This window comes from Barbus barbus, assembly GCF_936440315.1.
Source record: "Barbus barbus genome assembly, chromosome: 20".
In the NCBI taxonomy this organism is placed as follows: domain Eukaryota; kingdom Metazoa; phylum Chordata; class Actinopteri; order Cypriniformes; family Cyprinidae; genus Barbus; species Barbus barbus.
The window spans coordinates 29,587,578-29,659,666 of NC_136748.1; the positions used below are offsets into that span (position 1 = coordinate 29,587,578).

The following is a 72,089-nucleotide window of genomic DNA, read 5'->3' on the forward strand; positions in this document are numbered from 1 at the left end:
AACATCCTGTCTTGTTATTTGGACCCCAGTACAGCACCTGGAGCTTGATGTGCCTTATGACAATGGTTTTGTCACCACAAAGGCTACGTAGCTTTTACTTTAAACACATGCTACCAAACATTGTGGATTCATTTTTTGAGGGAAGACTACAGTTGAGTGACCACTACATGAAAATGGTCTCAAAAGCAGCTCAATAGTGGTGATCTGAAATCAGTCTAACAAGAAAAAGGGTGTGTGTTTTTTTCTAAAGAAAGCATTGGTTGTTCCAGCTTTTTACATTAAATACATTAAAAACAGCAGAAATAATATTCATCAATCAGTTAACCAACAGTTGTTAGTGTTCTTTATTGAATATATAATTTCATTTTATAATTACAATCTATGTGAAACATTGTGATACACAAGTGCAACACTACAAATGTTACAATTTCATGTTTTTCGTTATTATAATTAATGTATTTTCATTTTAATTTATTTATTAAAAAAAGTTATCAAATTAATTTGTGGTTCAGTCCTGTTTCATTTTGGTACGAGTGGTTTCCCCAGATTTGAAAGTGCTGCACAAACAATTAATATTTTATCTATTGTGCAAAGACTGTTATCATTTCTCCGTTTGACCATGCTGACTGGCAGGGTGTTCCGCAGAATTCTGAATGACTTCAGTTTTCCTATGGCCCTTTCCACAAGGATTCTTACTCGTGACATTTTTCTAGAGTGTGTCACCTCTAATCCTGTCAATTGTTTTCTTCCCTTTGTAGATGCTGGTATATGAAGACGGACACATTTGGTGGCAAAATATTCAGGAAAATTGAAGCCTCGATCAGCCATTACATGTTCTCCTTGTTCAAGGAGGTCAATCAACCCAGAATTTTTGGTTATAACCTTGTCACTAGCATGCCCACCCCAGACTTTTGATAAAAATGTAATAGCTCCCGTTGGACTAATACCAACAAGGAACTTCAGTGTTATGTGATTTGTAGTGGGAGTGTGTGATTGCTCGTGTTTGCAAACTAGTCGGCCTCTCAATGAAAACTTCAGTACAGTCTATTATACATCTAACTTGTTGGAAACCTGTAGTTTTGAAGGTTTCTTCTGATTGCTTTTCTGGAAGGCCACCGGACAAGGCATTGTAATTCTTTAGCATCACATCGAGCCATTCATGAAAGATGTTTGAGACAGTTCCACAACTCACTCTGAAGCGAAAAGCTAGGTCTTGATGAGGATGAGTTAAGCCTAGACGAAGCTTCATCAGGACTACAAGAAACTGCTCTGGAAGGGTAAGTATGGTTGATGATGCATTCCATATTGATGACAGGTAAGTGAGGAGGGTGAACAACACAGAAGCAGATGGTAGGCCAGTGTAAAAATGAGTGTGCTTGTCCTCATTTAAAATAAAATCGGATAGACTGCCAAACATATGATCTTGTATAGTGGTTTTTCTTGAGACTCCAGTTTCTTCTCCAGTGAAACCATTTTTCTTTTTAACTCAATGTTTTCATTTTGTAGTTGGTCAATGTCTGCCATTGACAGATCTGTACCCACATCAGTGCATCCTTCTTCAGAGTCAGCCTGGGTAACCTCTAAGCAAGGTGAATCCATGGGCTCAACCACAGATGATCTCCTCTGATATCGCTCCAGCTTCTGTGAACCACCAGTAGTGGTGTTTTTGTGTGCAAACACTGATGGAACATAATCAGGATGGCATGGGTCCACTGATGGTGCACCTAAAGTAAAACGAGTAACAGGAACAGTTAAGTGTTCACAGTACTGCACCTTGCTGGGCATCATACAAACTTTGCATAATCCATAACTTTTCTGGTTACATGAACATTTGAGTAAAAAATGCATTTCTATGATATTGTAAAAAAATATTAATAAAAATAATATTAGTAACCTACTAGTACAATGAACTTAGATCAGTCAAATTTATTTGTAACACTTTTCACACTGCAAATTGTTGCAAAGCAGCTTTACAGATAAAATATATAATTGATAATGTAGTCAGTGAAAATGTTGTAAAAGCCCTTATTTAGTAATTCATTTAAAGCTTCCTTAGAAAAGCTTTGCATTATTGTATTATGCCCCCAGGGAGCAAACCAAAGCCGAATGTTAAATACTGTATGGTATTTGCATAGCATTGATTGAAAACCACTGTGGTTCTTATCATTCATAATGCTAGTTCAAATCATAGCTTAAGCTAATCAACACAGAGCAAACGTTACTGTTTAAAATCAATGTATACAATGATTTAATTGGGCTTAAGCCCCGAATGTTTTGTCAAAAGCCCCGAATCTTTTAGGTTTTTTAAAATAACTTCAACTTTGTTCCATTTCCTCTGTCTTTCTGACAGGAGCGGCAAAAAAATTAAACAAAAGCTCTATTACTGTGCGTGGTGTCGGACGGTACTCGACGCGTCCGCACGAGCGCGAAGGTGCACGCGGCAAAAATGACGTCATCACTCAGCTTGTTTGCCAACTGACAAAAAACTAACGAATTAGGCCGTGTTCACACTTGGCGTCTTTTTCGAAGCTGCCGGCGTCTGTTTTACATTATAATCCTATGGAGTAAACAGTGTTTTCAAAAAAGTCCTGAGCGCTGTTTAAAACGCCACCGCCGGCGTCTTTTTCTGCAGCTCAGAGCGTTTTTTCAAGTTGAAAAAATTTCAACTTTTCTGAAAAAAACGCCCTACGTCAAGCGCCTTTTTGACAGCTGACCAATGACAAGCGAGTAGCGAGATCTGTCGTTTCCATAACAACAAGAAGAAAAATGGAGAAGGTGCCGGTAGATAGACTGCTCGTACTAGTTTCGGAGCACAAGGAGCTGTATGATATGAGCACAAAACTCTATCATAATATTGGTTCCTTCCCCGTATAATGTCGTGCACCCACAAACGTCGTTGTGAATCGACATTTTCTTTCCCGTTAACTTCAAAAGCCAACGCAAGAGCCAACTTTTTACTCTTTCTTGACATTTCTGCAGTACACAGCGCTAGGCTACTGTTACAGCTGTTGCTATGACAACAAAAGACGCTCTCAGCTGCTATTTGTAACAGACGCTGCCAGCTTTGTTTTTCATAAAAAAAACGCTTGTCAACTTTTTCTAGTCAAAAAAGACGCCAAGTGTGAACACGGCCTAAGAATATAAATCATCTTCTTCGTCGTAGTCATCTGGCGGGCTGTTGTATGTTTCACCGGCGTCGTAGCGAGCTTACTGGCTAATAATATGGACATAAAGTTTATACGGAACAGTAAACCTCACCGGCCGTGTAGGAAGAGAATGGAGAGTGAAAAAGGAGCAAAAGAATGGAGATGTTTAATATGTTTACTAAATAGGTTAGATATACAGAATTTCTGTATGGTTAATAGCTTTTACGTGTATATATTTATTAAATTCGGAGAAAGGAGATAAGTCTGAAAATGAGCAAGGAGGAAAAATAAGTGAGTGAAGAGGCAAGGACACGAATACACCTGTGGAGCAGGAGAGGCTGGAGGACAAGAGGAGGAGAGATGATGAGGGGAGTGAGAAAGAAGTGAAAAGCAGAAGTTAAGAGAAGGAGAGAGGAGAAAAATGTGTGATGAAGAGTGGAGAAACAGGAGAGAAGAGGACAAGTAGAAGTCTGGATTTGAGGAGTGGAGAAGAAAGGGATGAGTGAGTGAGAAAGCAAAGAAAATAGAGATGAAATGAAATATGAAAGCAGGTGAATTGGAAGAGGGACAAGAGATGAAAATGCGTTTAGCAGTAAGGAGTGAAGAGCAGATGAGTAAAGAGGAGCACAGATGCCAGAAGTAAATGTAAGAGAACAAGATTTGCATTTAATCTTTTTTGCATCTTAAGTTTGTGATCAGAAACACTTATTCTTTCTTTGGTTTATACTTTCTTCTTTCAGTGGAAGACATTTCCAGAGATGAGTGGAGCATGAGTAAGAGAAGAAGAGTCAGGAGAAACGTGACCAGTAGTCAAACAAATAAAGTACCATAACATAATAATGTTGTTTATCATACTGTGCTATTTCCCAAAGAAATATAATATAATATAATTTTAGTAAATATTCTTCTGTTGGCCTGATATTTGAGTATTGAAGACCACTTGACTTGGCACTGCAGCATTTGCTGTTTGCTAGCAGAGCAGCCTAAATCTGATGTAGCAAACTTGTCAGCTAAGCACAAAATAAACAGAACTGAACTCTTAAGATTAGTAATGATGTTTACACCAAATTCTAATTTTACCTATGTAGGCTAACTTAAAATTCAGATAATGGTTGCCTCTTTTTAGTTGCCAGGGGTGAAAATGAGTCATCCTTAACATTTTTGGTGTTTTGGATTCACTACAGCTGGAGAACAATTAAATACAAAATAGGTTATAGGCTCTACTGGGTGATTTTTTATTTTACTGAGTAACATTCATAATTTTCCCATATAGTGTATAGATTTTTAGGCATTCTATTATCTCAAACAGCCTGAAAAATAGTGCATTTAGCTGACGTAATTGGGAAAAAATCTCCACGGGGGAGCATGCATGGGTTTGGGCTAAGCCCCGAATGTTTACATCGTCTGGCTCCGCCCCTGCTCGGCAATGGCGGACCGGAACGGCGGGAAAAAGCACAATCAGCCCTTTATCTTCGAGCTCACAGCGCAAATATAATGTCGTCATTCATAATATGCTTGTGCAAACACTGCAGCTTTACAAAGCTCATCGACGTCTTTCACTTCCACCTCCTCGGAGGAAGACAAGCGGAGCGTCGAGCCCTCTCACTGGGGGAAGAACCCGCGGGGCGGGCGCTGGATCTGATGGGAAAGGAAGAAGATAGGGGCTCGCCCGTCTTCATCCCCTCCACCTGATCCATGTGCGAGAGCCGTGAGGAACACTAGCAAAGGCTCCCTTCTCGAAGAGAGCCCTCCGGGAGCGAAGCGTGCGTAGCGGAAGCCGCTCACAGTGTGCCGCTCACTCCCTCGAGAGCCGACTCCGCATGCTTCGCGCCCAGGCAGACCACGCGCAAACTGTGTGTATCCCCGCTCGTGATTGTAGTGAGAGCAGGGAGGAACACACAGCTTGAAGCGTGATCCGACATCACCCTTACTTACTTGCGGCCTTGGACATAGTGCTTTATTTTGACAAACAACACCAAATAAGACTCACAAAACAAATAGCAGACACACAGAACGCTTGCTGAATGACAGAAAGCTGAAGCCGGCTCCACCTCACGTGCCTTTATAGCTTCCTGGTCGTGACGTCACCCGCCCGTGACGCCTCGCCCTTCCATTGGACTGATTCTACAGATGATTCAGAGCACGGTCACGCTGAAGGCGTTCCCAAAGCGTTTCAGACGTAGCTCAAGTTCCTGAAGGGGAACTAAAATATTAAAACTGAAAAAAAAAAAGTATAAAATATTTTTGTTAAACAAAAACAAAGCTAAAATATGAATAAAAGCTATAATAGTATCTCAAATGGACTAAAATAATACTGATTTAATGTATTTATAGCTCTGCAAAAGCAATCTCAAACTCTCCGCTTCACAGAATCTGATCTCATGTTGTCAACAGAACATCCAAGATAAATATTACTTGTGAATTTCGTCATTTCATATATGCATTCCATATTAAATATAAAAATACTACTCCTTAAAACATCAAGTGAAGATAGTTGTGATAACGCTCCTAGTATAAGTTATTCTGCCGGGGCAAGTTTTTGTGAATACAGAACTAATCTGAGAGTCACAGTGCCTGCAAAAGCACTCAAGAGACCCAGAACTGATTGCCAGGAAGTCATCAGAGGTACATTTTTGGCCATTACATAATAAATAGTATTCCCACAGCAAAAAAAAAAACAAAAAAAAAACATCTAAAGCTAAGACTGACCTCTGCTGGTAGATGCGTTACATTACAAGTGTTCATGATCTAATAGAGAAACCTTGTACAATACATCTATCTATCTATCTATATCTATCTATCTATCTATCTATCTATCTATCTATCTATCTATCTATCTATCTATCTATCTATCTATCTATCTATCTATCTATCTATCTATCTATCTATCTATCTATCTATCTATCTATCTATCTATCTATCTGCATGGCCTCCAAAACCTTTAAACTTCAAACTACTTCAAACTAAAAACCTTCAAACTTGCGTCAAGCTTTTAAAACTACTAGAAACTTTCAGGGTTACTGTAAGCCCACACCAAAACTTTTTTTATCTAGTTATATAATATGAGCTCATAAAAGCTGCAGGTGTAATAAATACAGATGATAAAAATGTCAAACTGTTTGCCCAATTTGTGTCATTTTCAGTATTGTATGTTCTATTAGTATTATTTGAAGTATATAATATTTTCAAATATCGAACCAAGCCAATTAATTCCAGCACCACACAAGAGTTTTGGTCAATATGCATTATGTTTGCTTTACTCTGAAGGCTTCATTTGTCTCTCTTCAGTGTGTTAACAGTGTTTGTGTCTTCAACTAGGGAAGAAAAACTCTGAGTATAAACAGATTCAGCCTCAGCAGCTGCTCAATGGCTCTGGAGGAATGAGGCTGTAAAGACTGAACACTCCTGCAAGAACAGGAAGACTGTGAGGCGAGGAGAACGCAGGAATATCAGTCCACCGGAAAAATACAGAAAACAGAGAAAAACTGAAAAAGTAAGGTAAGTAAAGATAATATATTATTTATGAATCAAAGTTTGTGCAATTTGTTTTAACAATGAATTCCCACAATTATAAACAAATAACAATTATAGTTCCCCAAATTGGGGATCAAGTTTGATTAAATCAGAAAAAATGTCAAATTAAAACAAACAATTTTAAAGTAAAAACAATCAAAATATAACACTTAATAAAAAATATTGTATTAATACAATACATATTTTATGTGTTTACATGTAAGTCACAAGACATCAGGGAATTATGAACATGTATATGTGTTTTTTAATCATTGAAATGTTAATATTTACCTCGTAAAATAGCGTAAAATATTTTAGATCAAAGTGGTTTGGATGACAAAAAAAATCCCTGTAATAAATGACACATTATCAAGTGTAACTTAAGAGTTTTATTTTTGTTTAGTTTTTAAGTGTTTAGATTAAACCCCAAATTTAAACAAATATACATCAGAAACCAAAGTTCCTAAATTTAAATTAATATAGTCTTAATAGATTTCCATTTTGATATTTACACACTGTAAAGTTTAATTTAAGAGTCACTCTGGAATAGATTAGACACCAAATCTCTGATGTCAGTTCAGAAAGTTTATTTGTATTCAAATTTTGAACAAGTTTTTATTTTTATATTTTCTGTTTTCATTTTAAAAGTTCATTTTGTTGTGTTTTTGTCATTTTTATTAATTTTCTAATTCCATTTTAGTACAAATTAAACCACATTAAAATGAGAATCTAGCTGAAATAAAATAAGGTTTGTAATATTTTACTTTAAGAGTTTATTTTATTTCAAGCCACAAAAGTTTTGTTTTTTATGGTTTTAGTTTTAACTATAAAAACTCTGGTTCTAAACTAATAAAGTTTAAAACAGCAGCTCCCAAATTTAAATAATTATAACATTAACAAATTTCAACTGAAGTAAACCAATTGAGAAGACTGCAATAAGTTGATGATGTTCAATCTGATCTCCAGCAGCTCTTTTATCTTCTAGAATGCAGTCAGAGCTTGTGTCATTGGCGACGCTTCAGCCTCCAAATGCATCCGTCACTCCATCATACCTGGATTTTTTCAACTCAACCGAGTGGCAGCTAGTCTACTCCATCATTCCACCGTACATCTTCACCGTGTGCTTGACAGGAATTCTGGGAAATTCTTTCGTATTGCTAGTGTTCCTGCTCCAGGGAAACCGCTGGTCCGTGCCTGAGATCTATCTTGGCAATCTGGCGCTGGCCGACCTCATCCTACTTGTCTGTCTGCCGTTTTGGGCCATGAACATCCTGAACTATTTCATGTGGTCTTACGGAGAGATCATGTGCAAGGTGGTCAACCTCTCCATCACCGTCAACATGTACACCAGCATCTACATGCTGGTGATGGTGAACGTGGACCGCTACCTCGCGCTCGTCTTGACCATGAAGGCCATGTGGCTGCGACGGAAACGCTACGCCAAGTTCATTTGTGTTGTTCTTTGGCTGTTCGGTTTGGGAATGGGAGCTCCGACGGCTGTCATGCGAAAACTGAAAGATATTCCAGGTCACCGAGCCGCCGAATGCTACCTGCATTATCCCGACACGACTTGGAGACTCGCTCATCTTCTGCAGCTGAATCTGGTGGGCTTCGCTCTGCCGTTCCTGGTCATCACGTTCTGCTGCATCAATATCATCCGGGCTTTGAAGCGACGGAGATACAACGGTTATTGGGAGGACAGAAACGACAAGAAGGCTACGGCCCTGGTGTGTGCCGTCACCCTGCTCTTCCTCATCTGCTGGGGACCGTTTCACTTCGTAACTTTGCTGGACTTACTCTGTGATCTAAAGGTTTTGGATGAGAATGAGTGGTCTCACTTTCTAAACATCGGAAGCCAGTTTTCTGTGTACCTTGCGTTCTCAAACAGCTGCCTGAATCCGATGCTGTATGTTTGCTCAGGAAACTATTTCAAGAGGAAAGTCAGCAGCATCTATAAGAGAAGGAAACGCTCCTCGGATGTGACTGCGCTTCAGCGAACGGGTCTAACCTCTACGACAACCGCCAATCAAATCAAGCCTGTTGTGTTGTATGAGAAAGACTAGACTGAGATTTTTACAACGTTTCTAGTATTCTAGTATTGATGAAATTATGAGGTTTTTAATCAAACTAATTTTCATAAAATGTCTCAAGTTTCAGATGGAGCGGCATTTACTACACAGAGCCGTATTTCACTGACAAGCTACACAATATCGCATTCATAATCGCGGGCGATACATCGCTAACAATGAACATTATATTGCGTAGCTTGTCAGTGAACTACGGCTCTGTGTAGTAAATGCCGCTTCATATGAAAGCAGGTGATGGAGATTTACTACTAATCACAGAACCAGCTTTACTGACGAGATGCGCATGATCATCGCATTCGATTATTTGCACAGCCTTACCTTTAAGCATATATGTCTGCACTGGAAGCTCCTGACACCAAGACCTTTTGTGTGTAATAAAGCTCTTTTTGATTCTGATGCACAATAACATACTAACATAACCAAATGCACAATAATATATTTTGGCTCATTCTGGCTTTAATTTAGCCAAAACAAAATTGTAGCCAAAATCTGTGTCTCGCCTACATAGACAACGTCCTAATCAGGTGACTTTCACACAGCAAGCACCTCTTTAAACTTGACAAAACCACAGCACATATGGTAAAAGAAAAAAAAAAGTGAGATGTTGCAGCGGTCAAAGATGCTAACATGATGCTTTACTGATTGGAAGAGAGCTCAGATATGGTTCACTGTTAACACAATTCAGTGTCACGAATTCATTAAAGGGGTCAACGGATGCCCTTTTTGCTTTTTAAGTCTATAACATTCTTTGGTTAAAATTTCTCAGTAGTGTAAAAAACACCTTTTTAAACCTGTCAAAATCAGCTCTGTTTTTAGCCAGCTATTATAGTCCATGTTGCTTTAAATGCTAATGAGCTCTGCTGACCCCGGCCCTCTCTTCCGTGGAGTGACGAGCGGACTGTAAACGTCAGCCACGAAACTGGCTAACTAGCACATTATTAGGAAAGGCGATTTGCAAAGATTCATAAAAAACCCTTATACTCACTTCTTCTGGATAACGAATGATTTTAGGCACATCCGGGATCGGCACATTCCTTTCAAAGCAAAATTAACTTTAATCCTCTGCGTCTTCAGTGGATCAGATGTCGGGAGTAAATGATGACTGCTTTATTCATTATTACATCCAACAACAAAACACCTCAATCACTCACTCAGAGACATCCTAGTCTTCCCCTGCACCAGAGACGGACAGCTCTCAGCTCACTCAGGGCGGGTCTAACGTAAGACGGTCTTGTCAATCAACTCTCATAGGAGCAGCCTGTACAGAACTAACTAAACTAGCACAGATTTCTGTTTGTGTCTGTAAACATTGCTTAAACTGTCATAAAGCTGTCGGTGAGGTCATTCGACTTCTAAACCAAATATGGAGAAGAAACACTTTAAACATAATATTTACATTAAACCGGCAAATGAATGTCATTAATTCATCATTACAAAACCAGCTACAGCAGTCAGATTCCTTTACATTACTAGAAATAACACAGCGGCTGCAAATCTGTATTACGATGAGTTATCAAATTGGGTTCTTAGAATGAAACTTTGTCAAATAAATCGTGTTAGCCTAGTTAAAAAAGCAGGCAATACATTTGTAATTTCAGTTATTTTTGCACATCATAATCTTGTGTTTCTATGTTTATTATTATACCTTGCTGCTATCTTGTAAACATGCAAATACTCAACAACGGATAAGCAAATTATCCTCTACTAAACCACACACAACTGTGCCATCATCTCCCATGAACCCACCAGGACATTTATTAGGAACGGCAACATATCATACAGGGTTTAAACTGCAGTAGTCTGATCCTGATCACTGATATAAGTGATATCAGAAAAGACCACTACAGAATGCATACACATGCATATTGTGTGTATTTACAAAATATATAACATATTTATAAATAAAATACATTTGAATGACTGGTACACTGGGTTAAATACGACCCAGTGCTGTGTAAATATTGGACAGAACACATGCTGGGTTGTTTTCAACCAACAATTGTGTTAACCCAACCTTCTGGCCAGTAACCCAACTGCTGGGTCTAAACTATTTCTTATTTAACCCAGCATTTTTTTAGAGTGTACCAGTCATTAAATTATTTTTATTTATAAATATATTTGATTTTTATTTGTTTTATTATATATTATGTATTTTGTAATTTTGAAATAGTATTATCATTTTAATCTTAATGAATGCACATGTACATGCAACACAAACAGAATCAAGTATCCAGACACTATTTTATGATGCATTATGTGCCAAAACTGGCACAGTTTTACTGCATACTCAGAGGTCAAGTATGTACTTTCTCCAGCACCAGAACACAGTTCTAGTGTACTACGAGTACAAGAACTGGGATGCAGCCAGGATGTAATACTTCACTTCAGAAATGACATATACAGCCAGGCAATTTCCATGTAATTCTTCACATAAACCACTCTCATTCCACATAGTACATCACATGTAAAATGCCTCAGTTATCTGCTGTTAATCCAGATGTTTAAACTTTCCATACGTACGGTATGATAACACTTCTGCATCTGCAGTTCATCAGTCTAAAAGGAATTTGTGCAGAGAGGTTTTATGACACGAGCTGGTGAGACAGAAGAACAGGTTAGAGAAATGGTTAAGCAACCGTCCAGATAAAATACTGCTGAAAAGTGTCAAATACTAAAAAACTGTAATTGAAATCTGATCAGCAGTTTTTTAATTGGTTAGTCTAATAAATCTAAAACAAATGAGGATTAAAGGGCTTATTTAATACAATGTGTTGTGGGATGTGAAGTATTTATATGGAATACAGATGGCCTTAAATGATAAAAAATAAATGTTTACCATTAAGACCATTTATATGGAATACTGTATTCATGACAAATACTTGTAAGACAAGTCGGGACTTTTTATGTTTGCAAATAAAATAAGCAAATTAATTATTTCTGTTTATGACAAAACTTAAGAGTTTAGATTAAATAATAACATTTATTAAATATTAAATATAATAGCCACTATTTTATAAGTAATAAGTAAATAAATAAATCGGAAGTGATCACAAATGTATATGTAATCCTAATAAATAAATATATAAGTAAATAAATCAATAAATAAATAGGAAGTGATCACAAATGTACAAGTAATGCTATAAATAAATAAACAAATAATTAAATAAATAGGAAGTGATTGCAAATGTGTATTTTATTACACATAAAAAGAAAACATAGATAGATAGATAGATAGATAGATAGATAGATAGATAGATAGATAGATAGATAGATAGATAGATAGATAGACAGATAGATAGATAGATAGATAGATAGATAGATAGATAGATAGATAGATAGATAGATAGATAGATAGATAGATAGATAGATAGATAGATAGACAGATAGATAGATAGATAGATAGATAGATAGATAGATAGATAGATAGATAGATAGATAGATAGATAGATAGATAGATAGATGCTGAGGAACAGTGAAAGTAAAGCTTCTGGAAGCAAACGCTCCTCAAAAGATCCTGATGATCAGATTTGAGACGCACTGATTTTTCTAGAAAATGATTGATGGAGAATCAAGTAAAGCTGAGCTGCTTCAGTCCAGTAAGAGTTCATCTGGACATATTACTGCAGTTATTCTTACATTAACCTGATAAGAATCAGTAAATATTTGACAGCAAGAAGACACATGAAGCACCAGCTGAAGCTGGACGTTTGTACAATTACACTAAAAAGGACATTTACTTGATTAAAAAGTCAATCAGACAACAGAAGCCATGGAGTAGATGGTATCAGGATATTCAGCAAAATTTTGATCATTTACAGGCCTTACGAATGTGTGTATTAAATATGATACAGTAGCTTTATAGGGTTAAAAACCTAAAGGCTTCTGTTTAAAAAGTTTGTAAAAAAATATATAAATTGTGAATATGTGTGAAATTGTTTTGATGACTTCACGGTTATTTTGAGATGTGGAAATAATCATTTATAAATGAGCAGGTGAGTCCAAACCTGTGCATTTGTTTGGCGTGTGTATTTGTTTCCAGAAAAGAAAAGAGAGTTGTGAAATGCATCTTATCTGCTGCAACAAACATGCAAAGCTGTTATCGAAATATTGTCTGTGGTTTCTGAGAGATGTTTGACTTCACCTGTTCATCTGGCAGAAATGCAAAACAAACCACTGCAATTAAAACGCTTCGTGTAAAGAGGAAGTGGCTCACCTAAAAGAAGATTTCTGTCATTATTCACTCACTTACTCACGTTGCTTAAACCATAAGAATTTATTTATTTCTACTAACACAAAGAACACAAACAATGGGAAATTTTGCAAAATGATCATGCAGGTAAAATATCAAATTTCAAACTGCAATCTTACATAGTGATGACGGATAACTCAACCTCATTATCAAAAACATAAAGACAGTAATCCAAGAACAACATGAGTGACTCTTTAGGGGGACAAAAGCCTATAGTAAAAAAGAAAAAAAGAGCAGTATTAAGCATAAGAAACATAAATAGAAGAGCGAGAAATCATATTTCGGGAAGGCAGAACAGTCACTGTCACCTTCTTGAGTGTTTGGTGGTTTCTGCACACTGTGGTTAAACAGAAGCAAACAAGGAAGTGATGTTTGCTGTTATTTCCTTCCATGTGGAGGAGATCGTTGTACGTGCAGTTCTTTCATGTATATCTTTATAAATCTTATCATATTTCAATTTTTTGTCCAAAAAAACTGATTCCTGAATCGCTGCACTTATGGTGAGTTTAGATTTGATTCTCTTCAGATTAATATTCAGCACATGGGCTTTTTATGGTGTGACACGTACAAAGGTTTGTTTGGTTGATTTACTGCAACATTCTAGTGAAGCTACAACATTATTCTAGTAATATTTGGGCTGTTTTGTGATAGATATTGTGGGTCAGTAAATAAATCCACTTAAAGAGAAAGTTCACTCCTTCTGACATCATTTACTCGCTCTCGTGTTGCTTATTTCTTTTGTATAAGCAGATCATCGGCAGAATATTTACCCTGCTCTTCCGTACAGCAAAAGCAACCAGTGACGGTTGAGCTTAAGCATCATAAAAATGAAAAATAGTCCATATATTATAATATTACAAGTCTATGTTACAAGGAGGGTACATTAAAAGTCTTCTAAATCAATATGATAGTGTTATGTGAGGAAGAGTGAAAATGTATCTCTCGAATGGCTTAAAAATGACTTAAATGTTATGCTTTAATCCAAAAGAAACTTAGATTGCATTAAAGGTGTTTCAGTTCAAGTATTACTTGGGAATCAAATGTCAGTGTTTGATCTACATCAGAGGTTTGGGATCACTATGATTTTTCTTTGAAATAAACAGTTTTTTTATTCTGCAAAGATGCCTTAAATTGATCAAAATTACATATCAAATGTTACAAAACATTAACATTTCAAATAAATGTTCTTTTGACCTTTCTATTTATCAAATATCAAATGTATGACAGTTTCTACAAACATATTCGACAGCATAACAGTTTTCAACATTGATAATCAGAAAAGTTTCTTGAGCAGCAAATCGGTGTATTAGAATGATTTCTGAGGGATCATGTGACACTTTGCATTACAGAAATAAATTACCGTTTATAATATATTCATATTAGCTATTATAGCAAAATAGCTTTTTTTTTTTTTTGTAATCGTATTTCACTATAATATTACTGTTTATACTCTATTTACAATCAAATAACTGCAGCCTTGTTGAACAGAAGAATCTAAATTCTAAAAAATCTCAAATTAAAATTAAAAACTCTTATTGAAAATTAAACATTCACTTATAGAAAAGTGTATCAAGAAAAGACGTTTGAAGCAATGGTGACTAAACTAGTTTTGCATGAGTAATTTGGTTCAAAATTGCAATTCTGTGAAGTAAAACTATCACACAGTAAATTATGTTTATCTCTAAACTAGCTTGAGATGAACAACTCCGGCACGAACGAAACAGAAGACTGCTACCCGTCTGCACATCCTGAAAAGATGGCATTCGTAGGCCTGCAACTGGCTGTGATCCTGATCGGCATCCCGTCCAATGCCTTCTTCCTGTTTGTGTCGTATCGGCTCATCCGTCAGAAGAACGAGCTGGGCGTCTATCTGTTTAACCTGGCTCTCTCGGACTTCTTGTTTATCATGTGCTTACCAGTGTGGGTTCAATTCGGCATTTACGACATGTGGCCTCACGGCAAGACGATGTGTGTTGTTTGGGTTTTCCTGCTCTTCACGAACTTCTACACCAGCGCTGTGCTTCTGAGCTGCATCGCTGTGAATCGCTACATAGCCATCGTTCACCCGCTCCAATTTTGCACTTTTAGAAAGCGCAAGACTGCGGCAAGCGTGAGCATTGCTGCTTGGATTTTTACTGTTGTATTAAATGCAATGACCGTGCATCCAGACAGTATCTACGATGAGGATAACAAAATCTGCTTGGATTTATTTCCTTTGCCCCAAAGGCAAAGAATAGTCAATGTTGCTCGTTTTGTTGTAGGCTTCCTCATTCCTGCGTTGGTTGTGGGTTTCTGTTATTGGCGGATATTTTCAGATGTGAAGAGAAACCAAGCGCTTGGGTCAGTGGAGCGCCGGCATGTCTTCAGGCTTCTTGGATGCATTTCGTTGACCCTTTATTTGTGTTTCGGACCTGTGCACATCATGATGGTTTTGAGGGTTTTGCTGGAGGATTGTCCATATCCCAACTGGCTCTTCATTGCATATAAGGTCTGCATCTTCCTCGCGATGCTCAACTGCCTGGCCGATCCACTCCTGTACTGCTTCACAAGCAGAACGGGTCAAGCCAACGCTTCAAATATGTTACTCATCCTCAGGAGAACATGGAAGAAAGAGTGTCAAAAAGAGATGGAACAACAAAGCAACCAAATCCTTGGAACTGGTACCGTTCCAATCACAGAAGCACTCTTTAGGACTGAATTCAGCACTGACCGCTTGTGATCGGATCATGCTGATGTTTATATATGCTATCCACCTTTCTCTTGCTGTAAAATGGGCATGGCCGTTTGTAAATTCTATGGGTCTAGCTTCCGGTCTCATCCGCGTCCAGCTATTTTTATCTGTACAAAACTATTTGTTTTGCTGCTTGATATTGAAAATAGGTGTCTTACCATATTATTTTAATATTTATCTTAATTATGATCATACTGGTTTGTAGTTTGTAGTTTTACCGTTTACTGCACGTTGTTATTCTCCTCGTTATTTACCTATATAGCGGCTAATGAACCGGAAGTCTCACCCATAGGTTTACTTCCGCGTTGAAGAAAAAGGTGGATACTGTTTTTAAAAAGCTACTGAGGAATGAACTGAAGCTTTACAACTTCACAAGCCGAATCTGTCTGCCTAAGCTCATTTGTCCAAAACATCCAGGTTGTAAAATGTTCAAACAAACTATTCCTTTTTAAAAATCACTGAAAGAAATGATAACTAAGGAAGAGTTGACATTTAAACACAAAGACTGTCCGTGAACTGTCTGTCTGCATCAAGACGATGTACACTTCCGAAAAGCCTTGGTCTTGAGACATGAGAAGTGTTTCATCAGCATTTCCTGTTGATTTCATCTGGTGGAGGCACCAGGTCGCACAGTTTCATTTTCACACCAATATATTGCTCAAAATATTATAAACATCTGAAGTGTAACATTAAATATATTCTGAGTGTGATAGATTATACAAGGCTGTGTCCTAATTTGATAACAACATTGCCTTGCTTTTCAATAATACAATTTTTCTACACTAATGCATACTGTTTATGACTTAAAACTACACAACTGTTCAAAGGTTTGGGGCATATGCAATATTTAACATTCATACACGATGTGTTCAATGACTTGCAGTTGCGTGCGCATGGTGGCACAAAAACACTGGTAACAAGTGAAGGGAAACGGGTAAAATCCATGGAATAAGAGGGAAAATATTTGAATTTGAAGCTAAACGCAGATGTTTAAACAGACAGACTATGGATGAAAATTGCTATGATGACTTTTAATGCATACATTTGATTGACATAATATTCACATTAGGGATATGCCAGAGCCTGTATCAAATTTTCATGTTGCGATTAATTGCTAATGTTTGTATCACGGTATACGGTACTATCACAATATTGAACAATAAAGCAATACACACAAAAAATGTTTTATAAAGTTACAAATTTTTACATAAGTGCAAAAGAATTATAAAGACCAATAGGTCTCACTTTACAATAAGATCTCATTAGTTAACTTTAGTTAATGCATTAACATTCACAATGAGCAATAGCTACATTTGCTACAGAAGGTCTTAATCTTTGTTAAAAAAAAATAAACAACTCTGTGTTAGTCTAAGTGTTATTAAATATTGGAATTACCCAACATTAATGAATGTTTAGAATTAATGTTAACTAATGAAGCCCTAATGTAAAGTGTGACCGAACAATAAAGAATCTAAACACTTTCAAACAATATCTAGGGCATGTAGTTCAGATTAAAATGTTAAAAAGTTTGACAATAAGTAGCCTATTAAGTCTAAATATTTAAATATTTGTCGCTGTGATGAATACAGGAATCTGAATGGCTATTTAAATCATTTAAACAGCTTTCAGAAACAGAAAGGTGTTTCCGCAGTTTCCGGGGTAACAGCTGCATTATGTTTAGCGCCATCTGCTGTCAGAGAGTGAAAAGCTTCATACAGACTGTCGGCCCAAATCCGATTTTGTGCATATTCGGATGTAAACTGATTTGAATAACTGACTGTCCACACAGTGTATCGCAACTGTTCATATCCGATTTGTGTGTCCATAAGCGCTGTTTCGTTTTTACTGAATGTACCTTGGTTTCTATGATAATGCCATTGCATTATTATGCCTACGCTAACAATACAGTTTGCTATACAGATGTTGTCTTACCGTTGCGGTTGCGCTGTAGTATTAGCCGATATTTCTTCGTATGAGGCAGTGGCAGAAAAGCAGGAAGCTTCAATGTGCGGCTTTATTCCGCGCTGCCGTCTCCGCTACTTTGCTTTTTTCTTTTTGGTCTCCGCTACTTTCAAAAAACAAAAAGGTACGTATACTAGCAGTATACTGTTTTTTTCCCACTTCACTTGCACTTCAAAACGACACAAGCTTGTTTCTGCAAAGATGTTCAGCATGTTTTCTGCAAAAACGTCTGATGTGTTTACGTTTTACGTGGCGTGAGGACGTGAAAAACTACGATCTGACCGGTCAGACTGAAACGGATTTCCAGAAATCCGATTTAAGTCAAGTCAATATTATTTGTATAGCGCTTTTAACAATGCAAATTGTGTCAAAGCAGCTTTACATTGGCTTGATATAAAGCTGGGTGGCTTTATATCAGCTTTACAGTATTTAGACGGGGAAATAGTTTGTCAAAATAGTGTCATTTTCCTCTGGCCAGACAAAATCAGCAGTTTAAATCTAGGCTAAAGTAGAGTCAGATTGTGCAAAGGATTCATCTGGTTCCTGTGGTCTTGTCCCGATGACAGGGTCTTCACTGGGGATCAGTCTCTGGGGCTCATCTAGGTGTCCTGGCTGTAGAGGTCATCTCTAGGTGCTGATCCACCATCTGATCTGGATACAGTCTGGATCTGAGTGGCTACGGTGACCTCGGAATAAAAAAGAAACAGACTAATATTAGCGTAGATGCCATTCTTCTAACAATGTAACAAGTACATCAGGTGTTTTGGGAAGTGTTCCCGGTTCCGGTTGACCTAATTAATGCAGCCTAACAATACTTTAACGGATTTGAATCATAAAAATGTGATAGTGTATTATGTGTAAGCCAGGTTAAAGAGATGGGGCTTTAATCTAGATTTAAACTGACAGAGTGTGTTTGCTTCCCGAACAGTGTTAGGAAGATTGGTTTAAAAAGGATTCCAAACCACATACGAATGTAGCTCAAAACGGATTTCATGTAGTGCGTTGCCATTCATCTAAATATGATCGGATTTCAATCGGATTTGCACAAAAATTTTGTCTGATAGTCTGAACAAGGCTAAAGTGCGCTTTATCCAGAGCGTCTCTCGCACGCTCTGCCATGCGCTTCTCATCCATGCTTGCACACGTCCATGATGCAGCATACAGTTGATGGGAAAAGTATTCTTAAAATGCATTCAAAATTCTGAATAATTTGTAATAAATAATTATTCTTGGTATTTTGAAGTGCCCACGATAACAATATCATGCATGTTCATTACCGTGATATAGCGCATTACCGAATATGGTGTCTTGCTGAAAATTAATCGTCTGCCAAAAACTGATTGCTGTTTGTAACTGCATTTTGTGGGTTTTAAAGTAAAGTAAAGTCGTAACGTATTGTCAAGTATGGTGACCCATACTCGAAATTGGTGCTCTGCGTTTAACCCATCCAAGTGCACACACACAGCAGTGAGTAGTGAACAAATGCACACACACACACACACCGTGAACACACACCCGGAGCAGTGGGCAGCATTTATGCTGCGGCGCCCGGGGAGCAGTTGGGGGTTCGGTGCCTTGTTCAAGGGCACCTCAGTCGTGGTATTGAGGGTGGAGAGAGCGCTGGACATTCACTCCCTCCACTTACAATCCCTGTCGGCCCGAGACTCGAACCCGCAACCTTTGGATTACGAGTCCGACTCTCTAACCATTAGGCCACGACTAATCTGCCAGGCACCTTTTTTTTATGTATTTGCGCATTATATCGGCCCTATGGGCATGTGGGGTGCCTTGGAACTCTCTGCCTGTTCACCCTTTACACAAACTAATCCTTCCTTCTGAGGAATCTCCCTCCTCTGCTTCAGTCATCTATCTCTTTCTTCTTGAGCATTCATACAAACCTTTATCTATTACTGCTGTTTGGGCTAAGGATCTTAATGAGGATGTGCATGTTTTATTTTGCGATCAGGCATGGGGTATGTTTAAATTGTCTTCTAAAAACCCTAATCACCAAATGATTCATTGGAAATTGCTGCATAGGGTTTACTTGACTCCAATGAAACATTTTTATGTGAATCTGTCATCCTCTCCTAAGTGTAATCTCTGTTCCCAAGGAGTTTTAGGCACGTTTTTGCTTTTTTTGGGGGGGGGTACCCCTCTCTCTCACCTTTTTGGACTCTCACTGGACCTATCATATCATATTCCATTTGTTGACTCCGTGCCATTTTTTAGGAGTTTTAGGACTTCACCTTGTCCGTCCAACAAAGATCTTTACTGTTAGCTGCTCTCACAGCAGCAAAAACATTGCTGGTCAACCGCTGGAATCCTCCTCCCACAATGGACAGATGAACCTGGACGGTGTATTTGTTGGACATGTCGCTGTCAAAGAACCAATCAGGTCACATCTGTCACCGATGACGATAGAACTAATTATAATTTAACTTTTTGTTTTAATGTGTGGTTTATATAACAGAAGACATTTTATTAAATAAAAATTGTTCAATAAAAAAATAAAAAAGGTATTAATAAAATAAAAATTGGTCATTCCGAAGCACGCGAGAGTCAGGTGACTTCTCTGGCATTTTTAGCGGTATCGAGTGGATTACTTTTCTGCCAGTGGACTAAACGGACTCATATGGTAAATCTTCTTTCTGAATTCCAGGTGATGTTTCTTCAGCGCTCAATTTCGTGCTACCCCGAACATATACATAAAAGGTGTACATGTATTTTGAAGACTTCACAAAATGATTCACTGTTTCGAAGCACTAGAAACACCACACACTGTGGTTATGCCTGCTGGTCAAAACTGTGTAAATGCAACAAAAATAGGCCAAGCATGTGTAAAGAAAACTGATTTTACAAGCCAATTGATAGTTTTCAGTCACGTGACCGTCTCGAAGACTTGGAGAGCAAAACATCCATAGAACTGCTGCACAAGCGTGTTTCCCAGCCGCAAATATTTAGATCACCTCTCAAAAGAATAAAACAAAGGTATTTCTGAACAAAATGCAAGTTTTTGGTAGTCGCAAATTCGATCGAATTTCTCCCATTTTAACTTCTCTGCACTAGCTACCAGTTAAACAGAGAATAGAATTAAAAATTTTAGTTTTAGTTTTTAAAGCATTACGCGGCCTCGCTCCAACTTATTTATCAGATCTTTTACGTTGTCATAATCCGTCCAGGGCACTTAGATCTGGCAACCTTGGAGTGCTTTCTGTTCGTCGATCGAGGTTAAAACATTGAGGAGACCGATAGCGGGCCCTAAACTCTGGAATAGTCTCCCGGTATCAATCCGAATGGCGTCATCACTCTCCTCTTTCAAATCTAAACTTAAAACACATCTGCTGATTGTGGGTTTTTAATGTATTACTCAAATTTCATGTATGATGTCTTATAAATTGTTATAGATCCTGTTTTTTATTTGAGCTTACTGATCTGTACAGCACTTTGGTCAACCTTGGGTTGTGTTTAAATGTGCTTTATAAATAAACAATTAATGAATGAATGAATGAATGAAGTTTTGGCCATTTGCAATAAGCACCCGCAGCGATATTTCAGTGCGACAAAACATTGTAAAAACACTTAAAAGTGCCTTAATATATTTAAAACAGTAATATTAAAAGATCAAATTCAGTAATCACCACATTAATGATGCACAGTTTAAATAGGCAAGCAGATGAGGCCGGAATATGAACGCAATGCTTAACGGCTCAGTGTTTTCCTTCTAATGGTTTTCTATGGGAAACCATTTAATGTGAAACTTTGCACATTGCGTTTATATTCTGGCTTCATCTTCTTGCCTGTACAAAATATACATCATCAATAAGGTGTCCACTGAATCTCGCCTTTTAATATCTGCGCTTTACTACATACGATGCAATCTGCGTAAAAATAGCTGGCAGTCAGTGCAGCTAAGCTTTGATTTGCCCTCCAGGTGGGCGTTACTATAATGGTGTGCCGTCACGTGAAAACTATCAATTGCAAACGTTTTATTGAAAGTATAATACAGTAGGCTATAATACAGTATCTTTTTTATTCATTTGTGAGGGCTGTTTTATTTGTTTTACGGAGGGCTTGTCTAAAAATTTCAATAAGATAATTATTAACTACTCTTCCTCTTAATTATGCAAATTTCTTGTTAAAAAATGTGTGAAAATTTATTAAAATGATCTGAAATCTGGTAAAAAATCATTGACATTGTGATGACGCGTTTCAACGCCTCGAAAGTTTTTTTATATATATTTTTTTTTCTAAATGTACATTTATAACACTATACTTTGTATTATATCACATTTGCCTCAAATTATCAAAAAACTAGTTAAGCGTCTACACCAGGGTTCCACAAATCTTTCCCTGGAGGTCCAATCTGCTGCAGAGTTTAGCTCCAGCCCTGATCAAACTCACCTACCTGTGATTTTCTAATGATATTGAAGACTGATTAGCAGCAGGTGTGTTTGATTAGGGTTAGAGCTAAACTCTGCAGGAGTGGGCCAGATTTGAGGATGCCTGGTCTACACTCTTAAAAATAAAATCAGTTTCTCTCTATTTTTCACGAAAGTCGTGAAAACACAATCGTGCAGTTTGCGGGGAAAAAAAAAATGCAAAATATATATTTGTGCTAGTCTCCCATTCATTGCTCTCGAAATTTACCCAACTATGATGACTCCAGCTGCTGAGACACCCGGAAATGTGAAAAAGGTCTATTCATGGGTTCACAGAGATTGCTCCCCAGCAAACCGTTGAACTTTCAAAACATTTTGAAGCAGTTGTGATGTACCAAAGCCTCATTTACAGAGATCACATGATTTTGGCAGTTCGATAGCACTCCGAAGCATTCGAAACCAATGAGTCGCAAAAGTTTCGAAACTGTGCTTCAAAAGCGCACATAGGTTTAGCACAGATTATTTAAATAGTTTAGGAATATCTACAGCATAGCAACATCTAACATGAGCTAACTTGTTCAGAATGATTCTCATCGAACTGTTGTTCTGCCATGTGTTATATGCAGAGGCTGAAGGAAACAGGCTGAGTCGTGGATCTAAGTGAACAAAGAACCAAAACACAGGCAGACAATGGCATAATAACATTCAACAACTGACCAAGCACAAGTGAAACACAAGGGCTATTTATACACAAGAGAATAAGCTTAACAAGATAACAAGGGGGCGTGGTAAATGGGAACCTAATCACAGGGACCCAATACACAAAAGAACTACAAACCGACTACAAACAAGGCACAGGAAACACTTCAACATAAAAGTCCAGACAGGCACAGAAAACATGTAACACCATGATGGTAGTTTGTAAATGATGATAGTTATGTTGTTCTGACTAAAAGACAGTTTACATACTAATGTCTTTTGTAGGCAAGGCTGAAAATGCAATGCATATTTATCTTAAATTTTAAAATTGTGTTTTAATTTTTTTTTTAATGCAATGAAGTGTAAAATTGAGCTTGTGTAGCTGTAAACATTTGCATTTATGTTCTTGCATAGAATATATCATGATTTCATGTCAGATTAGTATTATCTACCAACGATATATATCCAGCAAATGACGAAGATAAAGAGGGTCTTGTGGTTCTACCCAGCCTACAGAGTTCAATTTGACCTCTCCAAACATGAACATTATTACATATTAACGCCATATGAGGCCAAAGCTGTATATGACAGACACCATATTTAACATCCTGACCAGCTGAGCAAGAACATAAATGACTGAATGAAAAGTCAGCCGTGACATGATTAAAGGTGATGCCGTGACAGAGAGATGTGAACAATCCATCACTATTAATCAGTTACAGACAGATAAGTGGAGGTTACTTCAACCTCGGACACATTTACCTTCTGCTTTCATACAGTTGATTACTGTTCCCCGATACTGCTGACATGATTCATGTTTCCAATAAAGCATGAGAAAACCGCACATGCATGACCTCAAGTAAGCAACTCTGTGTTGAATGCATCTCAAATTTACTGAAATGCAGAGAAGCAAACATCATATATCACCATCTTTGTTGGTGCAGAAATGCATCTCACCTGTTCCCCAAAAAGACAAATTCCCTGCCTTTTCTTCTCACTTGAGGCTGTTTATTCACAGGTTTGATGCATCTTGTTCGCCACACTGCATTAATTTGATCGGTAAATGCTGTGAAAATGTTCCAGCAGTGAAGGCTAGTGGAACAAACTCAATATTCCGTGTAATTTTCTATCTGTAACTTTACCACTGACGATATTTGGCATTCCCAACCCTAAATTATATATTTGCAAGTGCCCCAACTGTAAAAAAAAATATATAAAAATTACCATCATTTGTAGTGATTTTTAACCTCATCACAAATCGCCCATGCAAATATGCAATGTTATTGTGGTTGACTGAGTGTTGCTGATTAGTTGCTAAGTTGTTCTGGGAGTTTATTGCTATGCAGTTGCTAGGTGGTTGCATTGTGGACCAAATTAAGAGCCCAACCTCAAGAGATGATTTGTTTTGGTCCCTAGAAATGGCTTGTGTCCCTTCTTCAATCAAGTCAAGTGTGGGATTTTTTTTCAACTGTTTTGTCATCCAGCAGATGAAAACCAAACACACTTAACAAGAGGCTGTTTTTCATGATTTGAAGTGTTATTCCTATTTGCAGCACTAATTAAAAGCCTAGTTTAATATACATTTTTAAAAGAAGTATGAGCACTACTAATAATTAGGCTTGATTTGGCATTATTGACTCTTTTTTTGTGTCCAAAAACAAGTCATGTTTAGATCTAAATTTAAGATATAGGAATTTGAATTGCATATAAAATTCACAATTTTAACAAATTAATAAGCTACTCCTATAATGTAGAAACATTAATTTGGATCTTTATCTTAAAACAAATTGGATCATTAAATCCAATTTGTTTCAATCTCATATACTTGAACTAACTGAATATTGCTTGTTCCACAGCTAGTCGTTTTAAAGGTCGCATGGCATGAAAATTTCCCTTTATGAGGTTTTTTAACATTAATATGAGTTCCCTTAGCCTGACTATGGTCCCCCAGTGGCTAGAAATGGCGATAGGTGTCAACCGAGCCCTGGGTATCCTGCTTCGCCTTTGAGAAAATGAAAGCTCAGATGGCCCAATCTGGAATCTTCCCTTTATGTCGTCATACAGGGAAAGGTTACCTCCCCTTTCTCTGCTTTGCCCGCCCATGAGACTGTGCGAGGAGAGCGAGAGACATCATGGCTTGCAAACGAGCGAAGCATTGTTTTTTGGCACTTCAGATCTGTTCTACTCTAGGAACTGTCACATACTGTAATACAACTGAATGCCCATTAAAGCTGTTCACATTTACATATTTTCTGTTGTCATACATAAAACAAGTATAAATAGTAAACACGACCAATTAATAAAACATGTTAACCCTGAATCACTCACACTATACTCCTTAAATCCAGGAGAGAGACCTCGCGCTCACGGGGCAGTTCTGGAGACATCTTCCAACTGAATGATAGGTTTAAAAAAAAAAAAGTCGCTAGGTTTGTTAGTATGTACCCGTTATGGGAAAAAAGCCGCCAAAAGGGTCTGAAAGTTAATAAATATTATTCTAAAGTTGCGCTCGTGTGTGTGAGACACGGGGGCTGATGGCAGCGGGCGGTGGATATTGTTGCGGTCCACCCAGGTAAAGTCTATGTGTGGGAAACACTGACCGTATCTAGACACAATATTTTAAACTAACCATTAGGAGACGTCCTGCTGTAGCCGCTGAGTTGCAACTTCTTCATCTGGTGCGTCTCCATCCTGATCAGATTCTGGGTCAAACTGAAAAGCTTGAATGACTGCGTGCCTACGAGCCATTGCCATACATCCACTGTCAACATTAGCGCATGGTACCGTGGCGCAAGCTGCAGGACACACCCACCCTCCACCTTGCCCCGCCTCTCTCCTCCTCATTAGCATTTAAAGCTACAGACACAGAAATGGCACGTCCTAAGGAAAGCTCATTGTGGGACTGGCTCGTAGTGGCTGAAATTCGGCACCAAGGCTGAATTTCGGGAACGAGATTTCAGATACAGTACTAGGGACCACTTAGGCCTATATAAAAGCATCCAAAAAACAGCATGTCATGGGACCTTTAAGCATGTTTCACCATTTTAAACTGAATAAAAGTAACTGTTTTCGCAATGAACAGATTCATACTCATTCTAAGCCATTTAAATAAATGCATTTTCAAAAAGTTAATAAACTATGGCATGAAATCTTTTAAGAAATATGCATTGAAATAAGTTTATTAGTTCATGTTAAAATGGTGTAATCCAAATGGATGAAGGTTTTATATGCAATTCAAATACATTTAAAATGTATGCCTATATTTTTTTTATTTTATTTTTTTATTCTATAGTACCATTTATGGGATTGAACCTGACTTCAGCAGTTCTCTCACATTTGCATGAACCCCATGTGATAATCTTAACGAACCCTTCACTCAGGGTGTGAAAACTCCCTCAAAATAATGAGTTTGTGCTTTCTGAGTGTGTCAGAGCACATAATGTCAGGTGTAGATCTAATGTGCTGCTGGGAACAATGACTAATGTGGTAATCTGAGCAAATCAGACCTCTTATGAGAGGTTAAAACCCGGAAACATACTCTACACAAACACATAAACGCAATGTATGTTATGTAATGTACGAACTGTGATTTATTTGCATTTTTGCACACGTTTCCAGGTTTTCAACCTGACTTTCCAACTTGAATGAAAATAAAAAAATCATCATCAGTAAATGCAACAAAGCCAAAGCCACATTTCATGATTTATTTTCCCAAAGGCACTCATTACATTTGATGTAATGTTTGCACAACCGTTAATGTGATCACCATGACAACACAGAGCATGACTACGATTACCGTAATGTTTTCGAGATGTAACAGGAATGCTGTTCACTCCAGCTCACATCACTGTGACGTTTACATCAGCATTACATGATCAACACCATTATTGCATGCTGTCTTAGCTGAAATGTACATTTTGTGTGTTTCGTATGCATTTGCGTTGACTATTGTGGATCAAAAAAGTAAATGTTTTATTTATGCATTCACACTTATCTTAAATATCACACCGTATTTTTGAATTACAGTGGAAGACTTTGTTCTGTGGGCATAAAAAAGTTTGGATGTATATGAACTGATATCAGGTGAAACTTAACAAATCAGACTGTTTTATGGCAATAATGGAATAACTGTGGATTTACAGCAACCCCAAAAAGTATTTGCAAAAATCTGTCTCTAAAAAAGTAAAACAGCAGTTGCAACTTATTTTACCATTTAAAGTCAGTGTTAAACATCATTTGCAACTCATTTTAAAGGTTTTATGGTGTGTTTTTTTTTTTACATTTTTGGAGCTTTCCAATGAAGAAAGAAATTCATGCAGGTTTGGAACAACATGAAGTTGAGTAAACACTGACAGAATTTCCAGTTTTTTGGTGAACTGTCTCTTTAAGGTGATGTCAGTCAGTATTCCTTGAGCTCTCCATGTCTTTTGACATTTTTGGCAACTTGTCATTTGTCACAGTGAAAATCAACTGCAGTTGATCGTAACGAGTCCAAAACTTACAAAACATAAAGGCACATGTTTACCCTGTCATTGTCTGCCTACGGTTGATGTTCTTTCTGCTCCAGTCTTTTATTTCGCTCTTGTTCTTTGGCCTGAGCTGGTGCGAAACCGTTCTGCTGTTTGGGTTCCTCAGGATAGTGAGGCAGACATGTGAAGCCAGTGTTGGCCTCCATTGCTATTTTCTCTTCCTCCATCTCCTCCTCATCCTCTCTTCTCTCCTCTCCCAGAGTAACGTTGCTGCTGTTGCTGCTGAGGACATCGCCCAGCCTGCTGGCGTCTTCTGGGATGTTCCTGCAGAGATCTTTGCTCCTGTTGCGCTTGGCCAGTTTGGTGAGCGAGCCGAAGCGGTTGAAGAGGTTTTCATCGGAGGACACCTGCTGCTCGCCGTGCTCGGCCTTCAGTCGCAGGTTGTTCAGTTTAGTGTCGATGCTCTCCTGCGAGGAGGTCTTAAAGCGGCCGGCGTCCAGACTAGCGAAGACGGCCCGTTTTTCAGGCGACAGCATGTCCAGCGAATGCGCCCTCTGCTCCAGACCCAGACGCCTGCGCTCCATGCTGCGGATGGTGGCCGCCCGCTGAAGTTTGTCATGGATCTCGCCGCTGAGGCGCCGCCGTGTCTCGCGTAACTCTGCGCGAACATTTGCTTTCCATTCTGCCGCATGGGCCTTAAACTCTCCAACCTGTGTTAGATGAAGTAAAACATCATTTGCAACTAATTTGACCATTTCAAGTCAACATAAACCATTACTTACAAATCATTTTACTATTTAAAGCCAACATAAAACTGAGTTTGCAACTAATTTTACCATTTAACATCTGCGTTTGCAGCTAATTTCATATTTTGTCATGATTTCTGTGTTCTGCATTATGTGTCCACACTGTCATGTGCTGGTCCACCCTGTGTCATCTTGATATTTTATAATAATATTTTAAATAATAATTCAATCATATCTATATAATTCAGTGTGTTCAATAGCTAGGTGTGTGGGCAATGCAAACAAAATACTGCATCTAAATATCACAGTTTTCTCCAAATAAGAAAACAATACATGTGTGAAGTGTATGAGTTTCTTTAAAAACACATGGTTTACATAAAATCTTTTATGTATTTATAATTTGAAAGCAAACAAATAACCCTGTTTAAGAAAGGGACATCATGCAATATCATTTGCATCCTAATTTTGCAATAAAAACATATTTAACAGTAATATATATGTCCATGACAGGGTGGACATATCTTATGGTTTATGCTTCGAAAAATGGCCCATAATTATCTAAAACGAAAAATGTGTGGGAGCTCAGCTAATATGTTTCTATAGTACTTGAGTGTCTATTTGTGATATGACAAAGTAAATGGGAAATTAAAACCAAAATTTTTGAGTACTGTGAGGGTTGAAAGGCACTCTATGGTGATATTGACCCTGATATAGCATTATTTGATATTATGGTTGTGACCAGTATTATTTTAACATTAACTACCATAAAATAACTCTGTTAACTATTGACAAGAAAGACTACATTACCAACAGCAGTCAAATCAATGACTACTTGCCTATTGATTAGCATTAACCAATAGTATACATGCCCTAGTTAGCATCAGCCGAAAAGGAAAGAACAGGAATGTCTATGCAAAGAAAACAGGGCTCTGATGGAGTGAAATAATGTTGTATTGTATATTGTAGATCATATTTGACATATCATACCTCTTCTTTTGTTTTCTTGGACAGAACCCTGAACCAGTCTCCAATCATGCTCAGGACCGCAGCGAAATACGCCAGACCCACCAAAATCCAGAACCAGACCAGAGGCTTGTACCATTTCATGTATTCTATTTTTCGATCACCACCTATTACAATTTTAATAAACTTTATCTTACATATAAACAGAATCAGAAGGTCCAAAACCAATATTCCAGTGGAATGGTATGGTCCTAACTATTCCATTCCATTCAAAAGATCAAAACAAGGTCACAAAATATTTAAAGTCAATGTAAAATAGCATTTGCCATTTTAAAGTCAACATGAAAAAGCATTTGCAACAACATTTACTATTTAAAGTCAAAATAAAACAGCATTTGCTATTAAATTAAGCAACCCTTAACTGTACAAGACAAAATTATGTAAAATGCCTTCATCAGTGCACCTACCTGCTACATAATCGCCAATGCCGACGGTTGTGAGAGTAATGACAACGAAGTAAATGGCTTCTAAAGTACTCCATCCCTCGATGTGTTTGAAAATCACCGCTGGGATGGTGACAAAAATGATGCAGCCAGCGATGATGAAGAGTATGGTGGAGGTGACGCGGATTTTGGTCTGACTGATTTGCTTGTGTTTTTGCTGTAAAGGGCAGCAGATGCATGGGAATTCATGTATGTACATAACCAATTATTAATTAATTATCCTCAGTAGAATATCCTCTAAGTAAGTCGACTCACCCTGAAAACTTTCTCCACCTTCAGGATGCTCTTCATAAACACGGTCCCTAGTTGATCACCGATCCCAGCCAAGAGGAAGCCAAACAGAGGGATGCCAAATATGGCGTAAAGGATGCAGAAAATCTTGCCGCCCTCAGTCCTGGGGGCGATGTTTCCATAGCCTGTAGATGTGGGTGGAGAAGACAAGAGGTTATTTAATCGTTATAAAACAAATGCTCTAGTTGACCCCCTCTATTAAAACCACATTCATAGATCCAGAGGGAGACAATTGGTGGCTTCCACCGAGAGAACATGGCAGTAATTACAGACTGCTGAACAAAAGAGAAGTTAAGGACAGACTAAACAATTTCAGTCAGAGAGGAGATCTGGGCTGAAAGCCTCATGTGTTCTGCAGTTACATTCAAGAAGGTCAGTGCAAATCTTTTTCAAAGCAAAACATGAAAAATCTAACTGCAATGGGTAAAAATGTATTAAACTGAATTTCCCACAAATTTAATAAATTAAAGTCAATGTAGAGCAAAACAGCATTAACCTTTTAAAGCAATGTAAAGCAGCATTTGCTGCAAATTGTACCATGTAAAGTCAATGTAAAACAGCTTTTGCAACTAAATTTGCCAAAGTCAACATAAAACAGCATTTGCAGCCTATTTTACCATTTAAAATCAACATAAAACAGCATTTGCAGCCAATTTTACTATTTAAAGTCAACATAAAACAGCATTTGCTGCAAATTTCACCATATAAGTCAATGTAAAGCAGCATGTGCTGCAAAAGTTACCATTTAAAGTCAAAGTAAAACTGCATTTGCAACTAATTTTACTATTTGAGGTCAATGTAAAACAGCATTTATCATTTAAAGTTAACATACTGTAAATAATTTGCAAAAGTCGAGTAGAAGTGAATTTGAAACAAATTTTATAATTTAAAGTCCAAGTAAAACTGCATTTACCGTTTAAAGTCAACAAGAAACAGCGTTTACAACAAATTTGACTATTTCTCATAATGTAAACAATGTAAAATTGGATTTATTTCTCATAATGTGACGTATTTGAGAGGTGTTATTGAGGTGGTTGGTTTATTTTACCTATCGTGGTAATGACGGTTCCAGCGAAGAAGAATGCGCTGCTGAGGTCCCAGTGGCTGGAGTTATTGGACGTGTCTCCAATGGGACTCACTCCGGCACTGACCGCATCCACTGCATGCTGGGAAAAGATGCACATGCAGAAAAAGACTCAGACAGCCATTTTGGAAGTGCTTCATTGACAGTAAGTGACTAAAGTATAACAATATTAGCAAATCATTTTAAAAAGTCACCCTACACAATGCCAGACACTCCAAGAACATCAAATTTCTCAAAGTAATTCACAAGAACGCTGATTAGACTTGGATGTAATTGCTAAGTGTCTGATGTGATGTCAAGCCACCCGCTTTGTGTTTCAGTGTCTAAAAAACCCGCTCTGAAAATCAATCTGCCCCGTCTGTCAGTAATTTGATCAGGTTTTGTGGCTCTTCTCAAACTATTTAAAGAATAAGTAGTATAAATGGATTAGGCTGAGTAAAATTTATTCAATAAATCAGTAAGTCCCATCTGAGCAAACTGTGGTGATGCTGTTATGTTAGTCACCCAAATCTTGCGTTTCGTAATCATAAAGATGTATTTGTACCCAGAGAAACAGGGATATTTTTAACAGAAAAGTAGAGGAGTAGAAATTTACGGTCTGCAATCAATCCTCATAAACTATTACGATAGATAAGTTAGATGATATCTAAGAAAAAAAGCACAATAAAACATGTTGTCTGCAAGAAACTGCTTTTCTCTGAGTAATTTTTCTTCTGCCAAGCGTCCTGGTGGGAAGATTTTTGAGTCAGTCCTGCTCACGGCCAAGAACAACAACACCGACAACAGCCAGCTGGTCTCTCATGCCAGGACGGAGACATGTCAACATGACTGACATGCTGTGCATTTGATTCTGCTCAGATTACATGTGCATTTAAAGGCTTTTTGACCCAAATCTTCAGTATAATATTGCTTTACGTGCTCTATGAAGTGCTTGTTTTGGAACCAATTACAGCACAATGTCTCAATTGTTTATCTAAGACCACAATTTGATTAAATGGAGATTTTGCTTGAGTGTCTTTTCTCTCAAACGTATCTTCTGAGGAAAAAGTCCCCATTAATATCTCAGTTTCAGAAGAAGCAAACGAGATATTGTGACTATAAAGCTTACTGTATCAAATTCTACTACTGTTGCACACAATCTCCTCCATGCCTTCTGTCTCTGATTGTTGATTGAGTTTAGAGTTCTTTATCCAGTAAAAGTTATTTAAGTCTAATTGTACAAATGTCCAGCTCCAGCTGGTGCTTCACGTGTCTTTCTGCAGTTAAGTCTTGACTGATTGTTATCAAGTAAACGTCAGAATAACTGCAGTAATATTTCCAGATGAACACTTACTGGACTGAAGCTTTACTTGATTCTCCATCAATCATTTTTTAGAAAAATCAGTGCGTCTCAAATCTGATCATCAGGATCTTTTGAGGAGCGTTTGTTTCCAGAAGCTTTACTTTCACTGTTCCTCAGCGGAGGAATGATCTTCACAAGCCTCCAAAACATCTCACATCTTCTGAGGAGCGTTTATTTCTTCATCTCTCAATCAGCATTGCATTGCATTATATGTTTGAATCATTTCGATCTCATCTTACTAAGACATATTATTGGAGATATAGAGTGACAACTCATTTTTTTATAATTTTATGTCAGCATCTGCTCTACTGTTAGAGATCTCACAGATTTACAAGCAGCAGAATTTCATCAAATATCAGCATCGGCACCAAATAACATATTTTTGCTCAGTTTGAGTCTCATAAAATTGAGCAGTTTTTTCATCCATATTCTCACTATATATGAGCCAGAAAACCTGATGTATCAAAATGATACTCAACAAAAACACATAAAGGTTCAATAAATTGTTCAATTTCAAAACATTCGATTTTTCAAACAATTATCGCTTTCCATGTCTGATTTTTCTGTGGGCAGTTATACAGCACATGGCCGGTTTTGCTTCGTGTGGAATAAGACGTCTATAGGCTTTGCTCTCAGGAGACTCTGCCTTCAGCGGGCCAAACAATTAATAATTGATTACCTCAGAGTCTATTCCCTATCGAGGGGTCCGTTTCAAACTTTCTTGGTTGGAAATAGAGAATTGATTTTTTGATTTTTGATTTATTTATTTTTTTTGGTATGAGCTTAATTACCAGATGTAGGGCGCACTTTGAGTCACAAAGGATGCTTACATGACGCAAATAGGAAAGAAATGAAGAAGGATGTAGGCGTGTATCAAAGTGACATGTGATCATTCACATATGCGCTTATTGTCAGGTTTGACTGAGCTCTCAGTAAACTGGGTCAGATGGTCACCTGATGATTTAAACATTTCGTGCAGTGCAGTCATGTGATGTGATTTTAATATCCCTGATATATTATTTTAGTATTTAATATTGAAGGGTCAGAATTTGGCGTAAAGAACATGAAAGCATGGATCCATCCTGCCTTGTCTCAACGGTTCAGGCTGGTGGTGGTGGTGTAATGGTGTGGGGGATATTTTCTTGGCACACTTTGGGCCCCTTAGTACCAACTGACCATCGTTTAAACACCACAGCCTACCCGAGTATTGTTGCTGACCATGTCCATCCCTTTATGACTACAGTGTACCCATCTTCTGATGGCTACTTCCAGCAGGATAATGCACCATGTCACAAAGCTCAAATCATCTCAGACTGGTTTCTTGAACATGACAATGAGTTCACTTTACTCAAATGGCCTCCACAGTCACCAGATCTCAATCCAATAGAGCATCTTTGGGATGTGGTGGAACGGGAGATTCGCATCATGGATGTGCAGCCGAAAAATCTGCAGCAACTGCGTGATGCTATCATGTCAATATGGACCAAAATCTCTGAGGAATGTTTCCAACACCTTGTTGAATCTATGCCACGAAGAATTAAGGCAGTTCTGAAGGCAAAAGGGGGTCCAACCCGGTACTAGCAAGGTGTACCTAATAAAGTGGCCGGTGAGTGTGTGTATGTGTATATATAGCTTTCTGTCTCAAACATCATCACTGAACTGTGATCTGTTTATTAGTGACCATCTGCTTCCTTTTTTATTATAGATCCCTGAACACTATTTGCATGGAAACACTTGCATCAGTGAGCCCCAGTTAACCTTGACAAGAAAGTCCTATTTGAGGTGATGTTTTAATTCTAGATTATAAAGAACCATAAAAAATAACCTTTACAGCTTTATTAATATTAAACATAAAATTAGTGCACAGAATGTTTTCTCTGCCTGTTATATATTGGAAATGTTTCTCATCCACCCTTCCAGTAATTTCCAGGCTGACTCTGTAGGATATGCTGCTGTGAGAAATCAATGCAAAGCTTTAATTGATGGCAGCACATTGCTTTGCATATATGTGAGATATATATATATATGCTCTCTGTTATGTAACAAATAAAGCTGGTGCTTTATCACGCTACACCAAATTCAGCCTGAAGTGAGTGTATGCAGGCAGAAGTGAGAGCTGATAGTCCTGATGATGGCCAGAGGGATTCATGTGTGTCTTGGAATGACATTTACTGATCAATTAGAGCTCAGCGTCAGCCGGAGGAAACAGCAGAGGATGAGGAGCTCATGAAGGTTGTTGCTGACACCCACCATAGCTGGAAAAAGCTCTTTAGACATTCTAAGATGAGAGTGTCACCCAAGACACCTTTTTAAAGCCTCGGCTTTCACAACCAAATTGCTAAGGGTAAATTGCAAATTCATATTTTCCCCCGAAATCAATTTTATATATTGTTTTTCTTTTTTTTTTTCTTTTTTTCTTTTAAGCATTTAGCCATCATCACTTTGTGTATTGAGAAATGTATTTCATGGGAATTGATTGTATTTTAGATGTAAAATAAATCAAATTAAATGAAACTATAAAAGCTATTACTGAAATTATAAATTGTAAAATGTTTTAATAAATTATGGTATTATCTGTTATACTGCCTTCTTCTATTTAGGCTGACTTAAATGTTGAAAATCGTCATTGTAGGACAATATTTATTTTTTTAAACACCACTGAGATTAATGAGAACTATAAAAAAAAAGAATTAATGTCTATATTAAATATAATATAAAAGGAATGTATACAAACTTTAAAAAAATATTGTTTTATTAAAACCATTAAAAAAAAGTTCTTAGAAATAAATTAAGTTAACTAAAGTAAAATAAAGTGCAAAAACCTGATTTCATCTCGACTAGTTTCCAAGACATTTTTCATTTAGTTTAATTAGATTTTTTTAACTACAACTAAAGCTGAAATTAAAATTTATAAAACCGTACAGATGTGATTCTAATAAACAAAAACTAATAAATGACAATGACTAAAGACAAAAACACAATGAAATTACTAAAACCTAAACTAAAAATGAAATAGAAAATATACAAATATTTTTCTTTTGTTTTTAAAATGAAATATAATTCTAGCCATTTTTCCATGATCTTCATTTTTATATATATTTGATTATTTTAGTCTATCATGAGTTGAATATCTCTTCACTGTACTTGATTCTCCATCAATCATTTTTTAGAAAAATCAGTGCGTCTCAAATCTGATCATCAGGATCTTTTGAGGAGCGTTTATTTCTTTATATCTCAATCAGCATTAGATTGCATTGCATTATACGTTTAGATCATTTCAATCTCATTTTACTAAGACATATTATCGGAGATATAGAGTCACACTTGATATCACTTTAGTCTCTCATGAGTTGATATCTCTCTGAGCCTGATCTCACCTTGATGAGGGCCTCGAGCTCGGCTGGAGAGACGCAGGGGTTCCTCTGCAGGAACAAAGCCTTCTCCTGCGTGATGCTGTCCTTCTGGTTGCTCTCGAAGGGTTGCTCCAGTGCGCAGAAGGCCAGACCGCCGCACACCAGGTACATCACCACCACCACAAACACGGTCACCACCGTCTTCCACTTCATGACCGAGTGCAGAGCAGACCCGTCTACGCCCGTGTCCATCCCCGTCACCACGCTGGCCGAGCGGGACGAGATGGAGAGGCGCGGGAGAACGCAGTGACCGCTCGCTTTCACCTCACAGCCCATCGGGTTCTGCATGGCCGCTACGCTGGCCTGAACCAGACTGGACTGGACTGCACTGGTCTGGACCTTCTTCGGCGGAACGATGTTTGTCTGAACAGCCACTACAAATAGACAAAGACAAATTAATTAATTGGAATTATTACCAGTGTTGGGGGAAAATGCATTACAAGTAACACGAGTTACATCAGATTACTTTTTTTAAGTAACTAGTAAAGTAACGCATTACTTTTTAATTTAAAGGAGAATATTTGTGTTACTTTCTCAAATTAGTAACTCCAGTTACTTTGTTTCCCATGTATTAACTGACAGCTTTCATGTTGCCATGTTGAGAGAAGTTGGGAGTAAATGCAGAAGCGTTGTATGCTCTGGGTGGGAAACTTTATGTATTTAATCTTTTTTTATTAGCCAATGTCTTTGCTGCTGACCTTTGATGATCCAATTCAATTTCAATCAATGAACCATACTAATAAGCAAAACTTACTGTCATTTTTGTATTCCTGAGGAGTGTTAAACTTTCTTCTCCTGCATCCTACTATACAGATTTAATTTACTTTTCCTTCAGCCTGAGGCTTACTCATTTCCCTTTTGGTGCGAAAGGGCTTTTGCGTTTGCCAACAACAGAACTTTTTATATAAAAAAACAAAGAAGCAAGCCCTTCCCAGATTTGAAAAGTAACGTAACGCATTACTTTCCATTAAAAGCAGGCTAACTAACATAATTAGTTACATTTTAGGGAGTAACGCAATTACATGCATTACTTTTAAAAGTAACTTTCCCCAACACCTGATTATTACAAGCAAAATGTGCATCATATTGCATAGATTTTATTGCTTATAAAGACCTAAAGGAGGTTTTTTTTATCTCAGACAGGATTATTGTCACTAAAAATAAAACCATAAAAACATGTTTTTTTACTTGAGGGAAAAAAACATGAACTGAAAAAAAATATTAGCTAGTTTAAGCATTTTTGTTTAGTTTACCTTGATGTACTAAAATAACTAAAACTGAAATAAAAATGCATAAAAAAAGACATTTAAAAAAACATCACAAAACAAATACTAAAACTTTAAAGTTAAACTGAAAGAAGAAAGTATACAAATAAAAATTGTATTCAAAATATGAACAATATCATAATAGTATGATGCTGAAATAACACTGGTCTTTGGTCATTTATTAAAATATACACAAATCATGCAAATGTTAGTAGATGATTTTATGTTGATAGCATCTTAGGTTTTTGTTCTAAAAAGATATTGAGACATTTTTGAGTTCATATTGAGATGTCTGACTGCAGAATTGGCAGATCTCAGAACAGTCATTTTTTAGATTTCTTCTGAAATTTTAGATAAATAATTGTAAACAATGTTTTAGTACATTATAGTTATTTACTCTATAATACTGTCTTTTATTTAAGCTTTAAATCTTTACAAATATATATTTTGATTACATCATATTACATTTTTGATACATAACTATTGAGTTTGACAAAAAAAAGTTTGCATACATTAAATATGAATATATATTTTGGAGTATGTTTTACGAGAAAATACTATTTCAGTCTTTCTACATTACAATTTCACATTTAATGTGTTACTTTCCATTTTGTAATAATTTGTGAAATTTACTTGCAATTTCTGAGTGAAAATACACAATGCACAATACACAATGCATTTAAATAACAGTTAATAATCAGAGCGCTGAGGTTCATGCATGAATACGGTGTTATAATTCAGTCCATTAGTAACATGAGTTATAAATCCTGAAGTGATCTTCTGCGAGTCTCCTGAGAAGCTTTAATCTAATCGTCTGGTTAAGCAGAAGCTAGCACTCATGCAGAACACTCCAGGTTATGATGCTCTCAGAAGATAATATATTTCTTTTTCTAAGGTGTTGTGGCTTGGCCTTATTGCTCGTGAGTGAAGCAGTACAAGGTGAGCTCCGGTGTTTCTAATAGACAGATGATATCTTGAGTAGGACAAAGCCATGCAGGGCCCCTACTGAGAGTCATTCATGTGTTCACATGAGCGCAGCTGCGGTCAGTCGCCCCGTTTAAACATTCAGCACTGCCTTTGTGGGGGACAGTGGGCGGAGCCTGTGAGTCACAATGATGTAATGATCAAACCACCCCATAATTTATGCAGACTCCGCCCCTCAGCAGTGCTTCGGGACAGTCCTTTTGTAAAAATGAAACAGAAAATTTCAAGTTTGGGATTTATGAAAGACCACATGGATTAAATGTATCGATTCAATAAACTGAACTTGCATGTGCATGTATTGTATTGCCGAATAATCAATAAATGCACTTGAACAACCATAATATTTGACTCAAGGACATCTAAGACATAAAAGATGTCAGTCCAGCCCTCACCAATCAATATGCAATCAAGTAGATATATAAACATTGATGAACATGTCCATAAAAATGTAACAACAACAACTCAATGAAAATGTATAGCCCTTTCTGATAAATAAATGACATTATTTTTAAAGTCTTAAATCACTGAAAAGGGTATATATTTCCAATTTATAATTTGAAAATGCTTCCTTCAGAACTCACACACACAGGTATATATGTGTGTGTGTGTGTGTGTGTGTACAGATTATAAATAAAGATTATAAATAAAGACAATATAGAATTTTTTTTCTTTTAATATATAAAATTTATATAATAAATTTGATATATATATTGTGTGTGTGTGTGTGTGTGTGCGCATGTTTATGTGGTTTATGAGGACACAAATTTGTATAATGACATGGGTATGACAGAGGTATTAGAATATGAAGGTGATTTAAGAGGACACTGCCTATGTCCCCGTAATTCAAAAGGCTTAAAAAAAAAAAACATACTAAATGGTGTTTTTTTGAAAATCTAAAAATGTCTTTACTGTCTCCTGTGAGGGCTAAGTTTAGGTGTAGGGTTGGTGTAGGGCAATAGCACACACAGTTTGTTCAGTATAAAAACCATTACGCCTATGGAGAGTCCCCATAAACCACAAAAACCAACATGTGTGTGTGCGTGCGTGCGTGCGTGCGTGCGTGTGTGTGCGCGTGCGGAAAGAAAGAAAATTAAATCTAATGATTAAAAACAAAAATACCAGCAATAAGCTATCAGACCAAACTTAAATGAAATGTTTTATCTCATTATAAAGTGCAACAAAATCTCATTTGCTGGATAAAATAAGCTGAACTTGAGTGAAATAACCAAGTGACAACTAACCTTGTTCAGGGTCCCAGTTCACCTGTTTCCTCGGATTCTCTAACGGGAATTTCATGATGATCACGCCTTTCCGTATCAGAGTGAAATAAAGCTTTTCTAACAGTATGTACACAGTTCAGAGAGACTGTAACACGTCACATTCTCGCTTCAGAACCCGAGCGCAGTGATGAGGATGAGGAGGAGAGATGCGAGAGATGCACGCCTTACTCGCTCTACGCTGTCCGTCAGTGTGAGACCACCCAACATCACTCTCAGCAGCTTGCCATCACATTGAGGAAAGCAAATAAAGCTCTAATCATGTTGTGAGAATCACACGGAGAATCTGGGAGCGTCTCTGCACTCGCCTTTGTTTCAGCGTCTCATCCTTTGTGCCAAGATTCCCACAGGCTTCAAGTCATTAAAACCGCTCTTCAGTCATTCGTGCTCGTTCTAATAACTGAGATATGATCGTGTCGTGTTGAGGTGGACAGATAGAAGTGATACTCACTGATCATCGCGGTTTTCCGGCGTGAATGCGGCGCAGAAGCGGCACAGAGCCGGTGCACATGGAGAGCAGGTGCGGGCTGGACTGACTCACCAGCAGCAAATCAACGATTACACACAAATATGAATTATTCATTTCGACTGTGGGTTGTATTCAAACCAGAAACACCTTCATAATAATGTAAAAATCATATACAGAAAGAGTGAATTAATTTACCCATTATACACCAAATGTTTATGAATTAAATATGGCAATAATATTATTATATAATATTTAACATATATTCATAATTTAATTAGTCAGCAATTAAAATGTTATTATATAATAAAAGCTATATTTAATCAATCATAATAACTTATAGTCTACTTAATTTTTTATTAATTGTTAATAACAATAGCTATTTAATTATTTAATAATAACAAAATGTGTTTACTTTTTTTATTAATTATTTAAATATGACAACAACATTATAGAATATTTAACATAGCAAATTGTTATATTTAATAATTTGACCATATTTAATTATATAATAATCATAAATTGTATTTAAAAAAAAAAAAATTAATATCACAATATTATATATTTAACATTACATGGTGTTAATTATCAACTATTTAATAATAATATAAATTATAATTATTTTTATTTATTATTTAAATATGACAATATAATTTATGTTGGCACTCAAATGGTTCAGGTCATTCTTAGAAGGGAGAGGTTATTATGCGAGTATAGGAGAGCATAAGTCTAAGTGGACGGCCATGACATGTGGAGTCCCACAAGGCTCAATTCTTGCACCACTCTTGTTTAGCTTGTATATGCTCCCACTAAGTCAGATAATGAGGAAGAACCAAATTGCCTGTCAAAGCTATGCTGATGATACCCAGATTTACCTAGCCTTATCTCCAAATGACTATATCCCAATTGACTCCCTCTGCCAATGGGTTGATGAAATTAACAGTTGGATGTGCCAAAACTTTCTTCAGTTAAACAAGGAGAAAACTGAAATCATTGCATTTGGAAACAAAGATTAAGTTCTCAAGGTGAATGCATACCTTGACTCCAGGGGTCAAACAACTAAAAATCAAGTCAGAAATCTTGGGGTGATTCTGGAGACAAACCTTAGTTTCAGTAGTCATGTCAAAGCAATAACTAAATCAGCATACTATCATCTCAAAAACATTGCAAGAATTAGATGTTTTGTTTCCAATCAAGACTTGGAGAAACTTGTTCATGCCTTTATCACCAGCAGGGTGGATTACTGTAATGGTCTCCTCACCGGCCTTCCCAAGAAGACCATTAGACAACTGCAGCTCATCCAGAACGCTGCTGCCAGGATTCTGACTAGAACCAGAAAATCTGAGCATATCACACCAGTCCTCAGGTCCTTACACTGGCTTCCAGTTACATTTAGGATTGATTTTGAAGTACTTTTACTCGTTTATAAGTCTCCCAATGGCCCAGGACCTAAATACATTGCAGATATGCTCACTGAATATAAACCAAACAGACCACTCAGATCATTAGGATCGAGTCAGTTAGAAATACCAAGGGTTCACACAAAACAAGGGGAGTCTGCTTTTAGCTATTATGCGGCCCGCAGTTGGAACCAGCTTCCAGAAGAGATCAGATGTGCTAAAACATTAGCCACATTTAAATCAAGACTCAAAACTCATCTGTTTAGCTGTGCATTTGTTGAATGAGCACTGTGCTATATGTCCGAACTGATTGCACTGTATTTTTTGTAATCATTTTCTATCCTTAACTGTTTTAAATTAATTTTTAATCAATTTCTATATCATTTTAAAATTCCTTGTTTTTATTATTTTTTTTAATTCCCTGTTTTTATTGTTGTGATTATTATTTTTAATGACTATTTCCCTTTCTTTTATGTAAAACACTTTACCACGGTGTATGAAATGTGCTGTTTAAATAAACTTAAAAATTACATTAAATATAACAATAATATTACAATTCAATTAGCACTAGCTTTTGCCATCAGCTATCACTCATTTATTTTCTGTTTTGTAAATCATATATGCATTTTATTTTTTGTAAAAATTTAATATATTTTAATAGTTTTACATTTTAATAAAATGTATTTAAATCTAAATAATATCTGACTCATTATAAAGTTGTTCAATTCATAAACACTCACAAAATAATGTAAAAACAATTGCAGGATATATTAATTTACCCCATTACTGTAACTGTGATACTGTAGATTTATTTTTTTAGTATGACAATATTATTATATAATTATTAACACAACATATTGTGGAATATATAATTAGCTAATAATACATTAAATATTGTGTGTATTCTGCATAATAATATCATACTCATTACAAATGTGATTTGATATGACTTTTTTTAACCAATGTGAAAAATGCCAGTTATGCTGCCTCATGCTTAGCTCTGTGAAATCACATTTACAGGAAGGAAATAGTTCTTCATCATCATTAGCTGATGTCTTCTGTATGCATTGAGCAGGAACCCCTTGGAGATTCCTCATGAAATATGGATGAAACTGTACTGCACCTCCTTATCTATTAGAAATAATCTCTGCTGTCTAAATATGTTTTCATGCATTGATTTTGCAATGAAGTTAATTCAAAATATTACTCAAACTTCATATTCAATCTTATTTCTCCTCATTCCAAGGGGATAAATTTAGTATCGAGATGCCAGGGACATGTCTCAATATTCAGTGGGTTTTCTGTCAGAATCATCAACAGAATGCAATTCTATTTTAATATTAAAATAAAATGATATACAGCCCAATTAAGACACACTCTGATGCTAACATAAAAAGCTCTCTTCATTAATTATGAGTAGAGAAGTGTCTCGCTGCAGCCTACAAGATCCAGGGGTCGTAGTTGGATCCAGATCCAACTCCTCCCATCTTACACATACATAAACCTACCCATCTCCACCCCCTGATCCCTAAACCTTCCAATCTCCACCCCTAGATGTGGATGCAACCACGCCCCTTGGACCTTGTGGACTGCTGCGAGCCCTACTTGTATGTTGGCTATAGTTGAAAGAAACTTTAGATGACATGAAACTGTGGTCAAAAGTCTGTCCTAAATGCAGAATTGTTGGGTAGTTGGATGTGAGGGGGGTATGTCTGTGACTAAACATCATAGGCCTGCTTTTTCAATTATTTCAGTTAATGTCAAAAACTATTATCATAACACATGACTAGCGAACTAAGCCAGTAGTAGGCCTATAGTAGGCTGCTGACAGTGTCGGGTAAACATGGCTAAAAACGCGAAAAAACGGAGAAACAGACAAACAATTCAATTGAGTCATTTACGCTGGAACCACTCCGATTGATTCAAACTCAACTGGTGTTGTGGGTATCTATCACCCTCGAAATCATGGACTGGGGGGGGGGGGGTGTCCCCCTTGATAGAAATCACAGACCGCACGAGTTATAAAGTCAGAATTGCGAGATAAAAACTCACAATTCAGATTTTTTTTTTCTTGCAATTGCAAATTTATATCTCGCAATTCTGACTTTTCTCGCAATTTTCTCAGAATTGTGAGATATAATCTCGCAATTGCGAGGTAAAGTCCAATTTTGGGGGGGGAAGACTGATATGTTCTCAGAATTACGAGTTTATATCACGTAAATCTGAGAAAAAAAGTCAGAATTGTGAGATAAAAAGTCGCAATTACCTTTTTTATTTTTGATTCAGTGGCAGAAATGGGCTTCTATAGGTTCGCGAATACTTTCAGAAGATTCGTGATATGCTCTCCGATCTGAAATGATGGTTCGCAAATCATTATTCAGATCTGGATTTGCAAGTTGGCAAATCAATTGATTCAGACTGGGACTTCGGAGCGTGTATTGCTTTTTTTTTTTTTTTTTTATTAAACAGTAAAACATCAAACTGTTAAGGCAGTACAGTTATAAAAAGAAAAAAAAGAAAGAAATGACACAGATATGAATCCTTTAAGAAAATGAACCATGGGTTTTACTATGTTTAGCTAATGTAGCAAAATCATGATCAATCAAGTGTTCTCAATCATGGTTGAACTATATTAACCATGGTGTTTTTTTTGGGGGTTAATTTTGTAAGGGATGTGCTGCCAAAAAAAAAAAAAAAAAAAAAATTTACCCCTTAAGAGGACACATAGGATAAATGCAGAGATGCAGTTTTGACTGCTTTAGGTTTCCTCTGCTTCTAGGACTCTGAGATCAAATATAAATAAAGAAAAGAGAGGTTTAGAGTATGTATGGGAAATTTAACTAGCAGGAAACACAAATTAATTAAGTTATATTTTTCTATTCTCTTAGGAGTAGTCAAACAATCCAAAGAAAACATCTCTAAAACTTGTTTTTACAATCAAAATTGTGTAATTATTATCTGATGAATATAACATAAAAAAGCTCTCTTTATAAATTATGAGTAAGTTAGCTACCATAGCTTTAAATAATGACTTAAGATGTCATTAATTGAGGTCAAAAGTCTATCATAAATGCATAAATTTCTTAAATTTTAGGGTAGTATAATATAACATAATATAACAAATAATAGTATTTATTATGTCTATGCATAATAAATAATATAACATTCACACATAGTGCTAAACGTAAATTCAGTAAGATTGTCATCACGTCGGTGCTAATAATGTTCGACTTCGCCAGTCGGAGATCACTAAATATAATGTTAAAGAGGTGTGTGAACTTGCAAGTATGATGTCAGACACTGTAATATGCTCTGGCCCGCTCCCTGCTTACCGGGGTGATGTGATTCATAGCAGACTGTCGTCACTCAATGACTGGATGTCTAAGTGGTGCCCGCAGAATAACATAGACTTTATAGACAATTGGACGAGTTTTTGGGGCAGACGTGACCTGTTGAAAAGAGATGGTCTTCATCCCTCTTGGGGTGGTGCCGCTATTCTCTCTAGAAATATGGCACATAGTCTTAGAGTTTGTACTTGACTAACTGGGGCCCAGGTCAGGAAGCAGACAGACTGGCTAAACCGACTGTCTGCTAGCCGCCTCACGTCACAGAAGTCAGTTAATTCTCAGCACATAGAGACTCTTTCACCGAGATATCACACTATAGAGACTGTGTCTGTTCCCCGAACTAGAAAATACAGAAAACATCCAAACCAAAGTAAGAGTAACAATTTAATTGACGTTCAACAAATAAAAAAAAATGTAATACAGAGAAACAAATGATAAAGCTTGGCTTCCTGAATATCAGGTCCTTTTCTATGAAAGCACTTTTTGTAAATGATATGATCACAGATCATAAACTAGATGTGCTTAGTTTGACAGAAACCTGGATAAAACCAGATGAATACATTATTTTAAACGAGTCTACCCCCCCCCCCCCCCCCCCCCCCAAGATTACTGTTATAAAAATGAACCGCATCCAAAAAGTAAAGGGGGAGGTGTTGTTACAATTTATAGCAATATTCTCCGTATTTCTCAGAGGGCAGGCTTTAAGTATTACTCCTTTGAAGTAACATTATCTAGAGAAACAAGTGTTAATGATAAATCCCCTGTGATGTTTGTACTGCTGTTGTATACAGGCTACCAGGGCACCATACAGACTTTATTAAAGAATTTGCTGATTTTCTATCTGAGTTAGTACTGGCTGCAGATAAAGTGTTAATTGTTGGTGATTTTAATATCCACGTTGACAGTGAAAAAGATGCATTGGGATCAGCATTCATAGACATTCTGAACTCTATTGGGGTTAGAAAATATATCTCAGGACCTAGTCATTGTCAAAATCATAATCTAGATTTAATAGTGTCACATGGAATTGATGTTAATGGTATTGACATTCTGCAGCAAAGCGATGATATCGCAGATCATTATCTAGTCTTGTGTAAAGTCCATATAGCTGAAACTGTAAATTCCACTCCTTGTTACAAGTATGATAGAACCATCACTTCTAAAGACTGCTTTGTAAATAATCTTCCTGATTTATCTCAGTTCCTCAGCATATCCAACAGCGCAGAAAAGCTTGATGTAATGGATCATCTGCAGTGAATGGGTGGCACCAGAAGTCCAAACAGCTGATAAAAACACATTAGTTACTGTATTGTCTTGTGAAGGGAAAACCTGTATTTGTAAAAATAAATCCATCAAGATGTTTTTAACTTTCTTTAGCCGCTTCTGGCAAAATTATCCATAATCACACTGGCTTGTAAACAGTGCTTGATCTGTGCATATTTCTATCCTGATTCAGATGAGACCACTTTTTCACTGTAGCAAGCAATATGGATTCTAAGTTAAAAAGCCTTGATTTTTATAAACTTGTTTATAAAACAAGTTTATAAAGTTTTAAAAACTGTCTTTTGCTTCACGATACATTAACTGATGGACTGGAGTTGTGTGAATTGTTAAAAATACAGCTCTTCAATTGTTGATCTCGAGTTTTAAATGGAAATCAGTTCTTGACCATCTTGAAACATTGATGAAACCAGAATCAGGGTCAATGGTCCTAAACTCGAAGTGATTAGTGAAACTGTGCTGTGCAAGAAACAAAAATGCCCGAGATGTTGCACAAGTGAAAAACCAACAGAATGCAAAAGGTCATCCACTAGAATTCCACACATCTTAATTCCAGACAATATTAAGGTTTAATTTGAATGTAGTCAATGAGTTTCGCACACTAAAAATATTAAACTGAACGTACAAGATGCATGCCATTTTCCTGATTAAAGATATGCGAGACCTATAAATAACCCATTTGAAAACCATGAATGTACGTGTATCTATTGATTTAAAATAATGCCTGTACCAGCAGCTCCCCACTCTGGTCCAGAAGTGGGAAACTAGTTTAAAACTGATCAAATCTATTTGGGAATGCAAGGACAAATGAAACTACTCATTTGAAGTTACCAACATGGAGCAGTAAAGTTCACTGCATAAGACGCATGCAAAATATCAGCAGTGCTTCTAGGAAGTGGGTGTTCAAGCTAGAGGTCTGCATTCCAGTGGCTCTCTTAAGACAAAGTTCAGTCGACATTAGCTGCCAATAAAGTCAAGACTCTTGACAAGACTAATAAAATACAATTTTGTGCAGACTACACTTATTTGTAAGCTTCCCTTTCAGTAGCATACACTTAAATGCAGTGGTGGAAAGAGTACTGAAAAAATACTCAAGTAAAAGTACCATTACCTTTCAAAAATGGTAGTGTGAGTAGAGTACAAGTACTTGTCCCCCAAAAAAAAAAAAAAAAAAAAAAAAAACACACACTACTTGAGTAAGAGTAAAATAGTAAAAGTACTCATAAGTATCGAGCAGTGAGTACTGAGCTGTGGATTCTACCCCGTCATAATAAAACGCTGTACACTGCAATTTACATATTTAAGAAACGTTGTACATTCTGTAATTCACATTATATTGTTTGCCAAAAAGGAGGAAGAATCTATCATCCAGCATTTAATTTTTACTGCCAACTCTTTAAAATTCTCAGTACAATCATCCCCATTTAAATCAAAGTTTGAAAAATAGTTAAAATAATGTGTAAGGCCACTGAGACAGCATGCTGTTGTTGCACATAAAATATTAATGTTTAGAACAGTGCAAATACAAACACCATTAGAAACTCATAGTTCAGCATCACACGGGTTAAAATGAGAGCCAATTTCGCTCTCAAAAAAAAAAAAAGCTGCCAGTTTTGTAATAAAGAAATAACTAAACGTGATAATTTGTTACAATTTTAACAAATGCACATTGTTCTAGAAGGATGGCGTCATGCCATACCTTTTATACATTTACTCAAATTATGTTGATAAAACAATATATAAGGAAAAATGCATTAAATGGAAGTAGTTTCAAAAGAAAACAAATGCACGTCTCTTTGCTGAGCCGCAGCCATCTCGGTGAATCAGTTGCGTCCACAACAAAAAGTGTTGACCTTGAAAATAGTTTATGCGTCAGTGCACTTGCTAAATTAAGGCAGATTGTAGGCTATAAAATAGATTTTTTTTTTTTAAGTTTATTAATGAGCTGCAGTTTTATTACATCATTCGCTGACACAGATGCAGTGTATTAACGCCACGGGTCATCAATAAGGTGCAGATTGGTCCTCAATTTGAGAACATTTCAAATCGTTTTACAGGGTTTCCAACACTTTCACAGCATCACGCGCTCAAACTCATCAAAAGTCAACAAGTTCAATAAAGCAACAACAATTTATCCAAGTGACTGCAGCAGAATGCACGCGAGAGAGAGAGACGAGGCAGCACAGTGAGTGGGAATTTACCAAACGTGGCACTTGCGGGAGTTAACACTGAATGCAATACCCGAAACCTCACCAAAATGTCATGCCGTGTAGATGGGCAAGCATACAAAACATTTAGTAAGCAGAAATCCAAAATGTATCTTAGAGGAAGATGCGACTGAATGCGTGAAGCACTACCAGCAGGCATGATAAACAGCAGTAGGCTGTTAAAGTTTTCTATGCACAATTTAATTTGACGAAAGTCACGAGACCGATCACTAGGTCTATCACATTAATGGATAAAAATGAAATTAAAATAAGCATGTAACGACCACAAACGGAGGAAAATAGCGGCTTAAAAAGTACAGATACATCACTTAAAAATGTACTCAAGTAAAAGTACACAACTACTAAAAAAAAATAAAAAAAAATTAATTAATAAATATAAAAACTACTTACTGTAACGTGAATATTTGTAATTCGTTACGTCACACCCCTGCTTAAATGTGAGAATCTGGAAAAGAAATTTAGCAGGAACTGTCAGGAAGAAATTCGTTCCAAGCAGACAGCAGGTCAACAAAGTGAATATAGCGGGTGGGTGCAGGACATGCCGTCGCAGGAGCAGGACTTAATCCAACGCAGACCTCTAGTTAAAGCATAACTCTTGGCACAAACTCAGATTAGTGCAGGGGTGACAAACTCAGTTTCTGGAGGGCCAACCTCCAGAGTTGTTCCAACCCTGCTCCAACACACAAACCATGTAGTTTAGACTTGATTAGCTGGATCAGGTGTTTAATTAGGTTTGGAGCTAAACTCTGCAAGGCTCTGGCCCGGCAGGAACAGAGTTCAACACCCCTGGATTTGTGGAATTACCTATACAGCTTCATGGGCAATGTATTCCACTTAAGTTATTCAAACAGGGGTCACAGGTCAGTCTTTAAAAGGTTAATTTCCCTACCAAGAAAAGGAAGCCTTTCCTTTTGGAAAGAATAGGTGCAGTATGACTAAGTGTGCTGTAATGGTGGGGAAACTGGTAATCAAAATGAAGTAAAAACAAAACCAGATACAATAGGTTTTCCCACAATTTATTGAAAACCAGCTAAAGTCTTCGGTCGCTCTTGAACCATTACAGGACTGAGTGAGGCCTTGCCTTCCCACTGAATGCCTAAAGGAAAAAAATAATTATCGAAGTACTGCACTTAAAATGTCAAGCAATCTTAAAGCAGCTACTTACCAAAGGGAGATGCAGCAATTCCACCATCAGGACCACATGTTGAGTCACAGCAACCACAAGCCTGGTGGCTTCCATCAGCATCAAACCATCTGCAAGGATTTAAATGAATTAAAGATACTGCGCCTTCAACGTGTTCTTAAGCAGCTTGAACATACCCATTGACAAAGGAACAGGATTTGCGGAGAGCATCACTAGGTGCAGAAGCAAGAGTGGCCTTCAGAATACATGTCATGTAGATCTGCAAGAGACCACGGGTAAGTGATCACAAAACCAGAGCATATGGGAAAAGCAAAAGCTGATTTAAAAAAATCTGAATCAGAATCAGAATTAGCTTTATTGGCCAAGTATGTTTACACATACAAGCAATTTGTTGTAGTGACAGAAGCTCCACAGTGCAACAGAAAGACAGCAACAGGACAGGACACAGATAATAAAATAATAATATACAAATATCCAAATAGGCAATATACGAAGCAGCAAAAACACAATATATAATATAGACAACTATGTATGTACAGGTCAAGTATGTGCAAATTAGAAATGAGAAAATAAAAATAAAATAAGTGAGTGTGGTGAATGGATAATGTATTATAATTGTGTGTTCATGAGATGGATTTCCTGAGGGAAGAAACTGTTCCTGTGTCTGGTCGTTCTGGTGCTCAGAGCTCTGTAGCGTCGACCAGACGGTAACAGTTCAAAGATGTACTTGATGTGAGGGTTCCAGAGTGATTTTACCAGCCCTTTTGCTCACTCTGGATAAGTACAGTTCTTGGAGAGTGGGGAGGGTTGTATCAATGATTCGCTCAGCAGTCCGGACTGCCCTCCGTAGTTTTCTGAGGTCAGATTTGATAGCTGAGCTGAAACAGACAGTTATTGAAGTGCAGAGGATGGATTCATTGATGGCGAAGTAGAACTGTTTCAGCAGCTCCTGTGGCAGATTGAACTTCCTCAGCTGGCAAAGAAAGTACAACCTCTGCTGGGCCTTTCTGACAATGGAGTCTATGTGAATATCCCACTTCGGGTCCTGAGAGATGGTGGTGCCCAGGAATCTGAATGACTCCACTGCAGTCACAGTGCTGTTCATGATGGTGAGTGGGGGGAGAGCAGGGGGGTTCCTGAAGTCCACGATCATCTCCACAGTTTTGAGCGTGTTAAGCTCCAGGTTGTTAAGACTGCACCAGACAGCCAGCTTCTTAACCTCCTGTCTATAAGCAGACTCGTCACCGTCCTCGATGAGGCCAATCAGTGTGGTGTCGTTTGCAAACTTCAGGAGCTAGACAGAGGGGTCTTTAGAGGTGAAGTCGTTGGTGTAGAAGAGCAGTGGGGAGAGAATGCAGCCCCAGTGCTGATGGTACGAGTGCCGGATGTGAATTTACCAAGCTTTACTAACTGCTGTCTGTCTGTCAGGAAGCTGTTGATCCACTGACAAACAAAGGTGGGGACGGAGAGCTGGGTTAGTTTATTCTGAAGGGTTTCCGTGATGATGGTGTTAAAAGTAGGATACAAATAGGATCCTCACATAAGTCCCTGGTCTGTCCAGATGCTTCAGGATGAAGTGCAGTCCCATGCTGACTGCATCATCTACAGACCTGTTTGCTCTGTAGGCAAACTGCAGGGGGTCCAGTAAGGGACCAGTGATGTCCTTCAGATAAGCCAAAACTAGTCTTTCAAATGATATAATGGTTACAGACATTAGAGCCACAGGTCTGTAATCATTAAGTCCAGTAATTTTGGGTTTCTTTGGGACGGGGATGATGGTGGAGCGTTTGAAGCATGAGGGGACTTCACACAGCTCCAGTGATCTGTTGAAGATCTGTGTGAAGATGGGGGCCAGCTGGTCAGCACAGGATTTCAGACAGGCTGGTGACACACCGTCTGGGCCTGGTGCTTTCCTTCTTTTGTTCTTTCTGAAGACCTGGCACACAACTTCTTTGCTGATTTGAATTGTAGGTGTGGGGGAGAGGGGGGTTGCTGGAGGTGTTAATGGTTGTGTGGAGAGGTGTTCAGGGCGGGTGTGTTCAAGTCATCTGCTAGTTGTTGATTCTCCAGAGTGCTGGGGGATGGTGTCCTGTAACTGGTGATATCCTTCATTCCTTTCCACACTGAAAAAAAAACTTTCTGGTCCATGCTCTTCCGGACAATCACCACCAGAGGTCACCCGTTCACCACATTGACGCTTACACTACACAGCACACTGGACTACAGTTCCCACAATCCATTGCACAGATCACAGCTGTCGCCATTCACACATCACACACACCTGATTATCATTTCACAATCACGCACTCACTATTTAAGTTTGGGACTTGCTCTTGCTCAGGGCTGAGTATTGTTAGCCAGTCTGCTTTACAAAGCGTTTCCTTCGTAGTCTTGTCTTGTTTATCTTGCCGTGTCTGACCCTGCCCGTGTTTTTGGATTATTCTCTCTGCCTTGCCCTGTCTGGATTTTGTACGCCGATCGTCGACCCACGCTTGCTCCACGGATTGCTCTATCTCTCGACCCTGCCTGTATGACCACGTCTTTTAATAAAGCTTCGCAAATGGATCCGCACGTCTCCCGTCTCGTCACTCCCGTAACAGAATACTCAGCCCAACATGGATCCAGCAGCTTTTCTGACGAACTTCGGTCAGGTATGGATGTAGCCTTCTTATTATTGACCCTTAAGCAAGGCACACGATCCCTAGAGCATTACATCGCTGAGTATTTGGCTTTGGCTAATGACTCACATCTACCGGACTATCTGTTAATAGATATTTTTTGTGAGGGCATTAATCAGCCACACAAACAGAAGTTAATCCGTGAGGGTCCTCGTGCTTCACTCACTCAATTTATGGACTATGCTTTGCTGTGTGTGGGCTCTTCATTCACTTTGGGTGTCGCAGAGAAACTCAACACCGCACTCACTCGCAAACTAGCGGCCACAACACCACCCCGTAGCATCATTTCTGCCAGTCACGAGCCAAGTCGAGTCCCAGCCTACTTCAAAGAGCCAAGTCAAGCCACAGCCTGTGTTAAGGAGCCAGAGTCCGCTCACGTCATGCCTGCCGAGCCAGAGTCCGCTCACGTCATGCCTGCCGAGCCAGAGTCCGCTCACGTCATGCCTGCCGAGCCAGAGTCCGCTCACGTCATGCCTGCCGAGCCAGAGTCCGCTCACGTCTCAGTGCTCCAGCCAGAGTCACACCACGTCTCAGTGCTCCAGCCAGAGTCACACCACGTCTCAGTGCTCCAGCCAGAGTCACACCACGTCTCAGTGCTCCAGCCAGAGTCACACCACGTCTCAGTGCTCCAGCCAGAGTCACACCACGTCTCAGTGCTCCAGCCAGAATCACACCACGCCTCCGCCGAACTGCCAGAGGCTGTTACTTAGACCGTTCCCCTGACCTCAGTGCTTCCCGTTATGGCGGTCGCCATTCTGATTGTGTGGGCTGCACACTGTGCTCCTGAGGCCTCTTCAGTCCACGAGTCTGCCCCTGAACCTCCCGAGGTGGTGGCGCCCGCTCATGAACTCACTGTCTGCCCTGTCACGGCCACGGAGGCTGTTCCTGAACTCACTGTCCGCCATGTCACGGCCAGGAGTGCCGTTCCCGATCCTCAAGTGCCCGCTCCTCCAGAGCGCCCTCAAGTGCCCGCTCCTCCAGAGCGCCCTCAAGTGCCCGCTCCTCCAGAGCGCCTCAAAAAGGCCACCTGTGAACTCACGCCCTGTCCTGTCACGGCCAAAGAGGCCGCCTGTGAACTCACGCCCTGTCCTGTCATGGCTAAGGAGGCCATCTGCAAATCCTTGCCCTGCCCTGTCATGGCTATGGAGGCCGTCTGTGAACTGACGCCCTGTCCTGTCACGGCCAAGGAGGCTGCCTGCGAATCCTCGTCATGCCCAGTCACGGCAATGGAGGCCGTCTGCATATCCTCCTCCTGTCCTGCCACAGCCATGGAGACCGTTTACGAGCTCTCGACCTACCCGGTCCCAGCTCCTGAGACCATGAGGACTCTCTCTGTGTTGTCTGTCTCTGCTCTCCCCAGATCCCTGATCCTGCCATGGCTTCCTGAACAGCCTGCTCTACCGTGGAGATCCTCTGCCCTGTCTACTCCACACTGGTGGGCTCCGGCTCTGTCTGCTCCGCGGTGGTGGTTAGCTGTCTGGCTCTGGGGGTCTCCTGCTCCGCCCTGGTGGGCTCTGGTCTCGCCTGCTCCGCCCTGGTGGGCTCTGGTCTCGCCTGCTCCGCCCTGGTGGGCTCCGGTCTCGCCTGCTCCGCCCTGGTGGGCTCCGGTCTCGCCTGCTCCGCCCTGGTGGGCTCCGGTCCCGTCTGCTCCGCCCTGGTGGGCTCCGGTCCCGTCTGCTACGCCCTGGTGGGCTCCGGTCTGCCGGTTCTGCCTCAGTCAGGGGGGGGCGGCGCTATGTCACGAATCTGGTCCATGCTCTTCCGGACAATCACCACCAGAGGTCACCCGTTCACCACATTGACTCTTACACTACACAGCACACTGGACTACAGTTCCCACAATCCATTGCACAGATCACAGCTGTCACCATTCACACATCACACACACTTGATTATCATTTCACAATCACGCACTCACTATTTAAGTTTGGGACTTGCTCTTGCTCAGGGCCGAGTATTGTTAGCCAGTCTGCTTTACAAAGCGTTTCCTTCGTAGTCTTGTCTTGTTTATCTTGCCGTGTCTGACCCTGACCGTGTTTTTGGATTATTCTCTCTGCCTTGCCCTGTCTGGATTTTGTACGCCGATCGTCGACCCACGCTTGCTCCACGGATTGCTCTGTCTCTCGACCCTGCCTGTATGACCACGTTTTTTAATAAAGCTTCGCAAATGGATACGCACGTCTCACGTCTCGTCACTCCCGTAACAGATATCCTTTTCCAGTCTGTATTTGGCCTGTTTGTACAAGACTTCATCCCCCTTTCTGTAAGCATCTTTTTTTTGGCCTGACGGAGCTGTCTGAGTTTTGCAGTGAACCATGGTTTGTCATTGTTGTAGATTAGATGAGTCCTGTTAGGAATGCACATATCCTCACAGAAACTGATATAAGATGTTACAGTCTCTGTGAGCTCGTCCAGATCGATGGCAGCAACTTCAAAAACAGACCAATCAATGAGGGAGAAACAGGCTTGTAAGTCCCGCTCTGTTTAATTAGTACAGGCTTTGCAGATTTAAGTTTCTGCCTGTAGGTCGGAATAAGATGAACCAAACAGTGATCAGAGAGTCCTAAAGCTGCTCATGGAACCAAGTGATATGCGTCCTTTATTGTTGTGTAACAGTGATCCAGTATATTACTGTCTCTGGTGGGACATGTGATGTGCTGTCTGTATGGCCACAGAGTGATTTCACAATTGTCTTAACAATGAAAATGATCAGCAAGACTAAATTAAATAAATAGTCCTTTGAAACATAAAAACAGTGATTGTGCATTGCATCAGCTCTGAACCTGCCCTTCCATATTCAAATGAATTAACACTTGAATTCTATTTGTGACGACTTAGATCTTGTTACAGATTGATATGCTACCCAGTGCCAAGAGGGAGGAGTTGTGTTTTCATTTTAATAGTGTGGCACAAGCGATAGCAAACCAATTCACCCTTCGCTGGGTAGCACCAACCAAAATTTTAATCTGATCAGATAAGGTCTGATTAACATTAATATTCCACAGTTAAATGCAGCCACATAACCAGTGGTGTGAAGTAACGAATTACAAATACTCACGTTACAGTAATTAAGTAGTTTTTATCAGTAATTGTACTTTTTTGAGTAGTTTAAAAATTGTGGACTTTTACTTGAGTACATTTTAAGTGATTTATCGGTACTTTTACTCCGCTATTTTCATCCGTTTGTGGTCATTACATGCTTATTTTAATTTTATTTTTATCCATTAATATGATTGGATAGGGAGTGTCTCGTGACTTTCGTCAAATCAAATTGAGCATAGAAAACTTTAACCACCAACTGCTGTCTATCATGGCTGCTGGAAGTGCATTCCTCAAGCATCAATGCAGTCACATCTTCCTCTAATATGTTAAGGTAAATTTTGGATTTCTGCTTACTAAATGATTTGTATATATGCTTGCCTATCTACACGACCTGGAATTTGGTGTGAGGTTGCGGGTATTGCGTACAGCGTTAACTTCCGCAAGTGCCACGTTCAGTAAATTCCCACTCACTTAAGAGCCGCGCGATTTGCGCTGCTTCGTCTCGCTCACGCGCGTTTAGCTGCAGTCACTTGGATAAGTTTTTGCTTGTTGAACTTGTGAACTTGAGCCCACTGCTCCGGGTGTGTGTTCACGGTGTGTGTGTGTTCACTGCTGTGTGTGTGCACGTTGGATGGGTTAAATGCAGAGCACAAATTCCGAGTATGGGTCACCATACTTGGCAGTATGTCACTTCACTTCACTTCACTTGACTTTTGATGAGTTTGAGCGTGTGATGTGCGCTGTGAAAAAGTGTGTTGGAAACACTGTAAAACGATTTGCAACATTGTACTCAAATTGAGGACCAATCTGCACCTTATTGATGACCTGTGGCGTTAATACTTCATCTGTGTCAGCGCGTGATGTAATAAAACTGCAGCTCATTAATAAACTTTTTTAATTTCTTTTTTTTAATCCATTTTATTCAATCCGCCTTCATTTAGCATGTGCACTCGCGCATAAACAAATTTCAAGTTCAACACTTTTTGTTGCATTCAGTTGTGGATGCTGCTGATTCACCGAATTTGTGTTTTCTTTAGAAAAAGTTTCCCCAGAAATACTTTATTAATGTATTTTTCCTTACAAATTGTTTTATCGACATAATTCGAGTAATGTAATGTACATGATGCCATCCTTCTAGAACAATGTGCATTTGTTAAAATTGTAACATAAATTATCAAGTTTAGTTTTTCTTGTTTCTTTATTGCAAAACGCTAAAACTGGCACCGTTTTGGAGAGAAATGGGCTCTCATTTTAACCCATATCATGGTGTGTGATGCTGAGCTATGAGTTTCTAATGGTGTTTGTATTTGCACTATTTTAAATATTAATATTTTATGTGCAACAACAGCATGCTCTCAGTGGCTTTACACGTGATTTTAAATCTATTTTTCAAACTTTGATTTAAATGGGGATAATTGTACTGAGAATAACTTTTATCTTTTCTTCAACTGAATACTGTTTCCGTGCTGTTTTGATGCGTTTTAAAGAGTTGGCAGTCAAAATCAATCAAAACTGCTGGATTATAGATATTCTTCATGACAAACAAGATAATGTGAATTCCAGAATGTACAACGTTTTTTAAAGGTGACCGTGGACCACAAAACCATAAGTGTCAATTTTTCAAAACTGAGATCTATACATCATCTATACAAAGCTGAATAAATAATCTTTCCATTGATGTATGGTTTGTTAGGACAGGACAATATTTGGCTGAGATACAACTATTTGAAAATCTGGAATCTGAGGGAGCAAAAATCTCAAAATATTGAGAAAATCTCCTTTAAAGTTGTCCAAACGAAGTTCTTAGCAATGCATATTACTAATCAAAAATTAAGTTTTGATATATTTACAGTAGGAAATTTACAAAATATCTTCATGGAACATGATCTTTATTTAATATCCTAATGATTTTTGGCATAAAAGAAGAATCAAAAATTGACCCATACAATGTATTGTTGGCTATTGCTACAAATATACCCCAGCGACTTAAGACTGGTTTTGTGCTCCAGGGTCACAAATGTATAAATTGCAGTGTAGAGCAGTTATTATGAGGGGGTAGAATCCACAGCTCAGTACTCACTACTCAATACTCATGAGTACTTTTAAATAGGCTACTCTTTTAATCTTACTCAAGTAGTTTTTTGGACAAGTACTTTTACTCTACTCAAACTATATTTTTTGGAAGGTAATGGTACTTTTACTTGAGTATATATTTTCAGTACTCTTTCCACCACTGCACATAACATCACCTGATCTTCTAAATTTGCTAAAAAAATAAATAAAGGGAGGGGGAAAATACTCATAATTAACTGTGGTTCTCTCAGTATTTGTTTCTGTTTCAGGTTCACCACTGCAATTCCTTGAAAGTGAGATACCAGGAAGGCACCTGATTACAGCGGAATTGTTAGAATATAACCTGAAATTGCGGGAGATGGGTGCAATGACACTTCAAGAGGCCAGTAACACCTCACAATAGTACATTACCACTCAAATATCTGCATGGCCTTCCGGATTAGCACCGGAACTAAATTTTTGCAACACAGATTGTTATAGATTAGACTCCACCCATCTCCCAGACATGAGCACAGAACACAAACTTCCACCATCGCATCATCACCTCATCTAGACTGTCCAGTCTGAACACTACACATCACAGAAGACAATGATGGCTTTGATTCCAAACGTGGTACCCCACTAAAGATCTATTGTCCATCTTCACACTGACAGAACCACACAGATTCTCACACATAGAATTTAGTTAATCCCATGATGGCAGTCTCAGAAAGACACACATAATAGTTGTGATTTACAACCATTACTGGATGTGCATCCCACAAATCTTCATCAACTGCAAGATGCTATCCTATCAATATGGGCCAACATTTCTAAAGAATGCTTTCAGCACCTTGTTGAATCAATGCCACGTAGAATTAAGGCAGTTCTGAAGGCGAAAGGGGGTCAAACACAGTATTAGTATGGTGTTCCTAATAATCCTTTAGGTGAGTGTATGTTTCAATTCAATTCAAGTTTATTTGTATAGCGCTTTTTACGATACAAATCGTTGCAAAGCAGCTCTACAGGAATTTAAGTTTCCACAATATATTTATATATTGCAGAACCTTAATATGTTTGACTTATGGCAAAATTTGGTAATTCTGTATGTTGTCTGAGCATTGGCATCCTCCGAAGTCCTCTAAAGTCCTCATCTTTCTCAGGTCTGGAATTGACCCACGTGGTCAAAGGGAGGAAAACTGTAAGAATTACAGAACCTCAGACACTTTGAACTTCTGAGATGGACAACACACACACAGTGCATTAACATACAGACATCTGTCTCCACATCCCACTGAGAGAAAATGTGGGAAAAAGCCTCTCTCACATATGCAGCGTAGCTGCTGTTCCATCTAAGCAAAAATGATTTGTTCAACCCAAGCTAAAGAATCCCAAGCTACCAAGCTCAACCCAAGCTAAAGAATAATAATAAACGTACATTTGATCAGATATAACTGCAGTACAAGATTATAAGATGCATTATGTGAATGCTTGGCTAAAGAGATGTGTCTTTAATCTAGATTTAAACAGAGAGAGTGTGTCTGAACCCCGAACGTTATCAGGAAGGCTATTCCAGAATTTTGGAGCCAAATGTGAAAAAAAGGTATATATATATATATATATATATATATATGTCTATACCTTTGTAATTGGGATTGAATATTTATTATTATTGTCACATGTTTTAACGATGCATAGCATCTTTATAAACATGTATATTACACTGACTTTTTGCTACTTTTTATTTATGCCACTCAGACCAAGCATTCTTTAATTCCACTACCATCAAAACCTATCAGAGTGGTTGTGAGGAATTGGCTGTTTTAAAATGGGACCACCTTATGACATGAGACCTCAAATGACACCAGAGACCCAATGTACCATTCACACTTGTTGACATGAACCTACCTTATGTTTTTTTGCTTTATGTTCTTGTGCCAAATCTCACAGCTTTCTTCCCATTTTCAATGACATCAAGTTCATCATTGTTCAATCGTTGAGCCATTAAGATGCTGTTTAAGTGTCTCACACAAAACAGTGTGTAACCAGCGAGAACCCTTCACCTGTTGGAGTCTGCCCAGAAATCTGCACAATTGGAGGTGACAAGATTCAACAAAAGAGGCAAGAAAGTCCTAGGGAAGGTGTCACTAGAGACAGAGGTTTCTCCATGATGGAACAACTCAAGTAATAAAAGGACTGGATTGATTCAATGAACTATGCACACGGGTTGTTCTCAACCAGACAGGTGAAACCCTGAACCCGTTCATCTACCTGCTGTATTCAAGCTACATGCACCTGCTGAGACTGATGTACACAAAGGCCTTTCTAAAGGCATCTACAACTGCAAATACTACATCACAAGGACCACAATAAGTGTCTAACAAGTGACCCCTTTGGAAATCATCTGGAATTGACCCACGTGGTCAAAGGGAGGAAAACTGTAAGAATTACAGAACCTCAGACACTTTGAACTTCTGAGATGGACAACACACACACAGTGCATTAACATACAGACATCTGTCTCCACATCCCACTGAGAGAAAATGTGGGAAAATGCCTCTCTCACATATGCATCAGTTCCTTTTCATCCCCTTCCTTCCCCTCACCCATCCTTCCCTTCACTCAGCTCACTCAGAATGGTCGATAGTAGAATATAATGTTCTACATGAATGCAAGTGGTATTTACAGTCATGTTTGGTATCATTTGAATTGTCTCAGGGAGTCTGGTACAATGGTCTAATTCTTACAAGTAGTAAACTACAAGGTAATACAGATTCTAAGAGTTTAGAGATGTATTGCACACTGTAGAGGGTGGGTCAGTTCCCAGTACCTTTCATGCAAATTACCAGAGGTGGGTAGAGTACCCAAAAACTGTACTCAATTAAAAGTAAAACTACTTCTAGAAATATTTACTCAAGTAAAAGTAAAAGTAATAGTCTGAATAGTTACTTGAGTAAGAGTAAAAAAGTATTGGACAAAAAAAAAACTACTCAAGTAGTTAGTTACTAGTTACTTTGGATCATATAGGTACTGAATATAGACTATTTTTATTTAGATATATAGATTACATTTATGTAATGTGTATGTGTACACACACACACACACACACATTTTTTTTATGTAATTTATTTCAGTGATGCAAATCAGAATTTTCATCAGCCTTTACCCCAGTCTTCAGAGTCACATAATCCTTCAGAAATCATGTTGATTTATTATCAGTGCTGCTCTTTTTAGCTTTCTATTCATCAAAGATTACTGAACAAAATGTTACAGGTTCTTAAAAATATTAAGCAGCAAAACTGTTTCCAACACTGGTAATAAATCGATATATTATAATGATTTCTGAAGGATCATATGACTCCGAAAACTGGAGTAACAGCTGATGAAAATTCTGACTTGCATCACTGAATTAAATTATATTTTAAAGTAAATTAATTATGTATTATCCTATAACCTCTGACACTGAAACCTCTGAAAACGCCTCACATGACTGCTCTGAACATAACGAAACAAATGCATATTGACGGATCTTCTGTTCTGCAAAATGTAAACAAATGTAGCCTATATTTTTGCAAGCGTAAATATTGTAAAAATATGAATATTAATTGTGTCTATAACAGGCCGCGCGCCACTGCGCAGAGCTAACGCGGGTTCCGCGGGTGTTCATTTCATACTCTGTGACAGCTTATTTAATGTATAAATTATACATTGTATTTAATGTAAGGTACATGTACAACAAACTGGTAATGTCATAGTGGTATCGTGGCCTATACCTGTGGAACAGTAGACAGCACACGCGGTGTTCATCTAATAAAAGATCTTCATATAGCTCTAGCAAACAAGCCTTTGCAGATTTGCTTTCAACTGACTGTAGATCCAAAGCCACGTCTTCAGCGCTCTTGATGTTCTTAAACTCTGTTATCTGAGTGAGAACCGCTTCAGAGACTCAGCGCGTGCGGCAGGGAACTGAACGAATCATTCGAACTGATTCACGAACCGATTCACTGGTTTGCCAACTGGTTTGATAAAGCCTTTAAACAGAATCGACTCAAAAGAATGAATCATTCGCGAATGGGCATCATTGCCCAGAGAAAAGTAGTCGGCTCGTTTGGAATAAACCGAAGCATTTTTAACTGGTATTGCATTAAGATACAGTAAAGAGAGGAGAGTAATGAAGTAAAAGTACCGTTTTTTCTCTAAAAATATACTTGAGTAAGAGTAAAAGTACCCATTTTAAAATATACTATAAAAGTATTAGTTACCCAAAAAACGTACTCAAGTAAATGTAACGAAGTAAATGTAACTCGTTACTACCCACCTCTGTCCATTGGTGAGCAAGTGATGTAATGCAAACTTTTTCCAGAGCTGTTCTTATAATAAACTAAAACTCTTAAAAAGAGAAAAATCTCTATTATTTGTGTGATCTTGTGAAAATTGTGAATGAGTGTAGATGAAACCCTCAGATCCATATCAAGCTTTCTATTGGCTAATGACTCTTTAGAACCCGTTCTCATTTTCTAATGCATAAACTCTACAGGTCCAGAGGAGAATCAAAGGCAAGCAATTAAGCTGAAAGGGGAGGAGCCACCTAAATTCAAAGCTGTACTTAATGGCAAAGACAAGCATTATTGTGGTATCGTTTCAATGCTTGTCAGGATGGGTCTTTTCCATGGTGTGTTAGTGCTGGTTGTGATTGTGGCATTTGATCTGAAGCATGCATGGGGAAGTTTGAGATACAATCAAAGTCCAAGCAGCACGAAGCCGCAATCTGATCAAGTTTCCAGAGGTCCTGCTCTTTCTTCTCAAGGGTTCTGGAACCCTTTGCAAAAGGCTTCTCAGTTTCAGGATCTTGACTCCAGAGGATTTGCACAAGAGCCTCTTGGTCTTCAGGAGAAGCAGGTGTTGCAGGGTCCAGTCAAGCCTTTGGACTGGAGGTTTCCCATTGTTCCAGAGGTGCAGAGCGAGGTGGCGGTGGACTTCCAGTTGAGGCAACCTGTGACTCCCAGTAGTGTAGCTATTCAATGCGGTGAGAATCGGGTTCATGTGGAGGTACAGCAGGACTTGTTTAGCAATGGTCAGCTGATCCAGCCATCTGGTCTGACTTTGGGAGGATGTCCTGTTGTCGGTTGGGTCCCTGGCTCCAGGGTGCTCTATTTTGAGTATGAACTGCAGGACTGCAACAGTGTGCTAATGGTAAATCTTACTATATTATGCTGCACACTACTAAAACAAAGGTTCTTTGGTATCAATGGTTCCCTGAACCTCTAACATCCATGGGACAGTTCCGTTCTTTAGTGGAACTGTTCACTCAGGTGAACCAAGTGATTTTATGGTGCGACTTGCTAAGACACCTTTTGGAATTATTTTTGAGAATCCTCTTGGTAATGCATTCAGTCTCTTACAGATGACCGAGGATGAGCTTGTCTACACCTTTGCTCTTACCTACACACCTGAGGCACTCGCTGGCACTCCGATTACTCGTGCAGATGGTGCAGTTGTTGGTGTCCAATGCCACTACCAAAGGTAAGTGACCTTTTGTGACGTGTGGCCTTGCTGCTTGTGGTGGTGTAACTCGAAGACCATTTGTTTGGTTCCTCCTTGAACTGCAGGTTTCATACTGTGAGCGGTAATGCCTTGAGGCCAACTTGGGTCCCTTATGCTTCAACGGAGGTTGGCGAGGAAGTCTTGCTGTTCTCCCTGAAGCTCATGATGGGTTGGTGCAGTTTCTTTAGACCTTCTGAATGAGGCTGTGCCTAAACTGTTCTTCCTCCTCGCAGATGACTGGTCCTATGAGAGGCCCTCACACACTTATTTCCTGGGTGACATTATTAATATTGAGGCGTCTGTGAAGGTGTACAACCACGTCCCACTGCGTGTGTTTGTGGACCACTGTGTGGCCACTCAAGAACCCGATGTGACCACCCTTCCGAGATATTTCTTCATTGAGAATCATGGGTGTGTTCATGTCACCAGATGCTAACCAAATCGCCAGTTGATTGAGCTTGCTCCTTGTAACCACTTGAGAATTAGGGTAAGGTAGATGCTGCAGTTGACATTGAGGGTTTTTTTTTTAATCATCAGGTGTCTTGTGGATGCTAAGGTCACGACTTCCAGCTCTCGTTTCATGCCTCAAACCCAGAAAGACAAGATCCAGTTCCAGCTGGAGGCCTTCATGTTCAAGGAGCCATCCAGTCCTTCTGTATGTACTGAGTGTTGTATGAATTTGCTTTACTCTTCCGTCTGCTCTGGGTTTGTGATCTCTTACCTGTGGTGTCTCTTGCAGATCTACATAACGTGTATTCTGAAGGCCACTCTTGCTTCTGCACCCAGTGATGCTCTCCACAAATCCTGTTCCTTTGCCAATGGGTATGTTCATGCTGCTTAAGAACAAGTTGAAGGTGCCGTGTCTGATTTTTCTCGTTGCAGGTGGTTTGGTGCTGATGGGAGCCACCAGGCTTGTGGTTGCTGTGACTCAACATGTGGTCCTGATGGTGGAATTCCTGCTGCTCCTTTTGGAGGTAGGCTGCTGATTTAAGCTTATTTGACACTCAAGTGCTCCATTTAACCGTCTGCTTTCTCTAGGTGTTCAGTGGGAAGGGAAGGCATCACTCAGTCCTGTAATGGTTCAAGCGCGACCGAAGACTTTAGCTGGTTTTCAATAAATGGGGTGGAAAAACTGTTTCTGGTTTTGTGTTTTTCTCCAATTTTGATTTGAGAGTGCTGTAGGAAACGGGTAGTCCTACTGTACCTATTCTCTTTCCAGAAGGAAAGGTTCCTTCTTGGTAGGAAAATAACCTTTTAAAGACTGACCTACTGCGAACTGTTTGAATAACTTTTCAGGATGCGCTTTATTGGCCAGGAATGTTTACACATGAGGAATTTGTTATAGTGACAGAAGCTCTACAGGACACAGATAACAAAAGAATATACATAGGCAATGTACAAAATAGCAAAAACACTATAACAGACAATGTGTGTACAGGTCTGATGTGTGGTGAATAAATGTGCAAGAGTTGTTCCACGTTTAGAGGCAAGTGTTAATGAGCTGGATTGCTTGAGGGATGAAACTGTGTCTGGTCGTTCTGATGCTCTGTAGCGTCGACCAGACGGTAACCGTTCAAAGAGGGAGTGCGCAGGATGTGATGGGTCCAGAGTGGTTTTGCCAGCTCTTTTGCTCACTCTGGATAAGTACAGTTCTTGGAGAGTGGGGAGGGTTGTACCAATGATTCACTCAGCAGTCCGGACTACCCTCTGTAGTCTTCTGAGGTCCGATTTGGTAGCTGAGTTGAACCAGACAGTTACTTAAGTGCAGAAGACGGATTCAAAGATGGAGTAGAACTGTTTCAGCAGGTCCTGTGGCAGGTTTAACTTCCTCAGCTGGCGAGGGAAGTACAGCCTCTGCTGGGCCTTTTTCACAATGGATTCAATGTGGTTGTCCTGAGAAATTGTGGTGCCCAGGAATCTGAATGACTCCACTGCAGTCACAGTGCTGTTCATGATGGTGAGTGGGGGAAGAGCAGGGGGATTTCTTCTGAAGTCCACGATCATCTCCACAGTTTTGAGCGTGTTAAGCGCCAGGTTGTTAAGACTGCACCAGACAGCCAGCTCCTTAACCTCCTGTAAGCAGACTCGTCACCGTCCTGGATGAGGCCAATCAGTGTGGTGTCGTCTGCAAACTTAAGGAGCTTGACAGAGGGGTCTTTAGATGTGCAGTCGTTGGTGTAGGGGGAGAGAACACAGTCCTGAGGAGCTCCAGCGCTGATGGTGCGGGTGCTGGATGAGAATTTTCCCAGCCTTACTAGCTGCTGCCTGTCTGTCAGGAAGCTGGTGACCCACTGACAGAAGGAGAGCTGTGTCAGGGTCTGGGATGAAGGGTGTCTGGGATGATTGTATTAAAAGCGGAGCTGAAGTCTACGAACAGGATCCTCACGTAAGTCCCTGGTCTGTCCAGGTGTTGCAGTATGTAATGCAGTCCCATGTTGACTGCATCATCCACAGACCTGTTTGTTCTGTAGGCAAACTGCAGGGGGTCCAGTGGAGGCCTTCAGATAAGCCAAAACCAGTCTTTCAAATGATTTCATAGCCACAGGTCTGTAGTCGTTAAGTCCTGTAATTTTGGGTTACTTTGGGACGGGGATGATGATGGAGCGTTTGAAGCATTGGGGGACTTGGCACAGTGATCTGTTGAAGATCTGTGTGAAGACGGGGGCCAACTGGTCAGCACAGGTTTTTAGGCAGGCTGGTGACCCACCGTCTGGGCCTGGTGCTTTTGTTCTTTCTGAAGACCTGGTGCACGTCATCTTCGCTGATTTGAATTGTAGGTGTGGGGGAGAGGGGGGTTGCTGGAGGTGTGAATGGTTGTGTGGAGAGGTGTTCAAGGTGGGTGTGGGGTGTTTTTTCAAACCTGCAGTAGAACTCATTGAGGTCGTCTGCCAGTTGTTGATTCTCCAAAGTGCTGGGGGATGGTGTCTTGTAACTGGTGATATATTTCATACTGGAAAGGTATGAAAGGTATCTTTCATACCTTTCCACACTGAAGCAGAATCACTGGAAGAAAATTTGTTCCTTAGCTTGTCAGAATAATTCCTCTTTGCCACTCTGATCTCCTTTTTCCAGTGTGTATTTGGCCTGTTTATACAAGACTTTATACCCCTTTCTGTAAGCATCTTCTTTGGCCTGACGGAGCTGTCTGAGTTTTGCAGTGAACCATGGTTTGTCGTTGTTGTAAGTTAGATGAGTCTTGGTAGGAATGCACATATCCTCACAGAAACTGATATAAGATGTTACAGTCTCTGTGATCGGTGGCAGCAGCTTCAAAAACAGTCCAATCAGTGAGAGAGAAACAGGTTTGTAAATCCCGCTCTGTTTCATTAGTCCATCTTTTAACAGTTCTTTAATATAGGTTTGCAGATTTAAGTTTCTGCCTGTAGGTCGTTATAAGATTAATCAAACAGTGATCAGAGAGTCCTAAAGCTGCCCGTGGGACTGATTGATATCAGAATCAAAATTAGCTTTATTGGCCAAGTATGTTTACACATACGAGGAATTTGTTTTAGTGACAGAAGCTCCACAGTGCAACAGAGAGACAGCAACAGGACAGGACACAGATAATAACGAATAATACAAATATCCAAATAGGCAATGTACAAAACAGCAAAAACACAATATATAATATAGACAATTATGTGTGTACAGGTCTGATATGTGCAAATTTGAAATGGAAAAAAAAAATTTGATAAAAAAAGTAAGCAAGTGTGGTGAATAAATAATACAGTTGTGTGTTCCGCGTTTTATTGTCAAGTGTTCATGAGATGGATTGCCTGAGGGAAGAAACACAGGTAAAACGTAGTTTTATTAAAGAACAAATTAGAGAAAACAAAGAATATCCTAAATCTCTGTGGAAGGTGTTGAATAGATTCCAATCAACTTGTAAATCAATTTTCTGCATCAAAGGTACGTTGCGATATTGATGGCAAGATAGAATTTGAAAAAGTTGCTAATAAATTTAATTCATTCTTTTCATTTATTGCTAATAGTCTACTTGATAAGATTCCTCTGTCCAAAGGAAATTATGGGACTGATTTTGTTGAGAGATTTTATTCAAAACAAGGGGTGTTGCCAAACAGACACTTGAAGCTCTTCAAGCATTTTAGTAATTTGATTTACACTAACTTTAGCAAAAGAAAAACTAAGTCAACTTGGCTGGATGATATTCCAGCTAGATTCTTAAGAGATGCTGCAGATATTATAGCTCCAACTATTATATTTATTGTTAATCTTTCCTTAGAAAATTGTATATTTCCAGTTAGCTAAAATCATTCCGTAATTCAAAAAAGGTAACAGATGTGATCCTGGAAACTACCGTCCATTCTTGGTGTGGCCTCAAATTTTAGAAAGAATTGTGTATAAACAGATGTATGAGTATTTAAGTAAGAGTTTAATTTATGATTTTCAGTCAGGTTTTAGGAAATCTTATTCGACTGATACGTCTTTACTTTATTTAACAGATTTTATAAGGAGGCAGATAGATGTAGAGGTATGGTACTTCTAGACCTCCAGAAAGCGTTTGACAAAGTAAATCATGCAATACTTTAAGATAAGTTAAGTGTCATGGGTTTTTCAAGTAAAGTGATAGCCTGGTTGAATTCTTATTTAACTGGGAGAGTTCAGAGGGTAGAAATTGATGGGGTTCTTTCTAAGGAAACTGGTTAAAAATGGAGTCCCTCAGGGAAGTGTTTTGGGCCCTCTTTTGTTTCTTTTATACATAAATGACACGCAAGCAGTCTGTGATTGTAATTTGTTTTTATATGCTGATGATTCTGCTTTATTAATTTCAGATAAGGATGTTGGTAGGATACAAGTGAATTTAGTTAAGGAGCTTTTGTAAGGTAAGAGACTGGCTCTCTGAAAACAAACTGATGTTGCATTTAGGTAAAATGGAATCCATTTTATTTGGGTCTAAACAACAATTTGAATAAGGTTTCTAAGGTGTCTGTTAAGGTGGGGGATTGCTTAATATAAAATAGAACCTCCGTTCAATATATTGGATGTATCCTTGACAATGATTTAAGTGGTGTAAGTATGGCTATGAAAGTCCTGGGTAAGTGTCACGAATCCTGGCCATGCACTTCCACTCATTCACCACCAGAGGTCACCCGTTCACCACATGGACTTTTCACACTACACAACACATTGGACTCCATTTCCCACTATGCATTGCACAGATCAGCTGTCACCATTCACTCATCACACACACCTGATCACCATTTCACAATCACCATCACTCTATTTAAGCCTGGGATTGCTCTTGCTCAGGGCCGAGTATTGTTAGCGTATATCCCTCGCATAGCGATAGCAACTCTACAGAGCCATTATCCTAGTCCTAGTCTTGCCTTGTTTTCCTGCCGTGTCTGACCCTGCCCGTGTTTCCTGGATTAACCCTTCGCCTTGCCGTTTGGACTCTGTTTGCTCCCCGTTTGGATTATTGCTCTCGTCTCTGGATTATCTCTCTGCCTTGCCCCTTTGGATATTGTTCGCTGATCGTTGACCCACGCTTGCTCCACGGATTGCTCTGTCTTGCCTCCACCATACCTGTTTGCCGATGTCTGACCCTGCCTGTTTCTGACCATGTTTTATAATAAAGCCTTGCATATGGATCCGCACGTCTCACGTCTCGTCAGCCCCGTAACAGAATACTCGGCCACACAAGGATCCAGCGGCTTTTCAAAAGGACATTGGCCAGGTATGGATTGTGCACGACTGTTATTAACCCTCGAGCAGGGCTCGCGACCCCTCGAGAATTATATTCAGGAGTACTTAGACCTCGCCTATTTTTCTGATCTGCCGGACTATGCACTTATTGACTTTTTTTGTGAGGGCATTAATCAGCCGCTCCGGTCAAGGTTAATCCGCGAGGGTCCCCGTTCATCTCTCAGTCAATTTATGGACTATGCTTTACTGTGTGTGGGCTCTCCGTTCACTGTGGGTGTCGCGGAGGAACACGGCACCGCACTCACTCACAAAATGGCGGCAGCAACAGCACCCCTTCACGTCATGGCTGTCAAGCCAGAGTCTGCTCACGTCGTCGCTGTCAAGCCAGAGTCTGCTCACGTCGTCGCTGTCAAGCCAGAGTCTGCTCACGTCGTCGCTGTCAAGCCAGAGTCTGCTCACGTCGTCGCTGTCAAGCCAGAGTCTGCTCACGTCGTCGCTGTCAAGCCAGAGTCTGCTCACGTCGTCGCTGTCAAGCCAGAGTCTGCTCACGTCGTCGCTGTCAAGCCAGAGTCTGCTCACGTCGTCGCTGTCAAGCCAGAGTCTGCTCACGTCGTCGCTGTCAAGCCAGAGTCTGCTCACGTCGTCGCTGTCAAGCCAGAGTCTGCTCACGTCGTCGCTGTCAAGCCAGAGTCTGCTCACGTCGTCGCTGTCAAGCCAGAGTCTGCTCACGTCGTCGCTGTCAAGCCAGAGTCTGCTCACGTCGTCGCTGTCAAGCCAGAGTCTGCTCACGTCGTCGCTGTCAAGCCAGAGTCTGCTCACGTCGTCGCTGTCAAGCCAGAGTCTGCTCACGTCGTCGCTGTCAAGCCAGAGTCTGCTCACGTCGTCGCTGTCAAGCCAGAGTCTGCTCACGTCGTCGCTGTCAAGCCAGCGTCACAGTGCTCCAGCCAGAGTCTGTCACACCCAAGGATTTAAGGTCAGTCCTTCAAGTTCCCTGTCTGATATCCAGTGTGATGGACCCACCACTGATGTCAGTGCGAGTAGCTGGCATTCCCAGGGCCTCAACCCTGTCTGTTAAAGAGACTGTTCCCCTGACCTCAGTACTTCCCGTTATGGCGGTTGCCATTTTGAGTGTGTGGGCTGCACACTGTGCTCCTGAGGCCTCTCCTGTCCACGAGTCTGCTCCAGTGCCTCCAGAGGTGGCGGCTTCCGCTGCAGAACCTCCCGAAGTGGTGGCACCCGTCCCTGAACTCACTGTCTGCCCTGTCACGGCCACGGAGGCCGTTCCTGACGTCACTGTCTACCCTGTCACGGCCACGGAGGCTGTTCCTGAACTCACGGTCTGCCTTGTCACGGACACGGAGGCCGTTCCTGACCTCACGGTCTGCCCTGTCATGGCCATGGAGGCCGTTCCTGACCTCACGGTCTGCCCTGTCACGGCCATGGAGGCCGTTCTTGAACTCACTGTCTGCCCCGTCACGGCCATGGAGGCCGTTCCTGAACTCACTGTCTGCCCCGTCACGGCCATGGAGGCCGTTCCTGAACTCACTGTCTGCCCCGTCACGGCCATGGAGGCCGTTCCTGAACTCACTGTCTGCCCTGTCACGGTCATGAAGGCCGCCCCTGAACTCACTGTCTGTCCTGTCACGGCCGAAGAGGCCGTCTGTGAGCTCTCGCCCTGTCCTGTCACGGCTGAAGAGGCCGTCTGTGAGCTCTCGCCCTGTCCTGTCACGGCTAAAGAGGCCGTCTGTGAGCTCTCGCCCTGTCCTGTCACGGCTAAAGAGGCCGTCTGTGAGCTCTCGCCCTGTCCTGTCACGGCTAAAGATGCCGTCTGTGAGCTCACGCCTTGTCCTGTCACGGCTATAAACGCAGTCTATGAATCCTCGTTCTGCCCTGCCACGCCCCCTGAGATCATGAATGCTCTCCCTGTATTGTCTGTCTCTGCTCTCCCTGTGTTGTCTGTCTCTGTTTCCCCCAGATCTCAGACTCTGCCATGGTTTCCTGCCCAGTCTGCTTCCTGGCGAGGGTCTTCTGCTCAGGTCTGGTGGTCCTCTGCCCCGCCATGGTGGTCTTCTACTCCGGTCTGGTGGGCTCCTGGTCCGTCTACTCCGCCCTGGTGGGCTCTAGCTCGGGTCTGGTGGTCGTCTGCTCCGCCATGGGGGTCTTCTGCCCGGGTCTGGTGGTCGTCTGCCCCACCGTGGTGGTCTTCTGCTCGGGTCTGGTGGTCGTCTGCTCCGCCCTGGTGGGCTCCGGTCCTGTCTGCTCCGCCCTGGTGGGCCTCTGCGCTGTCGGTCCTGACCTGGCCTCTGGCTCCGCCCTGGTTTCCTGCTCTGCCGGTTCTTCCTCAGGGACCTGGCCCTCCGTCCCTCCCCCTGCTCCGCCTCCGCGCCACCGCCCTCCTGGATTGTTTAGGAGCGTCTGGAAGCCGCTCCTTGGGGGGGGGCTATGTCACGAATCCTGGCCATGCACTTCCACTCATTCACCACCAGAGGTCACCCGTTCACCACATGGACTTTTCACACTACACAACACATTGGACTCCATTTCCCACTATGCATTGCACAGATCAGCTGTCACCATTCACTCATCACACACACCTGATCACCATTTCACAATCACCATCACTCTATTTAAGCCTGGGATTGCTCTTGCTCAGGGCCGAGTATTGTTAGCGTATATCCCTCGCATAGCGATAGCAACTCTACAGAGCCATTATCCTAGTCCTAGTCTTGCCTTGTTTTCCTGCCGTGTCTGACCCTGCCCGTGTTTCCTGGATTAACCCTTCGCCTTGCCGTTTGGACTCTGTTTGCTCCCCGTTTGGATTATTGCTCTCGTCTCTGGATTATCTCTCTGCCTTGCCCCTTTGGATATTGTTCGCTGATCGTTGACCCACGCTTGCTCCACGGATTGCTCTGTCTTGCCTCCACCATACCTGTTTGCCGATGTCTGACCCTGCCTGTTTCTGACCATGTTTTATAATAAAGCCTTGCATATGGATCCGCACGTCTCACGTCTCGTCAGCCCCGTAACAGTAAGGTTAATGCTAGAACAAAATTTCTTGCCACAAATGTTAGTTTTCTTGATAAAGAGATTATGAAATTACTTGCATCATGTTTAGTAGGGATGGAACGATACACCTACCTCCCGATTCGATACTATCACGATACTTGGGTACCGATACGATGCGTATCGCAATTTTGTTTTTTAGATTTTCAATTTATTTGAAAACTACATGGTTTGTGTGTTGGAGCAGGGTTGGAACAACTCTGCAGGGCTGCCAATAGTTATGCTTGAACACCCACTTCCTTGACTCACTGCAGATATTTTGCATGTCTTATGCAGTGAACTTATTACTCCATGTTGGTTACTTCAAATGAGTGGTTTCATTTGTCCTTGCATCCCCAAATAGATTTGGTCATAGTTTTAAATTTGTTTCCCAATATGCCTTGTTGACACTCTTCTGGACCAGAGTGGGGACCTGCTGGTACAGGCACTATTTTTAAATCAATAGATGCAGGTTGAAAACTGTGAGTACCTGTATCAACGCTGGCATTTTCCACTTCTGGGAATTGTCCACCTTCAAATGGGTTATTTGTAGGTCTCCTGTATTTTTAATCAGGAAAATGGCATGTATCTTGTAAGTTCGGTTTAATATTTAGCAGAGGTGGGGCCAAGTCATTGTTTTGTAAGTCACAAGTCTTTGCATTCAAGTCCCAAGTCAATGCAGGCAAGTCGAGTTTCAGGTCCCAAACAAGCCATTAGTGCTATTTGCCCAAACGAGTGTCTATGTATAAATTACTACAGTAATTTAAAGTTATTAATACTATAGTCTAGTAAGTATAATTATAAAGATATAATAACTAGTGGGGTTTCATTGAGTAATGTATCAATGTAAACAAATATAGGCTTAAGTGAATTTATAGTCCACTTTCACATGTTAATGCTTCAGTGGTTTTAATGAATCAATTGAGTCAAATATTTAATAACTTGCTAATATGTAACAGACGTTGATTTATCGCCATCTACTGACATAAGTCTACAAAACAGTTATGGCAGGCTACTTCAAGTCCTAAACGGATACGTTGATACAGAATGTAAAATTAAAACATGAAATGAAGCAGAAAAGTAAATAATAGTTCT

The 72,089-nt window shown here is 39.5% G+C and overlaps 4 protein-coding genes across 4 annotated transcripts; 3 read left to right on the forward strand and 1 right to left on the reverse strand.

Moving 5' to 3' along the window:
• Positions 1–7,645: 7,645 nt before the first annotated feature.
• On the forward strand, positions 7,646–8,722 carry bdkrb1 (bradykinin receptor B1; the record flags this gene model as incomplete). Its single annotated transcript, XM_079442893.1, has 1 exon — positions 7,646–8,722. One exon carries the CDS (start codon positions 7,646–7,648, stop codon positions 8,720–8,722), a length of 1,077 nt encoding a protein of 358 aa, XP_079299019.1.
• A 4,626-nt stretch (positions 8,723–13,348) lies between these two features.
• On the forward strand, positions 13,349–16,901 carry LOC306885994 (psychosine receptor-like). Its single transcript, XM_079442840.1, has 2 exons — positions 13,349–13,495; positions 14,686–16,901. Exons 1-2 carry the CDS (start codon positions 13,493–13,495, stop codon positions 15,712–15,714), a joined length of 1,032 nt encoding a protein of 343 aa, XP_079298966.1. The 5' UTR covers positions 13,349–13,492; the 3' UTR covers positions 15,715–16,901.
• A 10,405-nt stretch (positions 16,902–27,306) lies between these two features.
• Positions 27,307–39,122, reverse strand: kcnk10b (potassium channel, subfamily K, member 10b; the record flags this gene model as incomplete). The annotated part of the gene is made up of 7 exons (XM_079442839.1): positions 27,307–27,945; positions 28,969–29,111; positions 29,412–29,604; positions 29,703–29,863; positions 30,787–30,904; positions 35,542–35,951; positions 39,068–39,122. The coding sequence occupies 7 exons, from the start codon at positions 39,120–39,122 to the stop codon at positions 27,307–27,309; spliced, it is 1,719 nt and encodes a 572-aa protein (XP_079298965.1).
• Positions 39,123–61,397: 22,275 nt separating this feature from the next.
• On the forward strand, positions 61,398–63,276 carry LOC306886792 (zona pellucida sperm-binding protein 3-like; the record flags this gene model as incomplete). Its single annotated transcript, XM_079444097.1, has 7 exons — positions 61,398–61,934; positions 62,146–62,264; positions 62,351–62,454; positions 62,519–62,696; positions 62,823–62,940; positions 63,025–63,107; positions 63,168–63,276. 7 exons carry the CDS (start codon positions 61,398–61,400, stop codon positions 63,274–63,276), a joined length of 1,248 nt encoding a protein of 415 aa, XP_079300223.1.
• Positions 63,277–72,089: the final 8,813 nt, after the last annotated feature.